The sequence below is a fragment of the Tachyglossus aculeatus genome, chromosome Y4 (genome assembly GCF_015852505.1).
Source record: "Tachyglossus aculeatus isolate mTacAcu1 chromosome Y4, mTacAcu1.pri, whole genome shotgun sequence".
Lineage (NCBI taxonomy): Eukaryota > Metazoa > Chordata > Mammalia > Monotremata > Tachyglossidae > Tachyglossus > Tachyglossus aculeatus.
The window spans coordinates 12,287,622-12,346,627 of NC_052096.1; the positions used below are offsets into that span (position 1 = coordinate 12,287,622).

Consider the following 59,006-nt stretch of genomic DNA (forward strand, 5'->3'; position numbering starts at 1 on the left):
TGTCTGTTTCTGCCTGGCTGTCTCCATCTCTGAGTCTGTCTGTCTCTGCCTGCCTGTCTCTGGGTCTGTCTGTCTCTGCCTGGCTGTCTCTTTTTCTGGGTCTCTGTCTGTCTGTCTCTGCCTGCCTGTCTCTGGGTCTGTCTGTCTGTCTCTGCCTGGCTGTCTCTGTCTCCATCTCTGGGTCTGTCTGTCTGTCTCTGCCTGGCTGTCTCTGTCTCTGGGTCTGTCTGTCTATCTCTGCCTGCCTGTCTCTAGGTCTGTCTGTCTGTCTCTGCCTGGCTGTCTCTGCCTCCATCTCTGGATCTGTCTGTCTGTCTGTCTCTGCCTGGCTGTCTCTATCTCTGGGTCTCTCTGTCTGCCTGTCTCTTTTTCTGGATCTCTGTCTGTCTGTCTCTGCCTGGCTGTCTCCTTCTCTGAGTCTGTCTGTCTGTCTCTGCCTGCCTGTCTCTAGGTCTGTCTGTCTCTGCCTAGCTGTCTCTGTCTCTGGGTCTGTCTGTCTGTCTGTCTCTGCCTGGCTGTCTCTGTCTCTGGGTCTGTCTGTCTGTCTCTGCCTGGCTGTCTCTATCTCTGGGTCTCTCTGTCTGCCTGTCTCTTTTTCTGGATCTCTGTCTGGCTGTCTCCTTCTCTGAGTCTGTCTGTCTGTCTCTGCCTGCCTGTCTCTAGGTCTGTCTGTCTCTGCCTAGCTGTCTCTGTCTCTGGGTCTGTCTGTCTGTCTGTCTCTGCCTGGCTGTCTCTGTCTCTGGGTCTGTCTGTCTGTCTCTGCCTGGCTGTCTCTATCTCTGGGTCTCTCTGTCTGCCTGTCTCTTTTTCTGGATCTCTGTCTGTCTGTCTCTGCCTGGCTGTCTCCTTCTCTGAGTCTGTCTGTCTGTCTCTGCCTGCCTGTCTCTAGGTCTGTCTGTCTCTGCCTAGCTGTCTCTGTCTCTGGGTCTGTCTGTCTGTCTGTCTGTCTCTGCCTGGCTGTCTCTGTCTCTGGGTCTGTCTGTCTGTCTCTACCTGGCTGTTTCTGTCTCTGGGTCTGTCTGTGTCTCTGCCTGGCTGTCTCTGTCTCCACCTCTGGGTCGGTCTGTCTGTCTGTCTCTGCCTGGCTGTCTCTGTCTCCGGGTCTGTCTGCCTGCCTGTCTCTGTCTCTGGCTGTCTGCCTGGCTGTCTCTTTTTCTAGGTCTCTGTCTGGCTTTCTGTCTCTGGGTCTCTCTGTCTGTCTCTGCCTGGCTGTCTCCGTCTCTGTCTGCCCGCCCCGGGGGTGGGAGATGTGGGAGTTCTCTGACTAAAAGCTGAAACAGGAGAGGGAGGGAGGAAAGGGGGGAGTTAAGCACCTGATATTCAGCGTGGCTCAGTGGAAAGAGCTTGGGAGTCAGGGGTCATGAGTTCTAATCCCAGCTCTACCACTTGTCAGCTGTGTGACTTTGGGCAAATCACTTAACTCCTCTGTGCCTCGGTTATGCCATCTGTAAAATGGGGATTAGGACCGTGAGCCCCACGTGGGACAACCTGGTCACCTTGTATCTCCCCCAGCGCTTAGAACAGTGCTCGGCCCATAGTAAGCGCTTAACAAATGCCATTATTATTATTATTCACCCCCATTTTCATCCCCACAGCACTTCTTATTTCCAGATCCATTCATTATTTTTCCGTATTAATGTCTGTCTCCCCTTCTAGACTGTACGCTCCTGCAGGGCATTCATTCAATCGTATTTATTGAGCGCTTCCTGTGTGCAGAGCGCTGTACTAAGCGCTTGGGAAGTACAGGTCGGCAACAGATAGAGACGGTCCCTACCCAACAACTTATTCATTAGGCCGCGCTCTCCTAAGCGCTTAGTATAGTGCTCCGCAATTAATCAATCGTGGAAAGATCCTGGGCTTGGGAATCACAGGTTGTGGCTTCTGATCCCCGCTCCGCCACTGATCAGCTGTGTGACTCTGGGCGAGTCACTTGACTTCTCTGGGCCTCAGTTCTCTCACCTGTAAAACGGGGATTAAGACTGTGAGCCCCACGTGGAACAACCTGATTACCTTGTATCTACTCCAGCGCTTAGAACAGTGCTCGGCACATAGTAAGCGCTTAATCAATGCCAGCATTATTATTGTTAATCGTACTTATCGAATGCTTCCTGTGTGCAGCACTTGGAAAAGTACAATATAACAGAGTTGCTAGACGCGTTCCTTCCCCTCAACGAACTTGCAATCTAGAGGGGTTAAGGGCTCAAGAAAGTAAGCGCTCAGTAAGTAAGTACTATTGATTGATGGGTTGGTTTACCCTTTCAGGGTGAGGGGCTCAAAACCTTTTCCCCCCTCACACCCCCACCTTATCCAGCATCTGTGTGCCCAGCTAGACTCCTCCAACCCATTACTGGTAACCCTTCCCCGTGGAGAGTAATTGAAATAAAAAGAAACACTGCGGTATTTGTAATAACAATAATAATAATTTTGGTATTTATTAAGGCTTACTATGTGCCAAGCACCGTTCTAAGCACTGGGGGAGATACAAGGTGATCAGGTTGTCCCACGCGGGGCTCACAGTCTTCACACCCCCCTTTTCCAGATGAGGGAACTGAGGCCCGGAGAATAATAATGATGGCATTTTATTAAGCGCTTACTATGTGCAAAGCACTGTTCTAAGCGCTGGGGAGGACGCAAGGTGATCAAGTTGTCCCACGTGGGGCTCACAGTCTTCATCCCCATTTGACAGATGAGGGAACTGAGGCCTGGAGAATAATAACGATGGCATTTTATTAAGCGCTTACTATGTGCAAAGCACTGCTCTAAGCACTGGGGAGGACACAAGGTGATCAAGTTGTCCCACGTGGGGCTCACAGTCTTCACCCCCCTTTTCCAGATGAGGGAACTGAGGCCCGGAGAATATAACGATGGCATTTTATTAAGCACTTACTATGTGCCAAGCACTGTTCTAAGCGCTGGGGAGGACGCAAGGTGATCAAGTTGTCCCACGTGGGGCTCACAGTCTTCACCCCCCTTTTCCAGATGAGGGAACTGAGGCCCGGAGAATAATAATGATGGCATTTTATTAAGCGCTTACTATGTGCCAAGCACTGTTCTAAGCGCTGGGGAGGATACAAGGTGACCAAGTTGTCCCACGTGGGGCTCACAGTCTTCACCCCCCCTTTTCCAGATGAGGGAACTGAGGCCCGGAGAATAATAATGATGGCATTTTATTAAGCGCTTACTATGTGCCAAGCACTGTTCTAAGCGCTGGGGAGGATACAAGGCGACCAAGTTGTCCCACGTGGGGCTCACAGTCTTCACCCCCCTTTTCCAGATGAGGGAACTGAGGCCTGGAGAATAATAACGATGGCATTTTATTAAGCGCTTACTATGTGCCAAGCACTGTTCTAAGCGCTGGGGAGGACGCAAGGTGATCAAGTTGTCCCACGTGGGGCTCACAGTCTTCATCCCCATTTTCCAGATGAGGGAACTGAGGCCTGGAGAATAATAACGATGGCATTTTATTAAGCGCTTACTATGTGCAAAGCACTGTTCTAAGCACTGGGGAGGATACAAGGTGATCAAGTTGTCCCACGGGGGGCTCACAGTCTTCATCCCCATTTTCCAGATGAGGGAACTGAGGCCCAGAGAAGTGAAGTGACTCGCCCAAAGTCACACAGCTAAGTGGCGGAGCAGGGATTTGAACCCGCGACCTCTGGCTCCCAAGCCCGGGCTCCTTCCACTGAGCCACGCTGCTTCTCGGCATTCTAAGCGCTGGAGTAGATACAGTCAGTCAGTCGTATTTATTGAGCGCTTATTGGGTGCACAGCACTGTACTAAGCACTTGGGAGAGGACGATAGAACAATATAACAGATACATTCCCTGCCGGCGACGAGCTTGTAATCTAGAGAAGCGGCATATAATAATAATTAATAATAATAATGGTATTTGTTAAGCGCTTACTATGTGCCAAGCGCTGTTCTAAGCGCTGACACTGTTTATAAATATGGAGTGGAATAATAATGGAAATGGCATATCCTAGCGGTTGGAGCACACAGAAGGTGGTGGGTTCAAATCCCGGCTGCACCGCTTGTCTGCTGTGTGACCTTGGGAGAGTCACTTCACTTCTCTGGGCCACAGTTCCCTCGTGTGTAAAATGGGGATTAATGGGGATTATGTTGCCAACTTGTACTTCCCAAGCGCTTAGTCCAGTGCTCTGCACACAGTAAGCGCTCAATAAATACGATTGATTGATTGATTAAGATTGTGAGCCCTGTTTGGGACGGAGACTGTGTCCACTCCGATGATCTTGTATCTACCCCAGCGCTTAGAACAGTGCCTTGGCACATAGTAAGCGCCTAACAAATGCCATCGTTGTTAGAGGAGGCTGTGAGCCCACTGTTGGGTAGGGACTTTCTCTATATGCTGCCAATTTGTACTTCCCAAGCGCTTAGTACAGTGCTCTGCACATAGTAAGCGCTCAATAAATAGGATTGATGATGATGATGATGAGACGGGATAATCAGAGAGTGGTTCTGTTCTGGCCTTGCTCCCCGTGGGAGTTGGGGGGACTGGGGTCCTGGGGGAGGTGAGCCCCCCGTTTTACCAACTTCCAATAAAAGGTGGGAGAGGAGGTGGGTCTGCGAACCCGTTGTTGGGTAGGGACCGTCTCTATCGGTTGCCAATTTGGACTTCCCAAGCGCTTAGTCCAGTGCTCTGCACACAGTAAGCGCTCAATAAATACGATTGAATGAATGAAAGGAGCGAGAGATCTCCTCATTGAGTTCATTGATTCATGCACTCATTCATTCAATCGTATTTATCGAGCGCTCACTGTGTGCGGAGCACTGGACGAAGCGCTTGGGAAGTACAAGTTGGCACGTATGAATGAATGAATGATAATAATAATAATGATGATGGCATTTGTTAAGTGCTTACTATGTGCAAAGCACTGTTCTAAGCGCTGGGGGGGATGTAACAGTGGGCTTTTAGTCTTTTAGACTGTGAGCCCACTGTTGAGTAGGGACTGTCTCTATGTGTTGCCAATTTGTACTTCCCAAGCGCTTAGTACAGTGCTCTGCACATAGTAAGCGCTCAATAAATACGATTGATTGATTGATTGATTGTAACATCATCATCAATCTCTCCCCCCTCGTCCCCCTCTCCATCCCCCCCATCTTACCTCCTTCCCTTCCCCACAGCACCTGTATAGATGGATATATGTTTGTACAGATTTATTACTCTATTTATTTATTTATTTATTTTATTTGTACATATCTATTCTATTTATTTTATTTTGTCAGTACGTTTGGTTTTGTTCTCTGTCTCCCCCCTTTCAGACTGTTTTCCCACTGTTGGGTAGGGACTGTCTCTAGATGTTGCCAATTTGTACTTCCCAAGCGCTTAGTCCAGTGCTCTGCACATAGTAAGCGCTCAATAAATACGACTGATGATGATGATGATCAATCGTATTTATTGAGCGCTTACTATGTGCAGAGCACTGGACTAAGCGCTTGGGAAGTACAAACTGGCAACATCTAGAGACGGTCCCTACCCAACGGGTTGTCCCACGGGGGGCTCTCCCCTACCCAGCCCAAAGTCACGGTTGGGTGGTCCCGAAGCGGTGCGGCCTAGTGGGTAGAGCCCGGGCCTGGCTTCTAACCCCGGCCCTGCCCCTTGTCCACCGTGTGACCTTGGGTAAGTCACTAGGCCTCGGTTACCCCCGTCTTTAAAATGGGAGTTGAAGCCGGGACACCGCGTGATTATCGTGGCTCTTTCCCCCAGCGCTTGGTACAGTGGCCGGCATATAGTGAGCGCCTAACGAATGCCATAAAAATAAACAGTCTCGCCCCGCTGGGGGATGATTGAGGGCTGGGTCCAGGGGCAGAGGGCAGGGTGCCACGCAGCGAGGCTGTGCCAGGGCCCGGACTCAATCGCTCCTTTGTCTCCCGAGGGTGCTGAAACCACCCCCCCTCCATCCAGGTGCTTGGGCACACCCAGGGGGTTGGGGTGGAGGGAGAAGGGGGGGCGTGGGAGATTGGCAAAACCACCCAAGCCCCTCCCTACCTGCCTGCCAGGGCCAGGGAGAAGCAGCCCGGGCCTCGGTTCTCCCCTTAGCTCCTCCGCTTGCTCGCTGCGTGACCCTGGACAAGTCACTTGACTTCCCTGGGCCTCGGTCACCCCAGCTTTTCAAATGGGGATTAAAGCCGGGAGCCCCGTGTTCATTCATTCATTCATTCAATCGTCTTTATTGAGCGCTTCCTGCGTGCAGAGCACTGGACTGAGCGCTTGGGAAGTCCAAGTGGGCAACAGCTAGAGACGGTCCCTACCCAACATTCATTCATTCATTCATATTTATTGAGCGCTTACTGTGTGCAGAGCACTGTGCTAAGCACTTGGGAAGTCCAAGTTGGCAACATCTAGAGACGGTCCCTACCCAACATTCATTCATTCAATCATATTTATTGAGCGCTTACTGTGTGCAGAGCACCGGACTGAGCTCTTGGGAAGTCCAAGTTGGCAACATCTAGAGACGGTCCCTACCCAACATTCATTCATTCAATCATATTTATTGAGCGCTTACTGTGTGCAGAGCACCGGACTGAGCTCTTAGGAAGTCCAAGTTGGGAACATCTAGAGATGGTCCCTACCCAACATTCATTCATTCATTCAATCGTATTTATTGAGCGCTTACTGTGTGCAGAGCACCGGACTAAGCGCTTGGGAAGTCCAAGTTGGCAACATCTAGAGACGGTCCCTACCCGACAGCGGGCTCACAGTCTAGAAGGGAGAGACAGACAACAAAACAAAACATATTAACTAAATAAAATAAATAGAGTAAATATGTACAAGTAAAATTAATCAATAAATAGAGTAATAAATACGTACAAACATATATCCATATATACAGGTGCTGTGGGGAGGGGAAGGAGGTAAGGTCGGGGGGATGGGGAGAGGAATGAGGGGGCTCAGTCTGGGAAGGCCATGTGTCTCCCCCTCTAGATTTAGTGGCTTTAGTAGAAAGAGCCCTGGCTTGGGAGCCCGTTGTTGGGCAGGGACCGTCTCTAGATGTTGCCAACTTGTACTTCCCAAGCGCTTAGTACAGTGCTCTGCACACTGTAAGCGCTCAATAAACACGATTGAATGAATGAATGAATGAATGGGAGTCACAGGTCCGTGGGTTCTAATTCCGGCTCCGCCACTTCCATTCAATCGTATTTATTCATTCATTCATTCAATCATATTTATTGAGGGCTTACTGTGTGCAGAGCACTGTACTAAGCGCTTGGGAAGTCCAAGTTGGCAACACATAGAGACGGTCCCTACCCAACAACGGACTCACAGTCTAGAAGGGGGGAGACAGACAACAAAACACCTTGCAAGTACTTCACTTCTCTGGGCCTCAGTTCTCTCATCTGTCAAATTATTATTAGAAATTAGAGAAGCAGCGTGGCTCAGTGGAAAGAGCCCGGGCTTGGGAGTCAGAGGTCATGGGTTCGAATCCTGGCTCCGCCAACTGTCAGCTGTGTGACTTTGAGCAAGTCACTTAACTTCTCTGTGCCTCAGTGACCCCGTCTGTAAAATGGGGATTAAGACTGTGAGCCCCCCGGGGGGACAACCTGATCACCTTGTAGCCTCCCCAGCGCTTAGAACAGTGCTTTGCACATAGTAGGCGCTTAATAAACGCCATCATCATCAACCTGATGACCTTGTGTCTCCCCCAGCGCTTCGAACAGTGCTTGGCACATAGTAAGCGCTTAACAAACCCCATCATTATTAGAACAGTGCTTTGCATATAGTAAGGGCTTAACAAATACCATCATTATTATTATTATTTTCATTATTATTATTAGATTGTAAAGCTCATAATGGGCAGGGGATGGGTTTGGGTGTTGTTTTATTGTACTCTCCCGAGTGCTGAGGACAGGGCTCGGCACATAGTAAGTGCTCAATAATGATAATAACCCCCAGCACTTAGTACAGTGCTTGGCACATAGTAAGCGCTTAATAAATGCCATCATCATCAACCTGATGACCTTGTGTCTCCCCCAGCGCTTAGAACAGTGCTTGGCACATAGTAAGCGCTTAACAAACCCCATCATTATTAGAACAGTGCTTTGCACATAGTAAGCGCTTAACAAATACCATCATTATTATTATTATTATCATTATTATTATTAGATTGTAAAGCTCATAATGGGCAGGGGATGGGTCTGGGTGTTGTTTTATTGTACTCTCCCGAGTGCTGAGGACAGGGCTCGGCACATAGTAAGCGCTCAATAATGATAATAACCCCCAGCACTTAGTACAGTGCACCTTATGAGCACTTAACAAATACCCCAATTATTACAAAGGGGACAGTCTGGTGCTAAACACGTGGTCCTCTAAACTGTTAGCTCCTTGTGGGCAGGGAATGTGCATGTTTCTTGTCATATTGTCCTCTCCCAAGCGCTCAGTACAGTGCTCTGTACACAGTAAGCGCTCAATCAATACGATTGAACGGATGAACAAATAAACCGGCCTTGGGCAGGGAATGCGTCAGTGTATTGTTGGATTGTCCTCTCCCAAGCGATTAGTCCACTGCCCCGCAACATAGTAAGCGCTCAATAAATACGATTGAAGGAATGAATGGTCTGGACCTTTAAACATGAGCCCTACGTGGGACAACCTGATTACTTCGTATCTCCCCCAGTGCTTAGAACAGTGCTTGGCACATAGTAAGCGCTTAACAAATACCATCTTTATTATTATCATTATAAGCGCTCAGTACATGGTACTGATTTGCGTCCGGGTGGTGAAGATCTGCCACCTGGGGGGAAACAGCGTGGCTCAGTGGAAAGAGCCCGGGGTTGGAAGTCAGAGGTCATGGGTTCTAATCCCGGCTCCGTTGCTTGTCAGCTGTGTGACTTTGGGCAAGTCACTTCACTTCTCTGGGCCTCAGTTCCCTCATCTGTCAAATGGGGATGAAGACTGGGAGCCCCACGGGGGACAACCTGATCACCCTGTATCCCCCCAGCGCTTAGAACAGTGCTTTGCACATACTAAGCGCTTAATAAATGCCATTTAAAAAAAAAGAGCCCGGGGTTGGGAGTCAGAGGTCATGGGTTCTAATCCCGGCACTGCCATTTGTCAGCTGGGTGACTTTGGGCAAGTCACTTCACTTCTCCGGGCCTCAGCTTCCTCATCTGTAAAATGGGGATGAAGACTGTGAGCCCCAAGTGGGGCAACCTTGATTAGAGAAGCAGCCTGGTCCAGAGAAGCAGCGTGACTCAATGGAAAGAGCTTGAGCTTGAGAGTCAGAGGTCATGGGTTCAAATCTGCCCCCTTCTAGACTGTGAGCCCACTGTTGGGTAGGGGCCGTCTCTATATGTTGCCAACTTGTACTTCCCAAGCGCTTAGTACAGTGCTCTGCACACAGTAAGCGCTCAATAAATACGAATGAATGAATGAATGAATCCGGGCTCTGCCACTCATCAGCTGGGTGGCTTTGGTCAAGTCATTTCACTTCTCTGGGCCTCAGTTCCGACATCTGTAAAATGGGGATGAAGACTGTGAGCCCCACGGGGGACAATCTGAACACCTTAATAAAATATTTATTTTATTTGTACATGTTTATTCTATTTATTTCATTTTGTTAATATGTTTTGTTCTGTTCTACGTCTCCCCCTTCTAGCCTGTGAGCCCGCTGTCGGGTAGGGACCGTCCCTAGATGTTGCCGACTTGGACTTCCCAAGCGCTTAGTCCGGTGCTCTGCACACAGTAAGCGCTCAATAAATACGACTGAATGAATGAATGAACCACCTGGTATCCCCCCCAGCACTTAGAAGAGTGCTTAGCACATAGTAAGCGCTTAACAAATGCCATCATCATCATGAGCCCACTCTTTTAGACTGTGAGCCCACTGTTGGGTAGGGACTGTCTCTATATGTTGCCAACTTGTACTTCCCAAGCGCTTTATTGAGTAAGCGCTCAATAAATACGATTGATTGATTGATTGATTACCTTGTATGCGCTTGGCACATAGGAAGCGCTTTACAAATACCAACATTATTATTATTATTATTATTCTTGTTAACACCCGGACACCCTCCCACAAGCCGTCCCCCCCCATCACCCCCAGGCCCACGCACGGGTCCTCAACCCTTCGACCCCCCCCAAAAACGATAATATCCTGAACCCCCACAGACTCACAGATCCCCACCGGCTTTTCCCGGCTTTTATTTTTTTTAGACTAAGAGCAGAGTATGAAAGTCACAGCCAAAGCACTTGAAAAAGGGCAGGTGGGCTGGGGAGGTGGGGGGTCCAGTTGGGAGGGAAGGTCCAGGGGGTCCGGGGTCCCGGTTCCGGGGGAGGGTTGTTCTCTCGTCTCCAAAAGTGTCTGTGCGTTGCATAGATCGCGTCTTCACGGAAGACAGAACGGGGGCCGGGGGATCCGGGGGTCGGGGGTTTGGGGGTCCAGGGGGGGGAATCTGGGGAGGGAGGACTGGGGAGGGGATCCTGTCCATCTGTACATTATATATATATATAGAAAGAAAGATCTAGCCACTGCCCCCCACCCCCACGCCCCCCCCCACGATGTAAACCCGATGATGGTATTTGTTAAGCGCTTACTATGTGCCAAGCGCGGTTCTAAGTGCTGACTTGGGGCAAGTCACTTCGCTTCTCTGGGCCTCATCTGTCAAATGGGGATGAAGACTGGGAGCCCCATGAGGGACAACCCGATCACCTTGTATCCTCCCCAGCGCTTAGAACAGTGCCTGGCACAGAATAAGCGCTTAGCAAATCCCAACGTGATCATCCCGGCTCTGCCAACTGTCGGCTGGGTGACCTGGGGCAAGTCACTTCGCTTCTCTGGGCCTCACCTGTCAAATGGGGATGAAGACTGGGAGCCCCATGAGGGACAACCCGATCACCTTGTATCCTCCCCAGCGCTTAGAACAGTGCCTGGCACAGATAAGCGCTTAACAAATCCCAACGTGATCATCCCGGCTCTGCCAACTGTCGGCTGGGTGACCTGGGGCAAGTCACTTCACTTCTCTGGGCCTCACCTGTCAAATGGAGATGAAGACTGGGAGCCCCACGGGGGACAACCTGATGACCTTGTAGTTCCCCCAGCGCTTAGAACAGTGCCGGGCACAGAGTAAGCGCTTAACAAATCCCAACATGATCATCCCGGCTCTGCCAACTGTCGGCTGGGTGACCTGGGGCAAGTCACTTCGCTTCTCTGGGCCTCACCTGTCAAATGGGGATGAAGACTGGGAGCCCCACGGGGGACAACCTGATGACCTTGTAGTTCCTCCAGCGCTTCGAACAGTGCCTGGCACAGCGTAAGCGCTTAACAAATCCCAACGTGATCATCCCGGCTCTGCCAACTGTCAGCTGGGTGACTTGGGGCAAGTCACTTCACTTTTCTGGGCCTCACCTGTCAAATGAGGATGAAGACTAGGAGCCCCACGGGGGACAACCTGATGACATTGTAGTTCCCCCAGTGCTTAGAACAGTGCCTGGCACAGAGTAAGCGCTTAACAAATCCCAACGTGATCATCCCGGCTCTGCCAACTGTCAGCTGGGTGACCTGGGGCAAGTCACTTCACTTCTCTGGGCCTCACCTGTCAAATGGGGATGAAGACTGTGAGCCCCACGGGGGACGACCCAATCACCTTGTATCCTCCCCAGCGCTTAGAACAGTGCCTGGCACAGACGAAGCGCTTAACAAATCCCAACATGATCATCCCGGCTCTGCCAACTGTCAGCTGGGTGACCTGGGGCAAGTCACTTCGCTTCTCTGGGCCTCACCTGTCAAACGGGGATGAAGACTGGGAGCCCCACGGGGGACAACCTGATGACCTTGTAGTTCCCCCAGCGCTTAGAACAGTGCCTGGCACAGAATAAGCGCTTAGCAAATCCCAACGTGATCATCCCGGCTCTGCCAACTGTCAGCTGGGTGACCTGGGGCAAGTCACTTCACTTCTCTGGCCCTCACCTGTCAAACGGGGATGAAGACTGGGAGCCCCACGGGGGATGACCCGATCACCTTGTATCCTCCCCAGCGCTTAGAACAGTGCCTGGCACAGAGTAAGCGCTTAATAAATCCCAATGTGATCATCCCAGCTCTACCAACTGTCAGCTGGGTGACCTGGGGCAGGTCACTTCGCTTCTCTGGGCCTCACCTGTCAAATGGGGATGAAGACTGGGAGCCCCACGGGGGACAACCTGATGACCTTGTAGTTCCCCCAGCGCTTAGAACAGTTCCGGGCACAGACTAAGCGCTTAAGAAATCCCAACATAATCATCCCGGCTCTGCCAACTGTCAGCTGGGTGACCTGGGGCAAGTCACTTCACTTCTCTGGGCCTCACCTGTCAAACGGGGATGAAGACTGGGAGCCCCACGGGGGACAACCTGATGACCTTGTAGTTCCCCCAGCGCTTAGAACAGTGCCGGGCACAGAGTCAGCGCTTAACAAATGCCATCACCATCATCTCGGGTTGGGGTGGGGGGGGCGACAAGGACGTGCTTATTGCTGTAAACCGTGGGGGGGGAAGGGGAAAGGGGGGGTCCCAGGCGGACGCCCCCCGCCCCCTCCCCGGGATGACCCCAGTCCCGGCCGGGGGAGGTGGAGGGATGGGACCCAGGCGTCCGGAGTGCAGCTAGGAGGCCAGGAGGGAGAGGAGGAGGAAGGCCAGGGCCACGGCCAGGGGCAGGTCCTCTCTCCGGGGACTGGTCCCACTCACGCTCTTCTCCACGCGCGGAGGTTCCGCCTTCCCACGGTCGAAGTGATCTGCGGAAAAACCCGCGGGGCGGGGGGCGGGGGGCACGGACAGGAGGGGGCCGGGGTCAAAGGTCACCGGGGAGGAGGGCCAGGGTCCCGGGAGGCCGCTGGGGGCAAGGTGGGGGGGATGTGAGGGGGAAGGGGCGCACCCCCAAAACTCACCTAACACGTCGATCCGCACTTTGGGGCCCAGGGTCAACTGGGGAAGGGTGGGCAGGGGTCGCTCCCCGGAGTGCGATGCTGTGAGGGGGGCGCAGGGTCAGGCCCATCCATCTCCCCCCCAGCTCCGGGGGTTGGAAGGAGGAGGGTGGGAGACCCCCCAAATCCCTCCCCTGGTCCCCCCACTTTTCCTCCTCCTCTTCCTCCTCCCCCCCCCCAGGAGACCCTCCATGGGTGGGGGCGTTCGCATCATACTCACTGGACGCACAACAGACGAAGACTTTCATCTTCAAACACTTCCAGTGCAGGTTGTGGGTGGGGGTCGCTGCGGGGAGGAGGGGAAATAATAATAATGGCATTTGTTAATAATAATAATGATGATTATATTATTATTATTATATTAATATAATAATAATAATAATAATAATAATAATAATAATAATGATAGTATCTGTTAAGCGCTTGCTCTGTGCCGAGCACTGGTCTGAGCGCTGGGTCAGTCATTCAGTCGTAGTGATTGAGCGCTTACTGGGTGCAGATCCGAGGTTAGATCCAAGGTAATAATAATAATAATAATGTTAATAATAATAATAATAATAATAATGATAACATTTGTTAAGCGCTTACCGTGTGCAGAGCACTGTTCTAAGCGCTGGGGAGGGGGATACAAAGTGATCAAGTTGTCCCCCGTGGGGCTCACAGTCTTAATCCCCGTTTTACAGATGAGGTAACTGAGGCTCAGAGAAGTTAATGATGATGATGATGATGATGATGGTATCTGCTAAGCGCTTGCTATGTGCCGAGCACTGGTCTGAGCACTGGCTCAGTCATTCAGTCATAGTGATTGAGCGCTTACTGGGTGCAGATCCGAGGTTAGATCCAAGGTAATAATAATAATAATAATGTTAATAATAATAATAATAATGATAACATTTGTTAAGCGCTTACTGTGTGCAGAGCACTGTTCGAAGCGCTGGGGGGGGATACAAAGTGATCAAGTTGTCCCACTTCTGGCTCACAGTCTTAATCCCCATTTTACAGATGAGGTCACTGAGGCTCTGAGAAGTTAATGATGATGATGATGGAGTCTGTTAAGCGCTTGCTATGTGCCGAGCACTGTTCTGAGCGCTGGGTTAGTCATTCAGTCATATTGATTGAGCGCTTACTGGGTTCAGATCCAAGGTTAGATCCAAGGTAATAATAATAATAATAATATTGATAATAATAATAATAATAATAATGATAACATTTGTTAAGTGCTTACCGTGTGCAGAGCACTGTTCGAAGCGCTGGGGAGGGGGATACAAAGTGATCAAGTTGTCCCCTGTGGGGCTCACAGTCTTAATCCCCGTTTTACAGATGAGGTAACTGAGGCTCAGAGAAGTTAATGATGATGATGATGATGATGATGGTATCTGCTAAGCGCTTGCTATGTGCCGAGCACTGGTCTGAGCACTGGGTTAGTCATTCAGTTAAGCGCTTACCGTGCGCAGAGCACTGTTCTAAGCGCTGGGGGGGGGATACAAAGTGATCAAGTTGTCCAACGTGGGGCTCACAGTCTTAATCCCCATTTTACAGATGAGGTAACTGAGGCTCAGAGAAGTGAAGTGACTTGCCCAAGATCACACAGCAGACATGTGGTGGCGTCGGGATTCAAACCCAGGACCTCTGACTCCAAAGCCCGGGCTCTTTCCACTGAGCCACGCTGCTTCTCTTATAATACCAATAATAATGTTGGTATTATTATGTTATTATTATTATGTTGGTATAGGAGAAGCAGCGTGGCTCAGTGGAAATAGCCCGGGCTTTGGAGTTGGAGGTCATGGGTTCAAATTCCGACTCCACCAATTGTCAGCTGTGTGACTTTGGGCAAGTCACTTAACTTCTCTGGGCCTCAGTTCCCTCATCTGTAAAATGGGGATTAAGACGGTGAGCCCCCCGTGGGACAACCTGATCACCTTGTATCCTCCCCAGCACTTAGAACAGTGCTTGGCACATAGTAAGCGCTTAATAAATGCCATCATTATTATTATTATTATTTGTTAAGCACTTACTAGGTGCAAAGCACCGTTCTGAGCACTGGGTTAGTCATTCAGTCGTATTGATTGAGCGCTTCCTGGGTGCAGATCCAAGGTAATAATAATAATAATGTTAATAATAATGTTGGTATTTGTTAAGCGCTTACTAGGTGCAAAACACTATTCTGAGCACTGGGTTAGTCATTCAGTTGTATTGATTGATCGCTTACTGGGTGCAGATCCAAGGTTAGATCCAAGGTAATAATAATAAAAATGTTAATAATAATGTTGGTATTTGTTAAGCGCTTACTAGGTGCAAAGCACTGTTCTGAGCACTGGGTTAGTCATTCAGTCGTATTGATTGAGCACTTACTGGGTGCAGATCCAAGGTTAGATCCAAGGTAATAATAAAAATCACGTTAATAATAATGTTGGTATTTGTTAAGCGCTTACTAGGTGCAAAGCACTGTTCTGAGCACTGGGTTAGTCATTCAGTCGTATTGATTGAGCGCTTACTGGGTGCAGATCCAAGGTTAGATCCAAGGTAATAATAAAAATCATGTTAATAATAATGTTGGTATTTGTTAAGCGCTTACTATGTGCCAAGCACTGTTCTGAGCGCTGGGTTAGTTATTCAGTCGTATTGATTGAGCGCTTACTGGGTGCAGATCCAAGGTAATAATAATAATAATAATGTTAATAATAATGTTGGTATTTGTTAAGCGCTTACTATGTGCCGATCACTGTTCTGAGCGCTGGGTTAGTCATTCAATCGTATTCACTGAGCGCTTACTGTGTGCAGATCCAAGGTTAGATTCAAGGTAATAATAATAATAATGTTAATAATGTTGGTATTTGTTAAGTGCTTACTAGGTGCAAAGCACTGTTCTGAGCACTGGATTAGTCATTCAGTCGTATTGATTGAGCGCTTACTGGGTGCAGATCCAAGGTTAGATCCAAGGTAATAATAAAAATCACGTTAATAATAATGTTGGTATTTGTTAAGCGCTTACTAGGTGCAAAGCACTGTTCTGAGCACTGGGTTAGTCATTCAGTCGTATTGATTGAGCGCTTACTGGGTGCAGATCCAAGGTTAGATCCAAGGTAATAATAAAAATCATGTTAATAATAATGTTGGTATTTGTTAAGCGCTTACTATGTGCAAAGCACTGTTCTGAGCGCTGGGTTAGTCATTCAGTCATATTGATTGAGCGCTTACTGGGTGCAGATCCAAGGTAATAATAATAATAATGTTAATAATAATGTTGGTATTTGTTAAGCGCTTACTAGGTGCAAAGCATTGTTCTGAGCGCTGGGTTAGTCATTCAATCGTATTGATTGAGTGCTTACTGGGTGCAGATACAAGGTAATAATAATAATAATGTTAATAATAATGTTGGTATTTGTTAAGCGCTTACTAGGTGCAAAGCACTGTTCTGAGTGCTGGGTTAGTCATTCATTCATATTGATTGAGCGCTTACTGTGTGCAGATCCAAGGTTAGATCCAAGGTAATAATAATAATAATGTTAATAATGATGTTGGTATTTGTTAAGCGCTTACTAGGTGCAAAGCACTGTTCTGAGCGCTGGGGTAGATACAAGGTGATCAGGTTGTCCCACTCGGGGCTCACAGTCTTCATCCCGGGCTTTGGAGTCAGAGGTCATGGGTTCAAACCCCAGCTCCGCCAATTGTCAGCTGTGTGACTTTGGGCAAGTCACTTCACTTCTCCGGGCCTCAGTTCCCTCATCGGTAAAACGGGGATGAAGACTGTGAGCCCCCCCGTGGGACAACCTGATCACCTTGTAACGTCCCCAGTGCTTAGAACAGTGCTTTGCACATAGTAAGTGCGTAATAAATCCATAATTATTATTATTATTATTATCCCCATTTTCCAGATGAGGGAACTGAGGCCCGGAGAAGTGAAGGGACTCGCCCAAGGTCACCCAGCTGACAAGTGGCGGGGTTGGGATTAGAACCCATGACCTCTGACTCCCAAACCCGGGCTCTTTCCACTAAGCCACGCTGCTTCTCAGCGCTTACTGTAATAATAATCATTTATTATTACATTACTACATTGCATTCTGTTATTACAGTAATAAATAATAATTACTTATTAATATATTAATAATAATTAATATTTATTAATAAATAATAATTATTTATTATCATTGGTCCGCCGCCGCGGACCAAGGGGGGGGCTAGGACTCCTGCCCCTCCCCAGGTCCCGCCCCCTCCAACTGTCACTCACACGTGGACCGATGAGGGCTGTCAATCACACGTGTGTGGCCGCTGACCCCTGACCCCTGACCCCTGACCCCCGTCCTGCCTCTGGTCCGGAACGCCCTCCCTCCCCAAGGTGCCTCAGTTCCCTCATCTGTAAAATGGGGATTAAGAGTGTGAGCCCCCCGTGGGACAACCTGATCACCTTGTAACCTCCCCAGCGCTTAGAACAGTGCTCGGCACATAGTAAGCGCTTAATAAATGCTATCATTAAAAATCCCACAGACCACCACTCTCTCCCCCAGCCTTATCGAAGGCCCGTCTCCTCCAAGATGAGGATGGTATTTGTTAAGCGCTTACTAGGTGCGAAGGCTGGGAGGGATACAAGCGCTTCCCAAGCTTCCCAAGCGCTTAGTACAGTGCTCTGCACACAGGAAGCGCTCAATAAATATGATTGATTGATTACAAGGTCATCAGGTTGTCCCACGTGGGGCTCCTACCCTTAATCCCCATTTGACAGATAATAATAACAATAATAATCAAGCTAATCAAGCGCTTAGTACAGTGCTCTGCACACAGTAAGCACTCAATAAATACAATTGATTGATTAATAATAATGTTGGTATTTGTTAAAGGCTTACTATGTGCCAAGCACTGTTCTAAGCTCGGGGGAGGATACAAAGTGATCAGGTTGTCCCATGTGGGGCTCACAGTCTTCATCCCCATTTTACAGATGAGGTCACTGAGGCACAGAAAAGTGAAGTGACTTGTCCAAAGTCACACAGCTGACAAGAGGTGGCAAGCTGACAAGTAGGGCCCTTCAATCAATCAATCAATCATATTCATTGAGCGCTTACTGTGTGCAGAGCACTGTACTAAGCGCTTGGGAAGTGCAAGTTGGCAACATATAGAGATGATCCCTACCCAACAGTAGGCTCACAGTCTAGAAGAGTGGGCTCACAGTCTAAAAGACGTCTAGTAGGGTCTTCAACGCCCTACTGAGAGCTCACCTCAATCAATCAATCAATAATCGTATTTACTGAGCGCTTACTGTGTGCAGAGCACTGTACTAAGCGCTTGGGAAGTACAAGTTGGCAACATATAGAGACAGTCCCTACCCAACAGTGGGCTCACAGTCTAGAAGGGGGAGACAGAGAACAAAACCAAACGTATTAACAAAATAAAATAAATAGAATAGATATGTACAAGTAAAATAGAGTAATAAGTATGTACAAACATATATACATATATGCACCTCCTCCAGGAGGCCTTCCCAGACTGATCCCCCTCCTTCCTCTCCCTCTCCTTCCCCCCTCCATTCCCTCGCCTTACCTCCTTCCCTTCCCCACAGCACCTGTATATATGTATATATGTTTGTACATATTTATTACTCTATTTATTTTACTTGTACATATCTATTCTATTTATTTTATTTTGTTAATAAGTTTGGTTTTTCTCTCTGTCTCCCCCTTTTAGACTGTGAGCCCACTGTTGGGTAGGGACCGTCTCTACGTGTTGCCAACTTGGACTTCCCAAGCGCTTAGTCCAGTGCTCTGCACACAGTAAGCGCTCAATAAATACGATTGTTGATTGATTGATTGACTGTGAGCCCACTGTTGGGTAGGGACTGTCTCTATCTGTTGCCAACTTGGACTTCCCAAGCGCTTAGTCCAGTGCTCTGCACACAGTCAGCGCTCAATAAATACGATCGATTGATTGATTGACTGTGAGCCCACTGTTGGGTAGGGACCGTCTCTAAATGTTGCCAACTTGGACTTCCCAAGTGCTTAGTCCAGTGCTCTGCACACAGTCAGCGCTCAATAAATACGATTGATTGATTGATTGACTGTGAGCCCACTGTTGGGCAGGGATCGTCTCTATGTGTTGCCAACTTGGACTTCCCAAGCGCTTAGTCCAGTGCTCTACACACAGTAATTGCTCAATAAATACGATTGATGACTGATTGATTGACTGTGAGCCCACTGTTGGGTAGGGACTGTCTCTATATGTTGCCAACTTGTACTTCCCAAGCGCTTAGTCCAGTGCCCTGCTCACAGTAAGCGCTCAATAAATACGATTGATTGATTGACTGTGAGCCCACTGTTGGGCAGGGATCGTCTCTATGTGTTGCCAACTTGGACTTCCCAAGCGCTTAGTCCAGTGCTTTGCGCACAGTCAGCGCTCAATAAAAACGATTGATTGATTGATTGATAGACAGGGGAGACAGAGAACAAAACAAAACATACTAACATACTAAAACAAGTAGGATAAATATGTACAAGCAAAATAAATACATTTCACTCATTCAATCGTATCTATTGAGTGCTTACTGCATGCAATAAACACAACTGAATGAACTTGTCACCCCATTTTCTTTGCCCCCCACCCCCGTCCCTTGGCGTGGCTCAGTGGAAAGAGCCCGGGCTTTGGAGTCCGAGGTCAGGGGTTCGAATCCCGGCTCCGCCACCCGTCCGCTGTGTGACCTTGGGCAAGTCACTTCACTTCTCCGTGCCTCATCTGTCAAATGGGGATTGACTGTGAGCCCCACGTGGGACAACTTCATCATCATCATCATCAACATCAATCGTATTTATTGAGCGCTTACTATGTGCAGAGCACTGTACTAAGCGCTTGGGAAGGACAAATTGGCAACATATAGAGACAGTCCCTACCCAAACAGTGGGCTTCATCACCTTGCATCCTCCCCAGCGCTTAGAACAGTGCTTGGCACATAGTAAGTGCTTAACAAATGACATTATTGTTATTATTATTATTTTTCTCCGTGGAAAGGCCCCCTCCCCGGCTCCCCGCGGCCCCCACGGCCGGCGACTCACAGATGTAGTAGTATTCATGTCCCGCGTGGAACTCGTAACCCAACGAGAAGGCGCTGTATCGCTGAAACTTCTCCGAGAACTTGATGGGGCTGTGCGGGGCGTGGGGCCTGTTGCATTCCCAGCGTTTGAAGCCCTGGCTGGCGTTGCAGGTGCGATACCCTGCGCGGCTCACCATGTACAACACGTACTGCTCCACGCCGCCGATGCCGCCGCCGGGGCCCGGGCCGGACCCCGATCCGTTGTAATGCGGGCAGTAGATGTCCAGGTAATCGTTCACGTTCACCTGCACCGTGTAGCCGTCGTGCCGCAGGCTGCGGGAGGGACGGAGACGTGGGTCGGTCGCCGTGATGACACGTTTTCTATTTATTTTGGTCAGGATGTGGCTCAGCGGAAAGAGCCCGGGCTTTGGCTCAAATCAATCAATCAATCGTACTTATTGAGCGCTTACTGTGTGCAGAGCACTGGACTAAGCGCTTGGGAAGTACAAGCTGGCAACATATAGAGACAGGCCCTACCCAACAGTGGGCTCACAGTCTAGGAGGGGGAGACAGAGAACAAAACCAAACATATTAACAAAATAAAATAAATAGAATAGATATGTACAAGTAAAATCAATCAATCAATCGTATTTATTGAGCGCTTACTGTGTGCACAGCACTGGACTAAGTGCTTGGGAAGTCCAAGTTGGCAACATAGAGAGACAGTCCCTACCCAACAGTGGGCTCACAGTCTAGAAGGGGGAGACAGAGAACAAAACCAAACATATTAACAAAATCAATCAATCAATCAAGCAATCGTATTTATTGAGCGCTTACTGTGTGCAGGGCACTGGACTAAGCGCTTGGGCAGTACAAGTTGGCAACATAGAGAGACAGTCCCTACCCAACAGTGGGATCACAGTGTAGATGGGGGAGACGGAGAACAAAACCAAACATATTAACAATACAAAAAAATAGAGTAGATATGTACAAGTAAAAGCAATCAATCAATCAATCAATGGTATTTATTGAGTGCTTACTGTGCACAGAGCACTGGACTAAGCGCTTGGGAAGTACAAGTTGGCAACATATAGAGACAATCCCTACCCAACAGTGGGATCACAGTGTAGAAGGGGGAGACAGAGAACAAAACCAAACATATTAACAAAATAAAATAAATAGAATAGATATGTACAATTAAAATCAATCAATCAATCGTATTTATTGAGTGCTTACTGTGTGCAGAGCACTGGACTAAGCGCTTGGGAAGTCCAAGTTGACAACATATAGAGATGGTCCCTACCCAACAGTGGGCTCACAGTCTAGAAGGGGGAGACAGAGAACAAAACCAAACATATTAACAAAATAAAATAAATACAATAGATATGTACAAGTAAAATCAATCAATCAATCAATCGTATTTATTGAGCGCTTACTGTGTGCAGAGCACTGGACTAAGCGCTTGGGAAGTACAAGCTGGCAACATATAGAGACAGTCCCTACTCAACAGTGGGTTCACAGTCTAGAAGGGGGAGACAGAGAACAAAACCAAACATATTAACAAAATAAAATAAATAGAATAGATATGTACAAGTAAAATAACTAAATAAATTGAGTAATAAATATGTACAAATTAATAATAATTTGTGTTCAAATCCCAGCTCTGCCAACTGTCAGCTGGGTGACTTTGGGCCAGTCAACTTCTCTGGGCCTCAGTTACCTCATCTGTCAAATGGGGATTAATAATAATAATAATAATAATAATAATAATAATGGCATTTATTAAGTGCTTGCTATGTGCAAAGCACTGTTCTAAGCACTGGGGAGGTTACAAGGTGATCGGGTTGTCCCACGGGGGGCTCACAGTCTTAATCCCCATTTGACAGATGAGGTAACTGAGGCCCAGAGAAGTTAAGTGACTTGCCCGTAGTGTGACTTGCAACTTGGGGGAGTGGAGATTTGAACCCATGACCCCTGACTCCAAAGCCCGGGCTCTTTCCACTGAGCCACGCTGCTTCTCTAAGATTAAGACTGTGAGCCCCACGTGGGACAACCTGATCACCTTGTATCCTCCCCAGCGCTTAGAACAGTGCTTTGCACATAGTAAGCGCTTAATAAATGCCATTATTATTATTATTATTATTATTATTATGTGGGACAACCCAATCACCTTATAATCTCCCCAGTGCTTAGAACAGTGCTTTGCACATAGTAAGCGCTTAATAAATGTCATTATTATCATTATGTGGGACAACCCAATCACCTTATAACCTCCCCAGTGCTTAGAACAGTGCTTTGCACATAGTAAGTGCTTAATAAATGCCATCATTATTATTATTATTATTATCTAGCTTTATTTCTATTTATTCTGATGACTTGACACCTGTCCACATGTTTTGTTTTGTTGCCTGTCTCCCCCTTCTAGACTGTGAGCCCATCGTTGAGTAGGGCCCGTCTCTAGATGTTGCCAACTTGGACTTCCCAAGCGCTTAGCACACAGTAAGCGCTCAATAAATACGATTGAATGAATGAATGAATGAATGAATAACAACAGTAACAATAATAATGATGGCATAATAATAATGATGGCATCTGTTAAGCACTTACTACGGGCCAGGCTCTGTCTTAATCCCCATTTTACAGATGAGGAAACTGAGGCACAGAGACTTGCCCAAAGTCACACAGCTGACAACTGGCGGAGCCAGAATTCGAACCCATGACCTCTGACTCCAAAGCCGGGGCTCTTTCCACTGAGCCACGCTGCTTCTCAAGCCCATTGTGGGCCGGGATTGTCTCTATTGCTGACTTTTACTTTCCAAGCGCTTAGTACAGTGCTCTGCACACAGTAAGAGCTCAATAAATGTGATTGACTAAATCAATCAATCAATCAATAAATGAAATGACTACAGAAGGAGGGGACAAGGGCTCCCACCAACAGTCCAGTTGGGAATTATTGCTCAGGAACTCGGAGATCTGTTCGGAATGGGAGGTACGTATTTATTACTCTATTTATTTTATTTGTACATATTTATTCTACTTATTTTATTTTGTTAATATATTTTGTTTTGTTGTCTGTCTCCCCCTTCTAGACTGTGAGCCCGCTGTTGGGTAGGGACCGTCTCTCTATGTTGCCAACTTGGACTTCCCAAGTGCTTAGCACAGTGCTCTGCGCACAGTAAGCACTCAGTAAATACGATTGAATGAATGAAGCATGAAATACGATTGAAATTTTTTTAATGATATTTGTTAAGCGCTTACTATGTGCAAAGCACTGTTCTAAGCGCTGGGGGGTTACAAGGTGATCAGGTTGTCCCACGGGGGGCTCCCAGTCTTCATACCCATTTTCCAGATGAGGGAACTGAGGCCCAGAGAAGTGAAGTGCCTTGCCCGAAGTCACCCAGCTGACAATTGGCGGAGCCGGGATTTGCACCCACGACCTCTGACTCCCAAGCCCGGGCTCTTTCCACTGAGCCACGCTGCTTCTCTAATTTCTAATAATAATAATAATAATAATGGCATTTATTAAGCGCTTACCATGTGCAAAGCACTGTTCTAAGCTCTGAAGTAGGAGCCCACTGTTGGGTAGGGACCGTCTCTAGATGTTGCCGACTTGGATTCCCAAGCGCTTAGCACAGTGCTCTGCACACAGTAAGCGCTCAATAAAGACGATTCCCTTCCCCACAGCACCTGTATATATGCATATATGTTTGTATATATTTATTACTCTATTTATTTATTTATTTTACTTGTACATATCTATTCTATTTATTTTATTTTGTTAGTATGTTTGGTTTTGTTCTCTGTCTCCCCCTTCTAGCCTGTGAGCCCACTGTTGGGTAGGGCCCGTCTCTAGATGTTGCCAGCTTGTACTTCCCAAGCGCTTAGTACAGTGCTCTGCACACAGTAAGCGCTCAATACGATTGATTGATTGACGATTGATTGACCGTCTCTATCTGTGGCCGACTTGAATACGATTGATTGATTGATTGACCGTCCCTATCTGTGGCCCACTTGGACTTCCCAAGCGCTTAGCTCTGCGCACAGTAAGCGCTCAATAAATACGACTGAATGAAGGAAGGAATATTGATCGATTGATCAATATTACTCTCCCCCTCTTCCCCTCCATCCCCCCGTCTTACCCCCTTCCCTTCCCCACAGCACCTGTATATATGTATATATGTTTGTACATATTTATTACTCTATTAATTTTACTTGTCCATATCTATTCTATTGATTTTATTTTGTTAATCTGTTTGGTTTCGTTCTCCGTCTCCCCCTTCTAGACTGTGAGCCCACTGTTGGGTAGGGACTGTCTCTATATGTTGCCATTATTTATTTATTTTACTTGTCCATATCTATTCTATTTATTTTATTTTGTTAATGTGTTTGGTTTTGTTCTCTGTCTCCCCCTTCTAGACTGTGAGCCCACTGTTGGGTAGGGACCGTCTCTATAATGTTGCCATTATTTATTGATTTTACTTGTACATATCTATTCTATTTATTTTATTTTGTTAATCTGTTTGGTTTTGTTGTCTGTCTCCCCCTTCTAGACTGTGAGCCCACTGTTGGGTAGGGACTGTCTCTATATGTTGCCAATTTGTACTTCCCAAGCGCTTAGTACAGTGCTCTGCACACAGTAAGCGCTCAATAAATACGATTGATTGATTGATTGATCGATGGATGGATTGTGGGGCGGAGGAGGGGTCCAGCGCCTGTTTTTCCCCCGACTTTCCAGCAGGGGGCAGGAGCGGCGGGGGAATGTGGGGAGGGGGCGGCGACCACGTGCGCTGGTTGCCTAGCAACGGTGCAGGCCTCAGCGGCTCCTACAAAGCATCACGTCTGCGTTTCCCCCCCTCCCCGGGCAATCAATCAATCAATCAATCAATCAATCAATCGTATTTATTGAGCGCTTACTGTGTGCAGAGCACTGTACTAAGCGCTTGGGAAGTACAAGTTGGCAGCATATAGAGACAGTCCCTACCCAACAGTGGGCTCACAGTCTAAAAGGGGGAGATGGAGAACAAAACCAAGGGGTCCCCCCCATCCCCCCGCCCCAGACACACGCCCACCCGGATGGTCATGCCATCGTATTGATGATGATCATTATCAGTGCTAATAATCGTATTTATCGAGCGCTTACTGCGTACAAATCGCCAGATGTTGCCAAATTGCCCTTCCCAAGCGCTTAGTCCAGTGCTCTGCACACAGTAAGCGCTCAATAAATACGATTGAAAGAATGAACTCTGAACATATTTATTACTCTATTTATTTATTTTACTTCATCATCGTCATCAATCGTATTTATTGAGCGCTTACTGTGTGCAGAGCACTGTACTAAACGCTTGGGAAGTACAAGTTGGCAACATATACAGTCCCTACCCAATAGTGGGCTCACAGTCTAAAAGGGGGAGACAGAGAACAAAACCAAACATACTAACAAAATAAAATCAATAGAATAGATATGTACAAGTAAAATAAATAGAGTAATAAATATGTACAAACATATATACATACATACAGGTGCTGTGGGGAAGGGAAGGAGGTAAGATGGGGGAGATGGGGAGGGGGACGAGGAGGAGAGGAAGGAAGGGATATATGTACAAGAAATATACTTGTACATATCTATTCTATTTATTTTATTTTGTTAGTATGTTTGGTTTTGTTCTCTGTCTCCCCCTTTTAGACTGTGAGCCCACTGCTGGGTAGGGACCGTCTCTAGATGTTGCCAAATTGTACTTCCCAAGCGCTTAGTCCAGTGCTCTGCACACAGTAAGCGCTCAATAAATACGATTGAATGAATGAATGAATGCAAAGCACTGTTCTAAGCGCTGGGGGAATGCAAGGTGATCAGGTTGTCCCACGGGGGGCTCACAGTCAATCCCCAGTTTACAGATGAGGTAACGGAGGCACAGAGAAGTGAAGTGATTGAATGAATGAATACTTAGTGCTTGGCACATAGTGCTTAACAAGTACCATAATTACTATTATTAATAATGATAACAATTGAAAAAAGCCAAAGCAATAATGTCCTATAACCCCAGAACACCACAGTTTTTACTCATCACAAAACCCTGTTTAGTACAGTGCTGTTTAGTCCAGTGCTGTGCACATAGTAAGCACTCAATAAATACGATTGAATGAATGCTTAGCGCTTGGCACATAGTGCTTAACAAGTACCATTATTACCATTATTCATAATGATAACAATTTTAAAAAGCCAAAGCAATAATGTCCTATAACCCCAGGACACCACAGTTTTTACTCATCACAAAATAGTGTTTAGTACAGTGCTGTTTAGTACAGTGCTCTGCACATGGTAAGCACTCAATAAATACGATTGAATGAATGAATGAATGAATGAATACTTAGCGCTTGGCACATAGTGCTTAACAAGTACCATTATTACTATTATTAATAATGATAACAATTTTAAAAAGCCAAAGCAATAATGTCCTATAACCCCAGGACACCACACTTTTTACTCATCACAAAACACTGTTCAGTACAGTGCTGTTTAGTCCAGTGCTCTGCACATAGTAAGCACTCAATAAATACTATTGAATGAATGAATACTTAGCGCTTGGCACATAGTGCTTAACAAGTACCATTATTACTGTTATTAATAATGATAACAATTTAAAAAAGCCAAAGCAATAATGTCCTATAACCCCAGGACATCACAGTTTTTACTCATCACAAAACAGTTTAGTACAGTGCTGTTTAGTCCAGTGCTCTGCATATGGTAAGCACTCAATAAATACAATTGAATGAATGAATACTTAGTGCTTGGCACATAGTGCTCAACAAGTACCATTATTACTATTATTAATAATGATAACAATTAAAAAAAGCCAAAGCAATAATGTCCTATAACCCCAGGACACCATAGTTCTTACTCATCACAAAACACTTAGTACAGTGCTGTCTAGTCCAGTGCTCTACACATAGTAAGCACTCAATAAATACGATTGAATGAATGAATGAATACTTAGCGCTTGGCACATAGTGCTTAACAAGTACCATTATTACTATTATTAATAATGATAACAATTAATAAAAGCCAAAGCAGTAACGTCCTATAAGTCCAGGACACCATAGTTTTTACTCATCACAAAACACTGTTTAGTACAGTGCTGTTTAGTCCAGTGCTCTGCACATAGTAAGCACTCAATAAATACGATTGAATGAATGAATACTTAGCGCTTGGCACATAGTGCTTAGGTACTATTATTAATAGCGCTTAGTACAGTGCTCTGCACATAGTAAGCGCTCAATAAATACGATTGATTGATTGATTAATAATGATAATTTTAAAAAGCCAAAGCAATATCGTCCTATAAGCCCAGGACACCATAGTTTTTACTCATCACAAAACACTGTTTGAAACACTGTTTAAAACACTAAGCAGTGTTTTATGATGAGTAAAAACTATGGCTGTGATGAGCTTTTACTCATCACAAAACACTGTTTAAAACACTAAACACTGAGTGCTTACTGAGTGCAGAGCACTGTACTATTCATTCATTCATTCAATCAATCATTTATTGAGCGCTTACTGAGTGCAGAACACTGTACTATTCATTCATTCAATCATATTTATTGAGCGCTTACTGAGTGCAGAGCACTGTACTATTCATTCATTCAGTCAATCATATTTATTGAGCGCTTACAGAGTGCAGAGCACTGTACTATTCATTCCTGCATATTTATTGAGCGCTTACTGAGTGAGAGCACTGTACTATTCATTCATTCATTCAATCATATTTATTGAGCGCTTACTGAGTGCAGAGCACTGTACTATCCATTCATTCAATCATTTATTGAGCGCTTACTGAGTGCAGAGGGCTGTACTATTCATTCATTCATTCATTTATTGAGTGCTTACTGAGTGCAGAGCACTGTACTATTCATTCATTCAATCGTATTTATTGAGCGCTTACTGAGTGCGGAGCACTGCACTATTCATTCATTCATTTATTGAGCGCTTACTGAGTGCAGAGCACTGTACTATTCATTCATTCAATCATTTATTGAGCGCTTACTAAGTGCAGAGCACTGTACTATTCATTCATTCATTCAATCATATTTATTGAGAGCTTACTGAGTGCAGAGCACTGTACTATTCATTCATTCAATCATATTTATTGAGTGCTTACTGAGTGCAGAGCACTGTACTATTCATTCAATCAATCATATTTATTGAGCACTTGAGTGCAGAGCACTGTACTATTCATTCATTCATTCAATCATATTTATTGAGTGCTTACTGAGTGCAGAGCCCTGTACTATTCATTCATTCATTTACTGAGTGCTTACTGAGCGCAGAGCGCCGTACTATTCATTCCTTCATTCATTTATTGAGCGCTTACTGAGTGCAGAGCACTGTACTATTCATTCATTCATTCAATCATATTTATTGAGTGCTTACTGAGTGCAGAGCCCTGTACTATTCATTCATTCATTTACTGAGCGCTTACTGAGCGCAGAGCACCGTACTATTCATTCCTTCATTCATTTATTGAGAGCTTACTGAGTGCAGAGCACTGTACTATTCATTCATTCATTCAATCATATTTATTGAGTGCTGAGTGCAGAGCACTGTACTATTCATTCATTCATTTACTGAGCGCTTACTGAGCGCAGAGCACCGTACTATTCACTCCTTCATTCATTTATTGAGTGCTTACTGAGTGCAGAGCACTGTACTATTCATTCATTCATTCAATCATTTATTGAGTGCTTACTGAGTGCAGAGCCCTGTACTATTCATTCATTCATTTACTGAGCGCTTACTGAGCGCAGAGCACCGTACTATTCACTCCTTCATTCATTTATTGAGCGCTTACTGAGTGCAGATCACTGTACTATTCATTCATTCAATCATTTATTGAGTGCTTACTGAGTGCAGAGCCCTGTACTATTCATTCATTCATTTACTGAGCGCTTACTGAGCGCAGAGCACCGTACTATTCACTCCTTCATTCATTTATTGAGCGCTTACTGAGCACAGAGCCCCGTCCTATCCATTCATTCACTCAATCGTATTTATTGAGCGCTTACTGAGTGCAGAGCACTGTACTAAGCGCTTGGGAAGTGCAATTCAGCAATAAAGAGAGGCAATCCCTACCCGACAACGGGCTCACAGTCTAGAAAGGGGGTTGGGGGGCGACAACAATAGCATCAAAAGGGCGAAATGGAATTACAGCTTATAAATCTGTATAAATCCATCACCACCGCCACAGGGCCTGGCGGGGGGCTCGGGCCCGCCCTGCGACAGCGGCGGAGGTTTTATTGATCTGCAGTGGCGGAGGCAAGACCGGAGACACAGAGACCCGCAGAGATGGGCAGGGGTGGGAGAGAGGACCCCCACTCCACGCAGAGATGGAGGCCCAGAGACATGGGGGGATGCCCAGAGACACAGAGAAGGCAACAGAGACGCTGAGAGATATTAATAATAATAATAATAACAATAATGGCATTTATTAAGCGCTTACTATGTGCCAAGCACTGTTCTAAGCGCTGGGGAGGTGACAAGGTGATCAGGTTGTCCCACGGGGGGCTCCCAGTCTTCATCCCCATTTTCCAGATGAGGGAACTGAGGCCCAGAGAAGCGAAGCGACTTGCCCAAAGTCACCCAGCTGACAAGCGGCGGAGCCGGGATTATGAACCCATGACCTCCGACTCCAAAGTCTGGGCTCTTTTCCACTGAGCCACGCCAGAGACAGGGAAGGCCGGGAGAGTCCTGGGACCACCGTCTAGTTGGGAGCCCTGGATGCGGTGGGTCACAGGCCCAGGGACACCCAGAGACCCCCCAACCACGAGCACACACACACACACACACACACACTCACTCATTCAATCATTTATTGAGCACTTACTGAGTGCAGAGCACTGGACTAGTCATTCATTCATTTATTGAGCGCTTACTGAGTGCAGTACTATTCATTCATTTATTCAATCATATTTATTGAGCCCTTATTGAGTGCAGAGCACTGGACTATTCACTCATTTATTCAATCACATTTATTGAGCGCTTACTGCGTGCAGAGCACTGGACTATTCATTCATTTATTCAATCATTTTTATTGAGCCCTTATTGAGTGCAGAGCACTGGACTATTCATTCATTTATCCAATCATATTTATTGAGCGCTTATTCAGTGCAGAGCACTGCACGAGTCATTCATTTATTCAATCATTTATTGAGCGCTTACTGAGGGCAGAGCACTGGACTATTCATTCATTTATTCAATCATATTTATTGAGCACTTATTGAGTGCAGAGCACTGGACTATTCATTCATTTATTCAATCATCATATTTATTGAGCACTTTTATTGAGTGCAGAGCACTGGACTATTCATTTATTCAATCATATTTATTGAACGCTTATTGAGTGCAGAGCACTGGACTATTCATTCATTTATTCAATCATATTTATTGAGCGCTTGAGTGCAGAGCACTGTACTATTCATTCATCTATTCAATTGTATTTATTGAGCCCTTATTGAGTGCAGAGCACTGGACTATTCATTTATTCAATCATATTTATTGAGCGCTTACTGAGTGGAGAGCACAGTCCTATTCATTCATTTATTCAATCATATTTATTGAGCGCTTACTGAGTGCAGAGCACTGTCCTACTCATTCATTTATTCAATCATATTTATTGAGTGCTTACTGAGTGCAGAGCACTGGACTATTCATTCATTTATTCAATCATATTTACTGATCACTTGAGTGCAGAGCACTGTACTATTCATTCATTTATTCAATCATATTTATTGAGCGCTTACTGAGTGCAGAGCACTGTACTATTCATTCATTTATTCAATTATATTTGTTGAGCCCTTATTGAGTGCAGAGCACTGAACTATTCATTCATTTATTCAATCATATTTATTGAGCGCTTACTGAGTGCAGAGCACTGTACTATTCATTCATTTATTCAATCATATTTATTGAGCGCTTATTGAGTGCAGAGCACTGTACTATTCATTCATTTATTCAATCATATTTATTGAACGCTTACTGAGTGCAGAGCACTGTACTATTCATTCATTATTCAATTATATTTGTTGAGCCCTTATTGAGTGCAGAGCACTGAACTATTCATTCATTTATTCAATCATATTTATTGAGCACTTACTGAGTGCAGAGCACTGTACTATTCATTCATTTATTCAATCATATTTATTGAGCGCTTATTGAGTGCAGAGCACTGTACTATTCATTCATTTATTCAATCATATTTATTGATCGCTTACTGAGTGCAGAGCACTGGACTATTCATTCATTTATTCAATCATATTTATTGAGCGCTTACTGAGTGCAGAGCACTGGACTAGTCATTCATTTATTCAATCATATTTATTGAGCGCTTATTGAGTGCAGAGCACTGGACTAGTCATTCATTTATTCAATCATATTTATTGAGCGCTTATTGAGTGCAGAGCACTGGACTAGTCATTCATTTATTCAATCATATTTATTGAGCACTTACTGAGTGCAGAGCACTGTGCTATTCATTCATTCAATCATATTTATTGAGCGTTTACTGAGTGCTCCCCCTGCCTTACCTCCTTCCCTTCCCCACAGCACCTGTATATATGTATATATGTTTGTACAGATTTATTAGTCTATTTATTTATTTTACTTGTATATATCTATTCTATTTATTTTATTTGGTTAATATGTTTTGTTTTGTTGTCTGTCTCCCCCTTCTAGACTGTGAGCCCACTGTTGGGTAGGGACTGTCTCTAGATGTTGCCAACTTGTACTTCCCAAGCGCTTAGTACAGTGCTCTGCACACAGTAAGCGCTCAATAAATACGATTGATTGATTGCAGAACACTGTACTATTCATTCATTCATTCATTCATTCATTCATTCAATCATTTAGAGAAGCAGCGTGGCTCAGTGGATAGAGCCCGGGCTTTGGAGTCAGAGGTCATGGGTTCAAATCCCGGCTCTGCCACTTGTCAGCTGGGTGACTTTGGGCAAGTCCCTTCTCTGTTGCCTCAGTTCCTTCATCTGTAAAATGGGGATGAAGACTGGGAGCCCCCCCGTGGGACAACCTGATCACCTTGTAACCTCCCAGCACTTAGTGCTTTGCACATAGTAAGCGCTTAATAAATGCCATCGTTATTATTATTCTCTAGGCCTCAGTTCCCTCATCTGTAAAATGGGGATGAAGACTGTGAGCCCCCCGTGGGACAACCTGATCACCTTGTAACCTCCCCGGAGCTTAGAACAGTGCTTTGCACATAGTAAGCGCTAAATAAATGCCATCATTATTATTATTATTATTTATTGAGCGCTTAGTGAGTGCAGAGCACTGGACTAGTCATTCCCATACGCACACTCCCCTACGCAACAAGTGTCAGGGGCACAAACCAGGAGACACCTCCAAAAAACGAGGCGGACGGAGAGATTCAGAGACCCAGAGGCAGGCCTTAGTACGAGCGCTTAGTACAGTGCTCTGCACACCGTAGGCGCTCAATAAATGCGACTGAATGAAGGAAGGGGCCCCGGCCTCCCCCGACCCTGAGGCCCAAGGACAAAGACAATCCCAAAGAGGCCCTCCCGTCCAGCCCACTCTCCCCCTTCCCCAACCCGGTCAACCCCCTCTTCCTCCTCCTCCAGGCAGGCCTCCATAGAGCAGGGGGGCTTCTGAGGTTTAGCCCAGGAGGGGGGTCGGATAATAATAATAATAATAATAATAATAATAATAATAATAATAATAACATTTGTTAAGCGCTTACTATGTGCAAAGCACTGTTCTAAGCGCTGGGGGGGATACAAGGCGATCAGGTTGTCCCATGTGGGGCTCACAGTCCTCATCCCCATTTTACAGATGAGGCCACTGAGGCTCAGAGAAGTGAAGTGACTTGCCCCAGGTCACACAGCTGACATGAGACATTAGAGAAGCAGTGTGGCTCAGTGGAAAAAGCCCGGGCTTTGGAGTCAGAGGTCATGGGTTCGAATCCTGGCTCCGCCACATGTTTGCTGTGTGACCTTGGGCAAGTCACTTCACATCTCTGTGCCTCAGTTCCCTCATCTGTCAAATGAGGATTAAGACTGTGAGCCCCCCCGTGGGACAACCTGATCACCTTGTAACCTCCCCAGTGCTTAGAACAGTGCTTTGCACATAGTAAGCGCTTAATAAATGCCATTATTATTATTATGTGGCGGAGCCGGGATTCGAACCCATGACCTCTGACTCCAAAGCCCGGGCTCTTTCCACTGAGCCACGCTGTTTCCCGAAGCACTGTTCTAAGCGCTGGGGGGAGTAATAACGATGGCATTTGTTAAGCGCTTCCTATGTGCAAAGCGCTGTTCTAAGCGCTGGATCGTCTCCACGTTTTGTTTTGGCGTCTAGTCTCCCCCTTCCAATCAATCAATCGTATTTATTGAGCGCTTACTGTGTGCAGAGCACTGGACTAAGCGCTTGGGAAGTCCAAGTTCCAGACCGTGAGCCCGTCGTTGGGTAGGGACTGTCTCTAAGAGGTGCCCACTTGGACTTCTTCCCAAGCGCTTAGTCCAGTGCTGTGCACATAGTAAGCGCTCAATAAATACGATTGAATGAATGAATGAATGAATCCGCAGGCCCAGGGAAAAAAGGCGGTGGGGACACTGGAGACCCCAGAGACATCTCTCCTTCTGCTTCTCTCCAACAGGCCTGTGTCTCTCTAGGTCTCCCCCAGTCTCTGACTGTGTCTCTCCCGGGGGTCCTTGGGTGGCCCCCTCCCCACCCTCAATCAATCAATCGTATTTATTGAGCGCTTACTGTGCGCAGAGCACTGTATTAAGCGCCTGGGAAGTCCAAGTTGGCAACACCATCATCATCATCAATTGTATTTATTGAGCAGCGCTTACTGTGTGCAGAGCACTGTACTAAGCGCTTGGGAAGTACAAATTGGCAACAAATAGAGACAGTCCCTACCCAACAGTGGGCTCAAAGTCTAAAAGGGGGAGACAGAGAACAAAACCAAATATACTAACAAAATAAAATAAATAGAATAGATATGTACAAGTAAACTAAATCAATAAATAACTAGAGTAATAAATATGTACAAACATATATACATATATACAGGTGCTGTGGGGAAGGAGGTAAGATGGGGGGATGGAGAGGGGGACGAGGCATCTAGAGACAGTCAATCAATCAATCAATCGTATTTATTGAGCGCTTACTGTGTGCGGAGCACTGGACTAAGCGCTTGGGAAGTCCAAGCTGGCAACATCTAGAGGCAGTTAATCAATCAATCAATCAATCGTATTTATTGAGCGCTTACTGTGTGCAGAGCACTGGACTAAGTGCCTGGGAAGTCCAAGTTGGCAACATCTAGAGACAGTCAATCAATCAATCAATCACATTTATTGAGCGCTTGCTTGTGCAGAGCACTGGACTAAGCGCTTGGGAAGTCCAAGCTGGCAACATTTAGAGACAATCAATTAATCAATCAATCAATCAATCAATTGTATTTATTGAGCACTTACTGTGTGCAGAGCACTGGACTAAGCGCCTGGGAAGTCCAAGTTGGCAACATCTAGAGACAGTCAATCAATCAATCAATCAATCAATCGTACTTATTGAGCGCTTACTGTGCGCAGAGCACTGGACTAAGTGCTTGGGAAGTCCAAGCTGGCAACATCTAGAGGCAGTTAATCAATCAATCAATCGTATTTATTGAGCGCTTGCTGTGTGCAGAGCACTGGACTAAGCGCTTGGGAAGTCCAAGTTGGCAACATTTAGAGACAGTTAATCAATCAATCAATCATATTTATTGAGCGCTTGCTATGTGCAGAGCACTGGACTAAGCGCCTGGGAAGTCCAAGTTGGCAACATCTAGGGACGGTCCCTACCCAACAGTGGGTCTAAAAGGGGGACCCTCGGCCTGCCCATCCGCTGGGGAGTGGAAGGGGGTGGTGGGGGGCGGATGGACGCCCCCCGGCCCCATTTCTGGCGGTGTCTCTGTGTGTGGGGGGGGGTCTCTGCGTGTGTCTCTGTGTGTCTCTCCCCGCCCCCCTCCCCATCACTCCCCGACAGGCACGTCGCTCGCACAATTTATGGGGCCGCGGCTGCCGCAGTGAGAGGACAGAAGCTTGCCTGGGCCCAGACCCCCCGCCCCTCTGCCCCCTCCCCACCTGGGGGGCTCAGAGGCAGGGACCCCCCATCCCTAAAACTTGGGGCTCCCGGGGATGCTGGGGGGAGAAGGGGGACAGGTGGGCTTCCCCCAGTTCTGCCCAAGCGGAGGGAAAGGGCCAAGGGGGAAGCCGGGGAATAACAAAGGCAGGGGTTGGGGGGCTTCGGGGGGCTCCCCTCCCCTCCCTGCTCGACCCCCCCCTCACCAAGGGGCCAACACGGAGAGGAGAAAACAAGGACGAGGAGGCCGATAGAGATGCCCAGAGACCAGAGAGACACCGGGGGAGGGGAGACAGAGACCAAGAGATGCAGGGAGGTAGAGATGCAGGGATCCAGAGACTCAGGGGGCAGGGAGACAGAGACCCAGAGACTCAGGGGGCGTGGAGACAGAGACCCAGAGATGCAGAGGGAGGGGAGACAGAGACCCAGAGACTCAGGGAGCAGGGAGACAGAGACCCAGAGATGCAGAGGGAGGGGAGACAGAGACCTAGAGACTCAGGGAGGAGGGAGACAGAGATCCAGAGACTCAGGGAACAGGGAGACAGAGACTCAGAGACGCAGAGGGAGGGGAGACAGAGACCCAGAGACTCAGGGGGCAGGGAGACAGAGATCCAGAGACTCAGGGGGCAGGGAGACAGAGATCCAGAGACTCAGGGGGCGTGGAGACAGAGACCCAGAGACTCAGGGGGCGTGGAGACAGAGACCCAGAGATAAAGAGGGAGGGGAGACAGAGACCCAGAGACTCAGGGGGCAGGGAGACAGAGACCCAGAGACTCAGGGGGCGTGGAGACAGAGACCCAGAGATGCAGAGGGAGGGGAGACAGAGACCCAGAGATGCAGAGGGAGGGGAGACAGAGACCCAGAGATGCAGAGGGAGGGGAGACAGAGACCCAGAGACTCAGGGAGCAGGGAGACAGAGACTCAGAGATGCAGAGGGAGGGGAGACAGAGACCCAGAGACTCAGGGGGCAGGGAGACAGAGACCCAGAGACTCAGGGGGCGTGGAGACAGAGATCCAGAGATGCAGAGGGAGGGGAGACAGAGACCCAGAGACTCAGGGAGCAGGGAGACAGAGACTCAGAGACACAGAGGGAGGGGAGACAGAGACCCAGAGACTCAGGGAGCAGGGAGACAGAGACCCAGAGATTCAGGGGGCGTGGAGACAGAGACCCAGAGATGCAGAGAGAGGGGAGACAGAGACCCAGGGATGCAGAGGGAGGGGAGACAGAGACCCAGAGACTCAGGGGGCAAGGAGACAGAGACCCAGAGACTCAGGGGGCGTGGAGACAGAGACCCAGAGATGCAGAGGGAGGGGAGACAGAGACCCAGAGACTCAGGGGGCAGGGAGACAGAGACCCAGAGACTCAGGGGGCGTGGAGACAGAGACCCAGAGATGCAGAGGGAGGGGAGACAGAGACCCAGAGACTCAGGGGGCAGGGAGACAGAGACCCAGAGATTCAGGGGGCGTGGAGACAGAGACCCAGAGATGCAGAGGGAGGGGAGACAGAGACCCAGAGATGCAGAGGGAGGGGAGACAGAGACCCAGAGATGCAGAGGGAGGGGAGACAGAGACCCAGAGACTCAGGGAGCAGGGAGACAGAGACTCAGAGATGCAGAGGGAGGGGAGACAGAGACCCAGAGACTCAGGGGGCAGGGAGACAGAGACCCAGAGACTCAGGGGGCGTGGAGACAGAGATCCAGAGATGCAGAGGGAGGGGAGACAGAGACCCAGAGACGCAGGGAGCAGGGAGACAGAGACTCAGAGACACAGAGGGAGGGGAGACAGAGACCCAGAGACTCAGGGAGCAGGGAGACAGAGACCCAGAGATTCAGGGGGCAGGGAGACAGAGACCCAGAGACTCAGGGGGCGTGGAGACAGAGACCCAGAGATGCAGAGGGAGGGGAGACAGAGACCCAGAGACTCAGGGGGCAGGGAGACAGAGACCCAGAGACTCAGGGGGCGTGGAGACAGAGACCCAGAGACGCAGAGGGAGGGGAGACAGAGACCCAGAGACTCAGGGAGCAGGGAGACAGAGACTCAGAGGGCGGGGAGACAGAGACCCAGACACTCAGGGAGACAGAGACCCAGAGACGCAGGGAAACAGAGATCCAGAGACCCAGGGGGCAGGGAGACAGAGACCCAGAGACTCAAGGGGCAAGGAGACAGAGATGCAGAGGCCCAGAGACTCAGGGAGACAGGGACCCAGAGACTCAGGGAGACAGAGACCCAGAGATGCAGGGAGCAGGGAGACAGAGACCCAGAGACTCAAGGGGCAGGGAGACAGAGATGCAGAGACTCAGACACTCAGGGAGACAGAGATCCAGAGACCCAGAGACTCAGGGGGCGGGGAGACAGAGACCCAGAGACTCAAGGGGCAAGGAGACAGAGATGCAGAGACCCGGACACTCAGGGAGACAGAGATCCAGAGACTCAGGGGGGCAGGGAGACAGAGACCCAGAGACGCAGGGGGCAGGGAGACAGAGATGCAGAGACCCAGACACTCAGGGAGACAGAGACCCAGAGGGTGGGGAGACAGAGACCCAGAGACGCAGGGGGTGGGGAGACAGAGACCCAGAGACTCATGGGGAAGGGAGACAGAGACGCAGAGACACAAGGGGCGTGGAGACAGAGACCCAGAGACTCAGGGGGCAGGGAGACAGAGACCCAGAGACTCAGGGAGACAGAGACCCAGAGACTCAAGGGGCAGGGAGACAGAGACCCAGAGATTCAAAGGGCAGGGAGACAGAGATGCAGAGACCCAGAGACTCAAGGGGCAGGGAGACAGAGACCCAGAGACTCAAGGGGAAGGGAGACAGAGACCCAGAGACACAAGGGGCGTGGAGACAGAGACCCAGAGATGCAGGGAGACAGACATCCAGAGACTCAGGGGGCAGGGAGACAGAGACCCAGAGACTCAAGGGGCAGGGAGACAGAGACCCAGAGATTCAAGGGGCAGGGAGACAGAGATGCAGAGGCCCAGACACTCAAGGGGCACGGAGACAGAGATGCAGAGACCCAGACACTCAGGGAGACAGAGACCCAGAGACGCAGGGGCTGTGGAGACAGAGCCAAGAGACACAGGGAGACAGAGACCCAGAGACTCAGGGGGCAGGGAGGCAGAGACCCAGAGACTCAGGGAGACAGAGGCCCAGAGACTCAGGGAGACAAAGGCCCAGAGACTCAGGGGGCAGGGAGACAGAGATGCAAAGACCCAGACACTCAGGGAGACAGAGACCCAGAGACGCAGGGGGCGTGGAGACAGAGACCCAGAGATGCAGGGAGACAGAGACCCAGAGACTCGGGAGACAGAGATGCAGAGACCCAGAGACTCAAGGGGCAGGGAGACAGAGACGCAGAGACTCAAGGGGCAGGGAGACAGAGATGCAGAGACTCAAGGGGCAGGGAGACAGAGATGCAGAGACCCAGAGACTCAGGGGGAGGGGAGACCGAGAGATGTAGTACGTACACCGTCCCACCCTGGACGCCCACTCACCCAAGCTCCCCCCAACCCCCAGGCCGCACAGCCCACAAGTTGCCACCCACGACTCACAAGGACTGAAGAAGGCTGGGCTCCCCAGCTCCAGATCCAGTCCCACAACTCACAAACACACCCACACACCCACACACACACAAATCCTCCTTCCCCCCCCCCCCCCCGCTCACACCCTCGCGCCGACAGGGCCCCTCTGCTCCCCCCGGGGACCCCGGCCGGGCTCCGTGCCCGGGCCTGGGCCTCTGGGGGCATCTGGGGGGGGGGGGGGGGCGCGTGCGGGTCGGTGGGTACCGCGTGGGTGTGTCTACCACACTCCGGCTCGCAGTCGGCCCCGCCCCCGCCTCCGGACACACTCGTTCCCCCCCCCCACCCCACCCGGCCACTCCCACGGGCATTTAACCGCCGCCCACCGCTCCGAAACAGGTCACCGGGCCCCCCAAATCCAGAGCCGGCCCCCCGCCCGGCCACTCCCACGGGCCCACCGCCCCCAGACAGGTCCCGGGGCCCCCCAAATCCAGAGCCGGTCCCCCCACCCGGCCACTCCCACAGACCCACCGCCACAAAACAGGTCTCGGGGCCCCCCAAATCCAGACCCGGTTCCCCTCCCCATCCTCTCCCACCGACCCATCGCCCCCTCCCCCAAACAGGTCCCGGGGCTCCCCAAATCCATACCAGTCTCCCTCCCCACAACGCCCCCCCTCCCCCCCTCCCCATCCTCTCCCCCCAAACAGGTCACGCGGCTCCCCGAACCCAGACCCGGTCCCCCACGCCCCCCAACACCCCCACTCACACATCGCCCCCTCCCCCAAACAGGTCCCGGGGCTCCCCAAATCCAGACCGGGTCCCCCTCCCCCCCAACACCCCCACTCCCCACCTCCCCATCCATCTCCCCCTCCCCCAAAACAGGTCCAGGAGCTCCGCAAATCCATATCGGGTCCCCCTCCCCCCATCACACCCCCTTCCCCTCTCCCCATCCTCTCCCCCCAAACAGGTCCCTGGATTCCCCAAATCCATACCGGGTCCCCTTCCCCCCAACACACCCACTCCCCACCTCCCCATCCATCGCCCCCTCCCCCCAAACATGTCTCGGGGCTCCCCAAATCCAGACCGGGTCCCCCTCCCTCCAACACCCCCACTCCCCACCTCCCATCCATCTCCCCCTCCCCCCAAACAGGTCCCTGGGCTCCCCAAATCCATACCAGCCCCCTTCCCCCCAACACACCCCCTTCCCCCCTCCCCATCCTCTCTCCCCAAACAGGTGCTCCCCAAATCCAGACCGGGTCCCCCTCCCCTCCCAAACACCCCCCCTCCCCATCCTCTCCCACAGATCCATCGCCCCCTGCCCCAAAGAGGTCCCGGGGCTCCCCAAATCCATACCAGCCCCCTTCCCCCAACACACCCCATTCCCCCCTCCCCATCCTCTCCCCCAAAACAGGTCCAGGAGCTCCCCAAATCCACACCAGCCCCCCTCCCCCAACACACCCCATTCCCCCCTTCCCCATCCTCTCCCCCAAAACAGATCCAGGAGCTCCCCAAATCCATACCAGCCCCCTTCCCCCAACACCCCCAATCGCCCCCTCCCCCAAAGGAGGCCCAGGAGCTCCCCAAATCCACACCAGCCCCCTTCGCCCCAACACACCCCATTCCCCCTTCCCCATCCTCTCCCCCCAAACAGGTCAAGGGGCTCCCCAAATCCAGACGGGTCCCCTTCCCCCCAACACCCCCAATCGCCCCCTCCCCCAAAGGAGGTCCAGGAGCTCCCCAAATCCATACCAGCCCCCTCCCCATCCTCTCCCCCCAAACAGATCCAGGAGCTCCCCAAATCCATACCAGCCCCCTTCCCCCAACACCCCCAATCGCCCCCTCCCCCAAAGGAGGTCCAGGAGCTCCCCAAATCCATACCAGCCCCCTCCCCATCCTCTCCCCCCAAACAGATCCAGGAGCTCCCCAAATCCATACCAGCCCCCTTCCCCCAACACACCCAATCGCCCCCTCCCCCAAAGGAGGTCCAGGAGCTCCCCAAATCCATACCAGCCCCCTTCCCCCCTCCCCATCCTCTCCCCCCAAACAGGTCCAGGGGCTCCCCAAATCCAGACCGGGTCCCCTTCCCCCCAACACCCCCAATCGCCCCCTCCCCCCAAGGAGGTCCCGGGGCTCCCCAAAACCATACCAGCCCCCCTCCCCCCAAATTGGTCCCGGGGGGGGTCCCCCCCAATCCCTCCCGCGGGGCCGTGGGGGGGACTGACTGCTGGTTGGAGCTGTTCCAGTAGACGGCATGGCGGTTCCCGTTGGGTCCGGCGGGCAGCTGGGCCAGGAGCAGCAGCAGCAGCGGGGCCGGAGCCGGAGCCGCTCCCGCCGCCATCCCCGGTGGAGCCGCCGCCCCGCACCCGCCCCGGCGCGCGCCCCCGACGCGCGCGCGCGCCCCCGACACGCGCGCGCCACCCCCCCCGGCGCGCGCGCACGCGCCACACTTGGGGACCCCTGGGCCTTCTCCCCTTCCCTCCCCTCCCACGCGCCTGCGCACTGGAACCCCCGGGTGGGGGGGGGGGGGGTCCTCCCTTGGGGAGGCCTATATCAATCAATCAATCAATCGTATTTATTGAGCGCTTACTATGTGCGGAGCACTGGACTAAGCGCTTGGGAAGGACAAATTGGCAACACACAGAGACGGTCCCTACCCAACGGCGGGCTCACAGTCTAAAAGGGGGACACGGAGAACAGAACCCAACATACCAACAAAATAAAATAGGATAGAAATGTACAAGTGAAATAAATAAATCGTCCTCATCCTCATCAATCAATCGTATTTATTGGGCGCTCACTGCGCGCAGAGCGCTGGACTGTGAGCCCACTGTTGGGTACCGCCTCTATATGTGGACTGTGAGCCCACTCTTGGATAGGGACTGCCTCTATATGTTGCCAATTTGTCCTTCCCAAGCGCTTAGTACAGTGCTCTGCACATAGTAAGCGCTCAATAAATACGATTGATGATGATGATGATGACTAAGCGCTTGATGATGGCATTTGCTAAGCGCTTACTAACAAGGTGGATCCAAGGTGATGAGGTTGTCCCCCCGGGGGCTCCCAGTCTTCATCCCCCTTTGACAGGTGGGGGTGACTGAGGCTCGGAGAAGTGAAGTGACTCACCCAAGGTCACACAGCAGACAAGCGGTGGAGCTGGGATTAATAATAATAATAATGATGATGGCATTTGTTAAGCGCTTACTAGGTGCCAAGCGCTGGGGTGGATCCAAGGTGATCAGGTTGGCCCCCGGGGGGCTCCCAGTCTTCATCCCCATTCGACAGGTGGGGTGACTGAGGCCCATTGGTGCTTCTTAAGCACTTACTAGGTGCCAAGCACCGGTCTAAGCGCTGGGGTGGATGCAAGGTGATCAGGTTGCCCCCCGTGGGGCTCCCAGTCTTCATCCCCATTTGACAGGTGGGGTGACTGAGGCCCATTGGCGTTTCTTAAGCGCTTACTAGGTGTCAAGCACCTGTCTAAGCGCTGGGGTGGATCCAAGGTGATCAGGTTGGCCCCCGTGGGGCTCCCAGTCTTCATCCCCATTCGACAGGTGGGGTGACTGAGGCCCATTGGCGTTTGTTAAGCGCTTACTAGGTGTCAAGCACCGGTCTAAACGCTGGGGTGGATCCAAGGTGATCAGGTTGTCCCCCGTGGGGCTCCCAGTCTTCATCCCCATTCGACAGGTGGGGTGACTGAGGCCCAGTGGCGTTTGTTAAGCGCTTACTAGGTGTCAAGCACCGGTCTAAACGCTGGGGTGGATCCAAGGTGATCAGGTTGTCCCCCGTGGGGCTCCCAGTCTTCATCCCCATTCGACAGGTGGGGTGACTGAGGCCCAGTGGCGTTTGTTAAGCACTTACTAGGTGCCAAGCGCTGGTCTAAGCGCTGGGGTGGATCCAAGGTGATCAGGTTGTCCCCCGTGGGGCTCCCAGTCTTCATCCCCATTCGACAGGTGGGGTGACTGAGGCCCATTGGCGTTTCTTAAGCACTTACTAGGTGTCAAGCACCGTTCAAAGCACTGGGGTGGATCCAAGATGACCAGGTTGTCCCCCGTGGGGCTCCCAATCTTCATCCCCATTCGACAGGTGGGGTGACTGAGGCCCATTGGCGTTTGTTAAGCACTTACTAGGTGCCAAGCACTGGTCTAAGAGCTGGGGTGGATACAAGGTGATCAGGTTGTTCCCCGTGGGGCTCCCAGTCTTCATCCCCATTCGACAGGTGGGGAGACTGAGGCTCGGAGAAGTGAAGGGACTCACCCAAGGTCACACAGCAGACAAGTGGTGGAGCTGGGATTAATAATAATAATAATAATGATGGCGTTTGTTAAGTGCTTACTAGGTGCCAAGCGCTGGTCTAAGCGCTGGGGTGGATCCAAGGTGATCAGGTTGTTCCCCGTGGGGCTCCCAGTCTTCATCCCCATTCGACAGGTGGGGTGACTGAGGCTCGGAGAAGTGAAGTGACTCACCCAAGGTCACACAGCAGACAAGCGGTGGAGCTGGGATTAATAATAATAATAATAATAATGGCATTTGTTAAGCGTTTACTAGGTGCCTAAGCGCTGGGGTGGATCCAAGGTGCTCAGGTTGTCCCCCGTGGGGCTCCCAGTCTTCATCCCCATTTGACAGGTGGGGTAACTGAGGCTCAGAGAAGTGAAGTGACTCACCCAAGGTCACACAGCTAAGTGGTGGAGCTGGGATTAATAATAATAATAATAATAATGATGGCATTTGTTAAGCGCTTACTATGTGCCAAGCACCAAATTCTAAGCACCGGGATAGATACCCCTGGAAAACCCCTTTCCCTCACTGTGGGAGTCCAGGATGGGCTAGAAGCACCGTGGCTTAGTGGAAAGAGCCTGGGTTTGGAAGTCAGAGGTCGTGGGTTCTAATCCCGGCTCCGCCACTCGTCAACTGGGTGACTTTGGGCGAGTCACTTCACTTCTCTGGGCCTCAGTTCCCTCAACTGGAAAATGGGGATTAAGACTGTGAGCCCCACGTGGGACAACCTGATCACCTTGTATTCCCCCCTCAGCGCTTAGAACAGTGCTTTGCACATAGTAGGCGCTTAACAAATACCATCATTATTATTACAAGTTGGCAACATCTAGAGACGGTCCCTACCTAACCACGGGCTCACAGTCTAGAAGGGGGAGACACACGACAAAACAAAACATGTGGACAAGTGTCAAGCCGTCAGAACAAATAGAATTAAAGCTAAATGCGCATCATTAGTATCAATCAATCAATCAATCAATCAATCAATCGTATTTATTGAGCGCTTACTATGTGCAGAGCACTGTACTAAGCGCTTGGGAAGTACAAATTGGCATCACATAGAGACAGTCCCTACCCAACAGTGGGCTCACAGTCTAAAAGGGGGAGACAGAGAACAGAACCAAACATACCAACAAAATAAAAATAGGATAGAAATGTACAAGTAAAATAAATAAATAAATAGAGTAATAAATATGTAAGCGCTTAGTACAGTGCTCTGCACACAGTAAGCGCGCAATAAATACGATTGATTGATTGATCATTGACAAAATAAATAAAATTCATTCAATCGTATTCATTGAGCACTTACCGTGTGCAGAGCACTGGACTAAGCGCTTGGGAAGTGCAAATTGGCAACATATAGACACAGTCCCTACCCAACAGTGGGCTCACAGTCTAAAAGGGGGAGACGGAGAACAAAACCAAACATACTAACCAAATAAAATAAATAGAATAGATATGTACAAGTAAAATAAACAAATAATAATAAATAAATAAATAAACATCTAGAGACGGTCCCTACCCAACAGTGGGCTCACAGTCTAAAAGGGGGAGACGGAGAACAAAACCAAACATACTAACAAAATAAAATAAATAGAATAGATATGTACAAGTAAAATAAATAAATAATAAATAAATAAATAAATAAACATCTAGAGACGGTCCCTACCCAACAGTGGGCTCACAGTCTAGAAGGGGGAGACAGCAAACAAAACAGACAACAAAACAGAGTAGTAAATATGTACAAGTAAACTGGTTGTGACTTGGGGTCCGAGGCCCGGGATAATAATAATAAATATTATAACATAATAATATGATGTGTGTGCTAAATATAATAATAAATATTATTATGATGGTATTTGTTACGCACTTACTATGTGCCAAGCACTCTTCTAAGCGCTGGGGTAGATACAAGGTCATCAGGTTGTCCCACATGGGGCTCCCAGTCTTTATCCCCATTTTGCAGAGGAGGGAACTGAGGCCCAGAGACGTGAAGTGACTGGTCCAAGGTCACACAGCAGACGAGAGGCGGAGCTGGGGTGAGAACCCTTCAAGGCCCTACTGAGAGCTCACCTCCTCCAGGAGGCCTTCCCAGACTGAGCCCCCTCCTTCCTCTCCCCATCCTCCCCGCCTTACCTCCTTCCCCTCCCCACAGCACCTGTATAGATGTATATATGTTTGTACGTATTTATTACTCTATTTACTTATTTATTTTATTTGTACATATTTATTCTACTTATTTTATTTTGTTAATATGTTTTGTTTTGTCGTCTGTCTTGTTACTCTATTTATTTTATTTGTACATATTTATTCTATTTATTTTATTTTGTTAATATGTTTTGTCGTCCGTCTCCCCCTTCTAGACTGTGAGCCCGCTGTCGGGTAGGGCCCGTCCCTAGATGTTGCCAACTTGGACTTCCCAAGCGCTCAGTACAGTGCTCCGCACACAGTAAGCGCTCAATAAGTACGATTGAATGAATGAATGAATGAACCCATGTCCTCTGATTCCCAAGCCCAGGCTCTTGCCCACTGAGCCAGGCCGCTTCTAGGGTGGGTCTCTGCCCAGGAGGGACTGGCGCTCTGCCCTGGCTCCCGTGGGCGTAATAAGAATAATTATAATGGCGGTATCTGTTAAGCGCTTACCACCTGCCAGGCACTGCACTATTCATTCATTCAGTCAATCGTATTTATTGAGCGCTTACTGTGTGCAGAGCACTGGACTAAGCACTTGGGAAGTCCAAGTCCCCCTGGCCTCATCTCCTTCTCCTCCCCACAGCACCTGTATATATACACACACACACACACACACACACACACACACACACACATATACATGTATATATGTACACATATATACATGTATATATATATATATATTTGTCTATATATATACACATATATACATGTATATATATATTTGTACGGATTTATTACTCTATTTATTTATTTAATTTGTACGTATTTATTCTATTTATTTTATTTCGTATATATATATATATATATATATATATATACCTGTGTATATATATATATATGTGTGTGTGTGTGTATATATACACACACACACACATATATACATGTGTATATATATACGTATATATACATGTATATATATATATATATATTTGTCTATATATATACACATATATACATGTGTATATATATATTTGTACGGATTTATTACTCTAATTTGTACGTATTTATTCTATTTATTTTATTTCGTATATATATATATATATATATACCTGTGTATATATATATGTGTGCGTGTGTGTGTGTGTGTGTGTATATATATACACACACACACACACACATATACATGTGTATATATATACATATATATACATGTATATATATTGGTCTATATATATATACACATATATACATGTTTATATATATTTGTACGGATTTATTACTCTATTTATTTAATTTGTACATATTTATTCTATTTATTTTATTTCATTAATATGTTTTGTTTTGTTCTCCGTCTCCCCCTTCAAGACTGTGAGCCCGCTGTTGGGTAGGGACCGTCTCTCGATGTTGCCAACTTGTCCTTCCCAAGCGCTTAGTCCAGTGCTCTGCACACAGTAAGCGCTCAATAAATACGATTGAATGAATATGTTTGTACATATTACTCTATTTATTTTGTTAATCTGTTTTGTTTTGTTGTCTGTCTCCCGCTTCTAGACTGTGAGCCCACTGTTGGGTAGGGACCGTCTCTGTTCTCAACTTGGACTTTCCAAGCGCTTAGTCCAGTGCTCTGCACACAGTAAGCGCTCAATAAATACGATTGAATGAATGAATGAATGAATGAATGAATGAACCCATGTCCTCTGATTCCCAAGCCCAGGCTCTTGCCACTGAGCCAGGCTGCTTAATAATAATGACATTTATTAAGCGCTTACTATGTGCAAAGCACTGTTCTAAGCGCTGGGGGGGGGATACAAGGTGATCAGGTTGTCCCACGTGGGGCTCACAGTCAAACCCCATTTTACGGATGAGGGAACTGAGGCTCAGAGAAGTTAAGTGACTTGTCCAAGGTCACACAGCGGATATGTGGCGGAGCCGGGATTCGAACCCATGACCTCTGACTCTTCCCACTGAGCCACGCTGCTTCTCTAGGGTTCTCACGCTGCTTCTAGGGTTGGCCTCTGCCCAGGAGGGACTGGCACTCTGCCCTGGCTCCTGTGGGCGTAATAAGAATAATTATAATGGCGGTATCTGTTAAGCGCTTACCACCTGCCAGGCACTGTACTATTCATTCATTCAGTCAATAGTATTTATTCATTCATTCATTCAATCGTGTTTATTGAGCGCTTACTGTGTGCAGAGCACTGGACTAAGCGCTTGAGAAGTACAGCTTGGCAACATCTAGAGACGGTCCCTACCCAACAGTGGGCTCACAGCCTATAAGGGGGAGACAGACAACAAAACAAAACATATTAACAAAATAGAATAAATATGTACAAGTAAATAAATAGAGTAATAAATACGTACAAACATTCATTCATTCATTCATTCAATCGTACTTATTGAGCGCTTACTGTGTGCAGAGCACTGGACTAAGCACTTGGGAAGTCCAAGTCCCCCACGCCTCACCTCCTTCCCTTCCCCACAGCACCTGTATATATTTATATATGTTTGTACGGATTTATTACTCTATCTATTTACTTATTTTACTTGTACATATTTATTCTATTTATTTTATTTTGTTAATATGTTTGGTTTTGTTCTCTGTCTCCCCCTTCTAGACTGTGAGCCCGCTGTCGGGTAGGGACCGTCTGTAGATGTTGCCAACATGTCCTTCCCAAGCGCTTAGTCCAGTGCTCTGCACACAGTAAGCGCTCAATAAATACGATTGAATGAATGAATGAATGAATGTACAAGTGAATAAATAGAGCAATAAATATGTACAAACATATTCATTCATTCAACCGTATTTATTGAGCGCTTACTGTGTGCAGAGCACCGGACTAAGCGCTCGGGAAGCACAACTTGGCAACAGCTAGAGACGGTCCCTACCCAACAATCAATCAATCAATCAATCGTATTTATTGAGCGCTTACTGTGTGCAGAGCACCGGACTAAGCGCTTGGGAAGTCCAAGTTGGCAACATATAGAGACAGTCCCTACTAGAAGGGGGAGACAGACCACAAAACAAAACATATTAACCAAATAAAATAAATAGAATAAATATTTACAAGTAAAATAAATAGAGCAATAACCATGTACAAACATACACACACACACACACACACATATATATGTGTGTGTGTATATATGTTTGTACATGGTTATTATATATATATGTATATATATGTGTGTGTGTATATGTGTGTGTGTGTGTGTGTGTGTGTGTGTGTGTGTGTGTGTATATACCGGTGCTGTGGGGAGGGGAAGGAGGTAAGGCGGGGCTCCCTTCATTCAATCGTATTTATTGAGCGCTTCCAGTGTGCAGAGCACTGTACTAAGCGCTTGGGAAGGACAAGGCGGCAACAGGTAGAGACGGTCCCTACCCAACAAGGGGGAGAAGGGAGGATCATCATCATCATCATCATCAATCGTATTTATTGAGTGCTTACTGTGTGCAGAGCACTGTACTAAGCGCTTGGGAAGGACAAGTTGGCAATATATGGAGACAGTCCCTACCCAACTGTGGGCTCACAGTCTAAAAGGGGGAGACGGAGAACAAAACCAAACATACTCACAAAATAAAATAAGTAGAATAGATAGGTACAAGTAAAATAAATAAATAGAATAATAAATATGTACAAACATATATACATATATACAGGTGTTGTGGGGAAGGGAAGGAGGGAAGATGGGGGGGATGGAGAGGGGGACGAGGGGGAGAGGAAGGAAGGGGCTCAGTCTGGGGCTCAGTCTGATCATCATCATCATCAATCGTATTTATTGAGCGCTTACTGTGTGCAGAGCACTGTACTAAGCGCTTGGGAAGGACAAGTTGGCAATATATAGAGACGGTCCCTACCCAACAGTGGGCTCACAGTCTAGAAGAAGTGCTGAGGGGGGTGTTGGTAGCCTGAGCCCTTCCCAAAGTAGCCAGGCAAGCCCCAGGCTTGCAATGTTTGCCAGTTGTTGTGCCCAGTGGCTCCCTGGTGGGGAATAGAGTATATTCCCCTGGGCCCCCCCACTTCTTAGAGTCGGATGAGGCCTCTGGGGGTCCAGTTGGTAGCACAGAGAGCCCCTCCGCCCCTGCCCTGGCAACCTTCTTCGCCCCCCAGGGAGCCAGTGTCCACCCGAATAATAATAACTATGGCATTTGTTATGGCGTTTGCCCTTTTAGACTGTGAGCCCACTGTTGGGTAGGGACCGTCTCTATACGTTGCCAACTTGTCCTTCCCAAGCGCTTAGTACAGTGCTCTGCACACAGTAAGCGCTCAATAAACACGATTGATGATGATGAGGATGATGACTGAGCCCCAGACTGAGCCCCTTCCTTCCTCTCCCCCTCCTCCCCCCTCCATCTCCCCCCATCTTACCTCCTTTCCTTCCCCACAGCCCCTGTATATATGTATATATGTTTGTACATATTTATTACTCTATTTATTTATTTTACTTGTACATATCTATTCTATTTATTTTATTTTGATGGTATGTTTGGTTTTGTTCTCCATCTCCCCCTTTTAGACTGTGAGCCCACTGTTGGTTAGGGACTGTCTCTATATGTTGCCAACTTGTACTTCCCAAGCGCTTAGTCCAGTGCTCTGCACACAGTAAGCGCTCAATAAATACAATTGATGATGATGATGAGGATGATTTGTGAAGCGCTTGCTCTGTGCTGAGCGCTGGTCGGGTTGGACGCAGGCCCTCCCAGTCTCCATCCCCATTTTCCAGATGAGGGCACTGAGGCCCAGAGAAGCGAAGTGACTCGCCCAAGGTCACCCAGCAGATGGGCGGCCGAACCGGGATGATAAACCATGACTTCTTGACTCCCAAGCTGGGGTCCTGTCCACTAGGCCCCTAGGGTTTACTCGATAATAATAGTAATAACGATGGCATTTATTAAGCGCTTACTATGTGCCAATTATAATAATAATAATAATAATGGCATTTATTAAGCGCTTACCATGTGCCAAGCACTGTTCCAAGCGCTGGGGAGGTTCCCAGGTGATCAGGTTGTCCCACGTGGGGCCCACAGTCTCCATCCCCATTTTCCAGATGAGGTCACTGAGGCCCAGAGAAGTGAAGTGACTTGCCCAAAGTCACCCAGCTGATAACTGGCGGAGCCGGGATTTGAACCCATGACCTTTGACTCCAAAGCCCGGGCTCTTTCCACTGAGCCACGTTGCTCGGAGAGACCACGGGTCCCTAGGGTCCGCTCAATAAGACCGGGGCATCTGCTCCGCCACTCGTCTGCTGGTGTGACCTTGGGTAAGTCACTTCCCTCCTCAGTGCCTCAGTTCCCTCATCTGGAAAATGGGGATGGAGACTGCGAGCCCCATGTGGGACGGGGACCGTGTCCAACCTCATTTGCCTGTATCCACCCCAACGTTTAGTCCAGTGCCTGGCACACAGTAAGCACTTGACAAGTAGAACAATGCTTCGCACATAGTAAGCACTTAATAAATGCCATTTATTGTCTGTCTCCCGTAAGCACTAAATAAATGCCATTTATTGTCTGTCTCCCCCGTTCTAGACTGTGAGCCCGTTGTTGGATAGGGACCGTCTCTATATGTTGCCAACTTGTACTTCCCAAGCGCTTAGTACAGTGCTCTGCACACAGTAAACGCTCAATAAATACGATTGAATGAATGAATGAATGAATCATTATTATTATTGTTATTACCACAGTAATTATTATTATTATTGGTACTGAGAGGGGTTTATGGAGCTGCAGGGAGGGGCATCTCTGGAACTATGTGGCTTCATTGGGGCTGGGAAGTCTGAAGGACAGGGATTGGCACTCTTTATTACTGTATTGTACTTTCCCAAGCGTTTAGTACACTGCTTTCATTCATTCAATCATATTTATTGAGCGCTTACTGTGTGCAGAGCACTGGACTAAGAGCTTGTGAAGCACAAATCGGCAACATCTAGAAACGGTCCCTACCCAACAACGGGCTCGCAGTCTAGCTCACAGTGCTCTACACATAGTAAGCGCTTAATAAATACGATTGAATGAATGACTGACTGAATCTGTGGGTTTGGAGGCTGGGGGATAATAATAATGATGGTATTTGTTAAGCGCTTACTACATGCAAAGCACTGTTCTAAGCACTGGGGAGGTTACAAGGTGATCAGGTTATCCCATGGGGGGCTCATAGTTTCAATCCCCATTTTACAGATGAGGGAACTGAGGCACAGAGAAGTTAAGTGACTCGCCCAAAGTCACACAGCTGACAGTTGGTGGAGCCGGGATTTGAACCCATGACGTCTGACTCCAAAGCCGGGGCTCTTTCCACTGAGCCACACTGCTTGTTTGGGGTCTGCACATCTGGGGGCTGTGGGATGGGGTGGTGGGGGGCTGCGGGTTTAGGGGGTGAAGAACTGGGGGTTGTGGGATGGGGTGGGGGGCTGGGGTGGGTAATAATAATAATAACAATAATAATAATAATAATAATAATAATGTTGGTATTTGTTAAGCGCTTACTACGTGCCCAGCACTGTTCTAAGCGCTATGGGGGATACAAGATAATCAAGGTTGTCCCACGTGGGGCTCCCAGTCTTCATCCCCATTTTCCAGATGAGGAGGGAACTGAGGCCCAGAGAGGCTAAGTGACTTGCCCAAAGTCACCCAGCTGACAAGTGGCGGAGCCAGGATTAGAACCCATGACCTCTGACTCTCGAGCCCGGGCTCTTTCCACTGAGCCACACTGATTAGAACCCAGGTCCTTCTTTACTATGCTATTTATTTCGTTAATGATGTGCACTGAGGTTTAATTCTATTTGTTCTGACGACTAGACACCTGCCCACATGTTTTGTTTTGTCGTCTGTCTCCCCCTTCTAGACTGTGAGCCCGTTTTTGGGTAGGGACCGTCTCTCTATGTTGCCGACTTGGACTTCCCAAGCGCTTAGTACAGTGCTCTGCACACAGTAAGCACTCAATAAATACGATTGAATGAATCCCAGGCCCTGGCTCTAGGTTGCTTCAGCGCTTAGAACAGTGCTCTGCACACAGTAAGCGCTCAATAAATACGATTGAATGAATCCCGGGCCCTGGCTCTAGGTTGCTTCAGCGCTTAGAACAGTGCTCCACACACAGTAAGTGCTCAATAAATACGATTGAATGAATCCCAGGCCCTGGCTCTAGGTTGCTTCAGCGCTTAGAACAGTGCTCTGCACACAGTAAGCGCTCAATAAATACGATTGAATGAATCCCGGGCCCTGGCTCTAGGTTGCTTCAGTGCTCAGAACAGTGCTCTTAGACCTTTTAGACTGTGAGCCCACTGTTGGGTAGGGACTGTCTCTATATGTTGCCAACTTGTACTTCCCAAGCGCTTAGTACAGTGCTCTGCACACAGTAAGCGCTCAATAAATACGATTGATGATGATGATGATGCTCTGCACACAGTAAGCGCTCAATAAATACGATTGAATGAATGAATGAATCTATTCTAACATCCTCTCCCAGTGCCTGCCCTCGGGAAGACTGTGAGCCCTTTGTTGGGTAGAAATTGTCTCTGCCTGTTGCCAAATTGTGCTTTCCAAGCGTTTAGTCCGGTGCTCTGCACACAGTAAGCGCTCAATAAGTACGATTGGGCGAATGATCGATTGATTGATTGATTGATTTTCAATTGTATTTATTGAGCGCCGGTGAATCAAGGGTGGTGGAGGGTCTCGCGGGCCCGGATTAAGGATTAGAGTCAAGGATCGGGGCTCGGGTGGGGGGCTGGAGGGGGCTGCAGTGACATTCATTCATTCAATCCCCCTCTCCATCCCCCCATCTTACCTCCTTCCCTTCCCGACAGCCCCTGTATATATGTATATATGTTTGTACAGATTTATTACTCTATTTATTGATTTATTTTACTTGCACATATCTATTCTAGTTATTTTATTTGGTTAATATGTTTGGTTTTGTTGTCTGTCTCCCGCTTCTAGACTGTGAGCCCGCTGTCGGGTAGGGACTGTCTCTAGGTGTTGCCGACTTGGACTTCCCAAGTGCTTAGTCCAGTGCTCTGCACACAGTAAGCGCTCCATAAAGACAATTGATTGATTGATTGGACTTCCCAAGCGCTTAGTCCAGTGCTCTGCACACCGTAAGCGCTCAATAAATACGACTGATTGATTGATTGATTCAATTGTATTTATTGAGCGCTTACGGTGTGCAGAGCACTGGACTAAGCGCTTGGGAAGTCCAAGTTGGCAACATTCATTCATTCATTCATTCAATCATATTTATTGAGCGCTTACTGTGTGCAGAGCACCGGACTAAGAGCTTGGGAAGTCCAAGTTGGCAACATTCATTCATTCAATCGTATTTATTGAGCGCTTACTGTGTGCAGAGCACCGGACTAAGTGCTTGGGAAGTCCAAATTGGCAACATCTAGAGACGGTCCCTACCCAACAGCGGGCTCACAGTCTAGGAGCGGGAGACAGACAACAAAACAAAGCATATTAACAAAATAAAATAAATAATAATAATAATGATAATGATGGCATTTATTAAGCGCTTACTATGTGCAATGCACTGTTCTAAGCACTGGGGAGGTTACAAGGTGATTAGGTGGTTGTCCCACGGGGGGCTCACAGTCTTCATCCCCATTTGACAGATGAGGGAACTGAGGCCCAGAGAAGTGAAGCGACTCGCCCAGAGTCACCCAGCTGACGGTTGGCGGAGCCGGGATCGGAACCCACGACCTCGGACTCCAAAGCCCGGGTTCTTTCCACCGAGCCACGCTGCTTCATTTGTTCATGTGGAATAAATGTGTACATATGAAATAGAGTAATAAAAACATCTATACATCTATACAGGTGGGAAGGAGGGGGCATGGCGGGCCGGGAGGCCCAGCTTGGGCCTCTCCCTCGCCGCCGGGAGCCGGGGAACCCAGGGACGCCCTCAAACCGGCCTCTCCGGACCGCGCCCAGGGCCCGTCCACTCCCACCCTCCTCTGACTCACCCATCCACCCACTCACCCATGGGAGACAAGGCCGCCCGGTCCTCTCCGGCCTAGGGATATCAGGATAATAATGGCGTTTATTCATCATCATCATCATCATCATCAATCGTATTTATTGAGCGCTTACTATGTGCAGAGCACTGGACTAAGCGCTTGGGAAGTCCAAGCTGGCAACATAGAGAGACGGTCCCTCCCCAACAGCGGGCTCACAGTCTAAAAGGGGGAGACGGAGAACAAAACCAAACATACTAACAGAATAAAATAAATAGAATAGATATGTACAAATAAACTAAATAGAGTAAAAGAATATGTACATATATACAGGTGCTGTGGGGATAAATAAACAATCTTAATTTATTAAGATTATTAATTATTATTATTAAGATTGTGAGCCCCATGTGGGACAACCTGATCGCCTTGTATCCCCCAGCGCCTAGAACAGTGCTTTGCCCATAGGAAGCGCTTAACAAATACAATCATTATTATTATTACTATTATTTATTAAGCGCTTACTATGTGCGGAGCGCCGCTCCAAGCGCTGGGGAGGTTCCAGAGACATCAGGTTGTCCCACGGGGAGGCTCCCAGTCGTCTTCGTTAGGAGCAGCGTGGCTCGGTGGAAAGAGCCCGGGCTTTGGAGTCAGAGGGCGTGGGTTCGAATCCCAGCTCCGCCGCATCAATCAATCGTATTTATTGAGCGCTTACGGGGTGCAGAGCACTGGACTAAGCACTTGGGAAGTCCAAGTTGGCAACATCGAGAGACAGTCCCTACCCAACAGTGGGCTCACCGTCTAGAATGTCTGCTTGTCTGCTGTGTGGCCTTGGGCAAGCCACTTCACTTCTCTGAGCCTCGGTTACCTCATCTGGAAAATGGGGATGAAGACTGTGAGCCCCACGTGGGACAACCTGATCACCTTGTATCCCCCTCCCCAGCGCTTAGAACAGTGCTTGGCACATAGTAAGCGCTTAACAAATGCCATCATTACTATTATTATCCCCATTTGACAGATGAGGGAACTGAGGCCCAGAGAAGTGAAGTGACTCGCCCAAAGTCACACAGCTGACAACTGGTGGAGCTTCCCAAATGCTTAGTCCAGTGCTCTGCACACAGTAAGCGCTCAATAAATACGATTGAATGAATGAATGAATGTACATATTTATTACTCTATTTTACTTGTACATATTTATTCTATTTTATATTGTTAATGTGTTTTGTTTTGTTGTCTGTCTCCCCCTTCTAGACTGTGAGCCCGCTGTTGGGTAGGGACCGTCTCTGTATGTTGCTAACTTGGACTTCCCAAGTGCTTAGTACAGTGCTCTGCACGCAGTAAGTGCTCAATAAATACGATTGAATGAATGAATGTACATATTTATTGCTCTATTTATTTTACTTGTACATATTTATTCAATTTTATATTGTTAATATGTTTTGTTTTGTTGTCTGTCTCCCCCTTCTACACTGTGAGCCCGCTGTTGGGTAGGGACCGTCTTTGTATGTTGCCAACTTGGACTTCCCAAGCACTTAGTACAGTGCTCTGCATGCAGTAAGTGCTCAATAAATACGATTGAATGAATGAATGTACATATTTATTGCTCTATTTATTTTACTTGTACATATTTATTCTATTTTATTTTATTAATATGTTTTATTTTGTTGTCCGTCTCCCCCTTCTAGACTGTGAGCCCGCTGTTGGGTAGGGACCATCTCTGTGTGTTGCCAACTTGGACTTCCCAAGCGTTTAGTACAGTGCTCTGCACACAGTAAGCGCTCAATAAATACGATTGAATGAATGAATGAATGAATATGCTTGTACATATTACTCTATTTTACTTGTACATATTTATTCTATTTTATTTTGTTAATATGTTTTATTTTGTTGTCTGTCTCCCCTTTCTAGACTGTGAGCCCGCTGTTGGGTAAGGACCATCTCTGTATGTTGCCGACTTGTACTTCCCAAGCGCTTAGTACAGTGCTCTGCACACAGTAAGCGCTCAATAAATACGATCGAATGAATGAATGAATATATGTTGCCAACTTGTACTTCCCAAGCGCTTAGTACAGTGCTCTGCACACAGTAAGCGCTCAGTAAATACGATTGAATGAATATGTTGCCAACTTGTACTTCCCAAGCGCTTAGTCCAGTGCTCTGCACACAGTAAGCGCTCAATAAATACGATTGAATGAATGAGCTGGGATTGGGATATTGCCGGAGACCCGCAGAGACACACAGTCAGAGACTTCTAGAGACCTCCCCTCCACACCCACATCCAGAGAGACAGAAACAGATTCAGAGACCCCCATAGACACACACCTATGGAGGCAGACAGAAACAGATTCAGAGACATCTATAGGTGCCCACCTATAGAGACAGGCAGAAACAGATTTAGAGACATCTATAGATGCACACCTATAGAGACAGAAACAGATTGAGACACCCATAAAGACAGAAACAGATTCAGAGACATCTCTAGGCGCACACCTATAGAGACAGACAGAGACAGATTCAGAGGCACCCGTAGAGGCAGACAGAAAGAGATTCGGAGACATCTATAGGCACACACCCATAGAGACGGACAGAGACAGATTCAGGCACGCATAGACACACTTATAAAGGCAGACAGAAACAGATTCAGAGACACCTATATAGGCACACATCCATAGAGACAGAAACAGATTCAGAGACCCCCCATAGACACACACCTATGGAGGCAGACAGAAACAGATTCAGAGACACCCATAAAGACAGAAACAGATTCAGAGACATCTATAGGAGCACACCTATAGAGGCAGACAGAAACAGATTCAGAGGCACCCATAAAGACAGAAACAGATTCAGAGACATCTATAGATGCACACCTATAGAGACAGACAGAAACAGATTCAGAGGCACCCATAGAGGCAGACAGAAAGAGATTCGGAGACATCTATAGGCACACACCCATAGGGACGGACAGAGACAGATTCAGACACACATAGACACACCTCTAAAGGCAGACAGAAACAGATTCAGAGACACCTATAGCGGCAGACAGAGACAGATTCAGAGACACCCAGAGGCACACGCCCATAGAGACAGAAACAGATTCAGAGACATCTATAGGCTATGGAGACAGAAACAGATTCAGAGACACCCATAGACACACACCCAGAGAGGCAGACAGAAAGAGATTTGGAGACATCTATAGGCACACACCCAGAGTGACGGACAGAGACAGACTCAGGCACGCATAGACACACCTCTAAAGGCAGACAGAAACAGATTCAGAGACACCTATAGCGGCAGACAGAGACAGATTCAGAGACACACAGAGGCACACGCCCATAGAGACGGAAACAGATTCAGAGATATCTATAGGCTATGGAGACAGAAACAGATTCAGAGACACCCATAGACACACACCCACTGAGGCAGACAGAAAGAGATTCGGAGACATTTATAGGCACACACCCAGAGTGACGGACAGGGACAGATTCAGGCACGCATACACACACCTCTAAAGGCAGACAGAAACAGATTCAGAGGCACCTACAGCGGCAGACAGAGACAGATTCTGAGACACCCGGAGGCACACGCCCATAGAGACAGAAACAGATTCAGGGACATCTATAGGCCATGGAGACAGAAACAGATTCCGAGACACCTATAGAGGCAGACAGAAAGAGATTCAGAGACATGTATAGGCACACACCCAGAGTGACGGACAGAGACAGATTCAGGCACGCATAGTCACTCCTCTAAAGGCAGACAGAAACAGATTCAGGGACACCTATAGCAGCAGACAGAAACAGATTCAGACATCTATAGGCTATGGAGACAGAAACAGATTCAGAAACACCCATAGACACACACCCGGAGAGGCAGACAGAAAGAGATTCGGAGACATCTATAGGCTCACACCCAGAGTGCTGGACAGGGACAGATTCAGGCACGCATAGACACACCTCTAAAGGCAGACAGAAACAGATTCAGGGACACCTATAGCGGCAGACAGAGACAGATTCAGAGACACCCAGAGACACACGCCCATAGAGACAGAAACAGATTCAGAGACACCCACATACACACATCCACTGAAGCAGACGAAAGAGATTCGGAGACATCTATAGGCACACACCCAGAGTGATGGACAGGGACAGATTCAGGCACGCATAGACACACCTCTAAAGGCAGACAGAAACAGATTCAGGGGCACCTATAGCGGCAGACAGAGACAGATTCAGAGACACCCGGAGGCACACCCCCATAGAGACAGAAAGATTCAGAGACATCTATAGGCTATGGAGACAGAAACAGATTCAGAGACACCAATAGAGGCAGACAGAAAGAGATTCGGAGACATGTATAGGCACACACCCAGAGTGACGGACAAGAGACAGATTCAGGCACGCATAGACACACCTCTAAAGGCAGACAGAAACAGATTCAGAGGCACCTATAGCGGCAGACAGAGACACATTCAGAGACCCCCAGAGGCACAGGCCCATAGAGACAGAAACAGATTCAGGGACATCTATAGGCTATGGAGACAGAAACAGATTCAGAGACACCCAGAGAAGCAGACAGAAACAGATTCGGAGACATGCATAGGCACACACCCAGAGTGACGGACAGAGACAGATTCAGGCACGCATAGACACACCTCTAAAGGCAGACAGAAACAGATTCAGAGGCACCTATAGCGGCAGACAGAAACAGATTCAGAGACACCCATAGCAGCAGACAGAAACAGATTCAGAGACATCTATAGGCTATGGAGACAGAAACAGATTCAGAGACACCCACAGAAAGAGATTCGGAAACATCTATAGGCACACACCCAGAGTGACGGACAGGGACAGATTCAGGCACGCATAGACACAGCTCTAAAGGCAGACAGAAACAGATTCAGGGGCACCTATAGCGGCAGACAGAGACAGATTCAGAGACCCCCAGAGGCACAGGCCCATAGAGACAGAAACAGATTCAGAGACATCTATAGGCTATGGAGACAGAAACAGATTCAGAGACACCCAGAGAGGCAGACAGAAAGAGATTCGGAAACATGTATAAGCACACACCCAGAGTGACGG

General features: G+C 48.2%; 1 protein-coding gene across 1 annotated transcript; it reads right to left on the reverse strand.

Annotated features, from left to right (window-relative positions):
* Positions 1-12,396: 12,396 nt before the first annotated feature.
* Positions 12,397-40,921, reverse strand: EFNA3 (ephrin A3). Its single transcript, XM_038768927.1, has 5 exons — positions 40,806-40,921; positions 19,944-20,254; positions 13,130-13,195; positions 12,874-12,951; positions 12,397-12,720 (listed from the first exon to the last, which is right to left on the reverse strand). The coding sequence occupies exons 1-5, from the start codon at positions 40,919-40,921 to the stop codon at positions 12,590-12,592; spliced, it is 702 nt and encodes a 233-aa protein (XP_038624855.1). The 3' UTR covers positions 12,397-12,589.
* Positions 40,922-59,006: the final 18,085 nt, after the last annotated feature.

Coding starts and splice junctions, on each gene's coding strand:
- EFNA3 (XM_038768927.1), bottom strand. CDS start 40,921: ATGGCGGCGGGAGCGGCTCCGGCTCCGGCCCCGCTGCTGCTGCTGCTC. Junction 20,255..40,805: donor TGGAACAGCTCCAACCAGCA/GTCAGTCCCCCC, acceptor TCCCTCCCGCAG/CCTGCGGCACGACGGCTACA. Junction 13,196..19,943: donor ACATGAATACTACTACATCT/GTGAGTCGCCGG, acceptor TCCTCCCCGCAG/CGACCCCCACCCACAACCTG.